Source organism: Dipodomys spectabilis, unplaced genomic scaffold (genome assembly GCF_019054845.1).
Source record: "Dipodomys spectabilis isolate Male_0828 unplaced genomic scaffold, ASM1905484v1 ptg000173l, whole genome shotgun sequence".
In the NCBI taxonomy this organism is placed as follows: domain Eukaryota; kingdom Metazoa; phylum Chordata; class Mammalia; order Rodentia; family Heteromyidae; genus Dipodomys; species Dipodomys spectabilis.
Window position 1 is genome coordinate 10,062,685 of NW_024870850.1, and position 62,061 is coordinate 10,124,745.

Here is a 62,061-nt window from a genome sequence, read left to right on the forward strand (position 1 = left end):
AGAAAGGAAGCAGACTGGGGGTAACCACAGTGCCATCCGTGAAGATAAGAGAGCTAAAGGAAGGTGCATCCAAGGCCTGTTGTAGTCACAAAGCAAACCCCCACTACAGTCATGAAGCACAGTTAAGAGAAGTCTTGATGCTTCCCACACCACCAAGAGACTCTAAAGTGGAAATTGCCTAGAAAACACAAAGGTGCTGCTGGTGACAATATAATGCAAAGGAGTATGGCTCACTATGAAAATCAACATGGATATTCCAAGAAAGTACAAGTGGAACTCCCATATGTTTCTGCCACACCACTCTTGGGCCTATATTTATGAGTGCCTATATTCGTTATGATTATTTATATTTGTTATGCTAGCTGAATCTGACAAGCATCATTCACTGAGCAATTTGAAGGACTTTTATTAAAGCCAGAGGCCTAGAATGGCTATCACCCAAGAAAAATGTCTCGGCCCTGAGAGGAAGTTAAGTGTTTTCAATTTATCATTAATTTACTTCTGCTGTTCAGAAGGATTACAATTACATGAGTCAGGTAATGAGTACACAATCCTTTCCTTCAGTGTCTTCAGTTCCCTCACACTCTCCCAGTCCCTCCCTCCTGTCTCTACCCACAAGTTGTATAGTTCACTTTCATCAGTGTCTAGTGAGCTCCGCTGCTGCACTTGTTCACCCTTTTTTCCTGAGTTCTCTACCCCCAACTCTCCTAAAGATATACACTTGACTATACCATACATAGGAAAAAAGATAGAATCCTCAAAAATAAAAAAAATACAAGTTAAAATTTTTCAAAAAAGAAGAGAGGTCTCTTGTTTCCATATCGTGGAGTCTGGATAGATAGATAGATTGATTGATTGATTGATTGATTCATGTAAATAGAAGAGGCACATAGGCTTGTGCCTTTGTGTTTCTCGCCTAACTTTCCTCTTTTGGTGTCATTGTAGAATCCTGTATAATTTATCATATCCCTGTGCATTTTAGATCTAATTTCCACATATCAGAGAGAACATGCATTACTTGTCTCTCTGAGCTTGGATTACCTCACTTAACATGATCTGTTCTACTTCATTTCCCTGCAAATGACATTATAGTATTCTGTCTAATGGCTGTGTAAATTCATTGTGTATATATATAAGACATTCTTTTTGGATCTACTCATCTAGTGTAGGGAATCTGGGCTCTTTCCATAGGGTTTTTAAAGGCAGAGATGACAAATTTTACATACATTTAGCTAGTACTGATCAAATATGGAGATGAGAACTACAAAGCTGCAAGGAGATGGCAGTGTATATCTCCTAATTTAAACAAAAGTGACTGTTAAGGAGTTCATGACCTAGGTAGGTTGTAAAACAGGATTTATAGTTTAACAATTTGTTCAGGAGGTATATTTACCTTTAACTCAGATTTACCCTTATCAGGAAAATCTGCATGGTCCTTTGCTATAAAAATGGGGTCAGGGGTAAGCTAGGTATTGCATATTCATTAATAAGTAATTCTCAATAATTTACATGATCAAAGAGTTTAACCAAAGGAATAGCAGGAAGCTGAAACATGTTTTGTCAGGGTGATAGAGGTCAAGGGGAGGCAGGGTGGGAGAAAGGGTGGGAGAACACAAGCATAATATTCAAGGTACATGTGTGAAAATGGAACCCGATAACTTGAGGGGAGGGGTGAGGTTTGGAGACATGGAGGAGGAAAATGGAAGGAGTGACTTGGATGGGGATGCTTTGTACTCATACACTGACTTCTTTTTTTTTTTTCTTTTTGTCGGTTGTGGGTCTTGAACTCTGGATCTGGGCACTGTCCCTCAGCCAGTCAGCTCAAGACGAGCACTCTACCACTTGAACCACAGCGCCACTTCTGGTTTTCTGGAGGTTCATTGGAGATAAGATTCTCACAGACTTTCTTGCTGGGGCTGTCTTTGAACTGCGATCCTCAGATCTCAGCCTCCTGAGTAGCTGGGATTACGGACCTGAGCCACCAGTGCCCAGCTACACTGACTTCTTGAATTGAAGTCCCTGTACATTTACTTAAAGATAATACATATACAATACATGATATGAAACTTTACATATTAACAGATGATTGTACATTTTTATTATAACATATGCAATATACTTGATTGCATTTATTTTAATGAATGCAGAGTATCTGTACTCTGAAAAATATTGTTCCTATTTCTCTATGCTTTTCTGCTGTCTGTCTACCACCTCTGTGATTCCCAATGCTCTTACTCTCTTTCCTTACATTATAGTCTTTCCTGTTTTTCTTTTCTTTTTTATTTTTGAGCTGGCTCTGGGGCTTGAACTGGGAGCTTGAGCTCTGTCCCTGAGCTTTTCTGCTCAAGGCTAGCATTCTAACACTTGAGCCATAGCTCTACTTTCTTTCCTGTGTATATTGATTCTTCAAATTCATGGGGAGAAAAGTGTTGGTGCTTCTAATCTGCCATCTTCTCCTGACTCCTCCTTTAAAAGACAATATCCTGAGTACCAATATCTCACATTTGTATTCACACCTGTGATATAATATATAATACATAGTACATTATATATAGAATATAATGTAAAATACTGTATATAATATATGAAATATAATATGCAGTGTGTGTGTATATGTATGATATATAAAAGGTATTATATAGTAATACATAGTCTATAGAATATGATATATGATGTTCTATATATTATATTTGAATTAGAAATTAATATAATTATTTTATAATATAAAAAGCAAGTAATAGAAATTACTTTTATCATATAAAATGACTATTATATTTATAATTTATCATATGATTTATATACCTTATAAACATAATAAAGTATATTATAAAATTATAATATATTATATACTCTATATCTTATATAGAGAGCTACATTATATACAATATAGTGTTTCAAATTTTTAAAATAAATATAAAAATAAATAAAAGTTAGTCAAGCTGAGTTGAATGGTAAGGCTGTCTTATAGTGTTAAAGAAAAATATAAGAAAAAAATCACCAGCCAAGGCAGGAAGGTCCATGAGATTCTTATTTCCACTTAACCACCAGAAAACCAGAAGTGGCACTGTGGCTCAAAGTTGTAGAGTGCTAGCCTTGAGAGAAAAAGCTCAAGGACAGCATCCAAGCCCTGAGTTCATGCCCAATGACCAACAAAAAAATCAATAATTTTTCTCCCAGGAATTTAAATGTGCATCACTCTTAGGACATAAACATGCATTCATTTCTCATGTAAATATACCTACCTCACTCAATTAGAAATCAAAATGCATGTGTATAATTTTTAATGCCACCTGCAATTGCCAATGTGAATGCAGAAATGGAAGATTTATGCACACTCTCAAATGAGAAACACCAAGATGCTTTTTTTTTGGGGGGGGGGGGTCCAGTCGTGGGGCCTGAACTCTGGGCCTAGGCGCTGTCCCTCAGCTCTTCAGCTCAAGGCTAGCGCTTTACCACTTGAGCCACAGCGCCACTTCCGGCTTTTTTCTTTTTGCTTATGTAGTGCTGAGGAATCGAACCCAGGGCCTCATGCATGCAAGGCAAGCACTCTACCACTGAGCCACCTTCCCAGCCCCCAAGATGCTTTTTTTAAGTGATAAGTAATTGGATTTTCACATTGGGGATAACCTTCTACTGGACATAGAAGCATTAAGAAATGGCAGCTGATAAATACGCAAAGCATTGTTCCCAAAAACCATTTACGTACATTCAGACTGTTTTTTAAAATGAATTCCAAAATGAACACATCATTATTTCTTTAGATGGGCCCATGAGCATTTGGAGGGAGGCAGAGAGCCCTGAAACCTGACAGAGGCAGCCCTTTGTGGGTCCCTCATCACTCATTATAACAAATCCCTTAGAGTCAGATGTTTCCAAACTTCAACCCTGTAGAAATGACTTTCCTGAAGAGCTCATTAAATATGAAAGGCTGAGTCTGACCCCAGGAGTTTCAGTCTCCATAGATCTGGGGAAAAAGCCAAGGAGTCTCCTGTTTAATAAGCCCCAAGATGAGGCTCGTCCTGCTAATCTGGGTACAATACTTAGTGAACCTGAGTCCCTGAGTGGGTCCCTACTGCTTCAAGTTAATTTTTATTTGTTTCTAAATAAATTCTTGCAGTTAAAAGACATCACTCTCAGAGAGCAGCATGGAACCCTATCTGATCCATCTCATTCTCCCAGAGTGACTTTTCCCAAAAAAGAAAAAAAAAAAAACTCAGGGAAATATTTCACATAGAAAATCCCTAACCTCTAAGAGGTCCAGTGTTTTTCCTCTAGGATAATGGGAACTTATCTAAACTTTTCAAGACATTCAGAATTTAATTCTCAGAGGTCCTCATTCAATTAATTATTCTTTTCTTAAAGTATAGAGCAGAAAGAAAAATGTCCTGCCAGCCACCTCTCCCTAAAGACACATATATTTGTTTTCTCTAATTATTTTCTTTATCTGCTATGTTTGACCATTTGTAGCTAAGATGATCAGTGCCCTGGAGATTTTTAAGTTCCTGACTCATTCTAAAAACACTTTCCTGTATCTGCTTATCAAACAATACAGTCTCCCATTTTAATTTCAGGCTGTGTGCCAGTAGCACACACCTGTAATCCTAGCTACTCAGGAGGCTGAGATCTGAGGATCACAGTTCAAAGCTAGCCCGGGTAGGAAAATCCATGAGACTCTTATCTCCCATTAGGCACCAGAAATTTAAAAAGCTGGAAGTGAAACTGTTACTCCAATGGTAGAGCAGTAGCGTTGAGCAGAAAAGCTCAGGGACAGTGCTCAATCCCTGAGTTCAAGCCTCAGGATTGGCACGACAAAAATTCAATTTCAAAGTAGATGCTTCTGCCTGCATGATATATTTTAATGCCACAAGACTCCCAACAACCATGACTTTCAGGATCCCATTTGTACCCAAAATGAAATGCATGAGAAATAATCCATCACCACATCAAGAAGAGCAGCTACAGTTCTTTGTGGCTCTACTAATGAGCCATCAAGCATATTGAAGAATAGAAGTGTCTTTGGTGACTTTGGCAATGCAGATATTACTGCAGCCCTTGGAGGATGCTAGTGTCTTGAAAGTAGGAAGATCAAATGTGAGTGAATTTGAGGAGAGGGACCAGTGTAGAAAATAGAATATCAAGTAAAAGCAAAATTCCCCAAAATGTGAGGGAATACCCCAAAGAAACCATGGGGCCATGCATGGGTTTTATTTTATGTGCAGTAGGGGAATGCAGTGGGGTGTGTGTGTGTGTGTGTGTGTGTGTGTGTGTGTGTGTGTGTGTGTGTGTGTGTGTGTGTGTGTGTGTGTGTGTGTGTTCTGGTCCTGCGGCTTGACCTCAGGGCCTGAGTTCTGTCCCTATGAGCTTTTTGTGCTCAAGGCTATGTTCTATCACAGCTCTACTTCTGGCTGTTATTGGTTCATTGGAGATGAGTCCCATGGAATGCTGGGTGCTGGTGGCTCACGCCTGTAATTTTAGCTACTTAGGAGGCTGAGATCTGAGGATTGTGGTTCAAAGCCACCCCAGGCAGAAAAGTTTGTGAGACTCTTATCTCCAATAAACCACAAGAAAACCAGAAGTGGCACTGTGGATCAAGAGGTAGAGTATTCGCCTTGAGCTGAAGAGCTGAGGGACAGTGCCCAGGCCCAGAGTTCAAGCCCCTTGACTAACAAAAAGGGGCGGGGGGAGAGGCTTATGGACTTTCCTGTCCCAGGCTGGCTTCCAACTGTGATCCTCAGATCTCAGCATCTCTGCATAAGTAGAATTACAGACATAGATCACTGGTGTCCAGATAAGGGAATACAATTTTATTGTTTGTTTATGGATATAATTTTACTAGTTATAATATCATATTGGATATAAGCTAATGACATATCTTAACATGTGAGAGAAACAGCCCTATCCTTAAATCAAGAAGTAGATGGAAGTAGATGGAAGAAATAAATTCAGAGTAGAAATTAATAAAAAGGAAGCAAAAAGAATAATACATAGAATGACATCAAGATTTGGCTCTTTGGAAAGACACAAAAGATTGATAAAACTATTGTCAAACTAATAAAAAACAGATGAAATTAATAAAATTAGATATGAAAAAAAGACATTATCAAAATGGCAATGACATCCAGCCAATGATGAGGGAACATATTGACAATATATTTTTCTAAATTAGAATGAAAGAATTCTTTTTATTTTTCTTAAAGTGTATACCCTTCAGTTTAGAAAACAGAAAAGCTAGCCGGGCGCTGGTGGCTCACGCCTGTAATCCTAGCTACTCAGGAGGTTGAGATTTCAGGATCGAGGTTCAAAGCCAGCCCGGGCAGGAGAGACCGTGAGACTCCTATCTCCAATAAAACCATCAGAAAACCGGAAGTGGCGCTGTAGCTCAAGTGGTAGAGCGCTCGCCTTGAGCTGAAGAGCTGAGGGGCAGCGCCCAGGCCCAGATTTCAAGCCCCACAACCGACCAAAAAAAAACAGAAAACAGAAAAGCTTCTGGAGATACAGGGTGTGTGTACTGGATATAGTTCACACAGTCAGTTTTTCTTGCATATAGTTGCTGAAATGGAAATGGGTTAAAAAGGAAGATGGATCATTAAACTAACTATAGAAATGAAAGATAGGCTTTACCTACAGAAGAGCTCAAATCCTCTTGTGGACATTCATTTTCCCCTTCTTCTCCTCCCCGTTTTTGTATTGGTCCTAGGGCTTGAACTCAGGGCCTGGGACCTATCCTTGAGCTTTTTCATTCAAGGATGGCACTCTACAATGTGAGCTACATCTCTACTTCTGCTTTTTGGTGGTTGATTGGAGATAAGAGTCTCACAGACTTTCCTGCCTGGCCTGGCTTCAAATGGTGATTCTCAAATCTCAGCATAGTAAATAGCTTGCATTAGGAGCTATCCATCCCTGGCCCATTTTTCCTTTTCTTATTGCTCTACTCATGTGAAGAAGTCCTTTAAAGATTGGGATAACTTGGACCAATTTTGCTAATTACCGATAATGTATGTTGAGCTTCCAATGGCATATAAAATTCAGTAATCAGCTGTCCTTCTCCTTGTTCATTTGGGTGTCTCCAGTCCACTTGGCTTCATGTTAATCTCCAAACTTCTTTTTTTAGTTCCTGGATATGCTAATGACATCAATCTGCTCATATCAATCCTGAGGATAGAACTGGAGCATTCACTGGACCTCAGACCTGGGAGAGTCTTTAGATCTCTTTGTTATGTAGCAGCAGAAGAGAAGCTCCTCACAGTAAGTACTGAGTGAGATCGAGACTATCAGAGGCTCTTAGAGACTTTTAGAAATATCATTTCTTCATAAGGAGCAACAATATAAAAGTCTGGATGGACAAATAGAGCTTATGGATATAAAACTATGAGGATGGTCAAGAATATGTTCTTGGTGCTGGTGAGGATTAGAGAATATATATATATATATATATATATATGTACACAGAGAGAGAGAGAGAAAGAGAGAGAGAGAGAGAGGGAGAGAGAGAGAGAGAGAGAGAGCGCTAGGATTACAGGTGTGAGCCACCAATGCCTGGATTTAATTCTTTTTAAGAAAAAAATTATTGCTATTGTAAAGGTGATGTACAGAGGGGTGAAAGTTACGTAAGTCAGATAAAGAGTGCATTTCTTTGTGAACCATGCCACTCCTTCCCTGGTTCTCACCCAGATTTTTCCTCCTGTTCCCACCTACCAGTTCTTTTTCAACCTAGTGTCTCATGAGTATCACTGCTGCATTTGTTCAACTTTCGTCCCATCATTTCTCTGCCTCTCCCCTATGCCCTCCCAAAGACACATAAATAAACAATATGACAAAGGAAAGAAAACAAAAACAGCAACAAAGAAGAAAAAACTTGTTTCTATTTCCTGGAGTTCATTTTGAAAAATATTATTTTATGGTCAGATGCACATATTGCATCTTTGTGATCCTCTCCTAAGAATATCTTCCTCTGATCTCACTGCATGAATGCCTATACAACTGTATAATTTATTATTCCCAGTGTGTTCACTTGTAGATTTATTCTAGTTACCACAAATGAGGGAAACCATGCAGCCTATGTTACTTTGGGTCTGGCTTCGTTTAATATAATTATTTTCCCATCTTTCTATTTCTATTTCTGATGTATGAGTAGAATTTAATTGTGTGTGTGAGTGTGTGTGTGTGTGTGTGTGTGTATCACATTTTCTTGATGGATTCATGCACTGAGGGGCCTCTGGATTCATTCCATATCTTGGCTATGGTAAACAATGTTGCAATAAACATGGTTGTGTTGGTGGCTTTAGTGTAGCTTTGTTTTTGTTCTTTTTCAACCCCTCTGGAATGCAGTATGAGGTTCCTCAAAAGAATATACATAGAGCTTCAGGAGTTAACTGTTTAGTGTAGTGTTCAGAAAATACAGTCTGGTTCTTACAGAGTGTTTATAAATACTCTCCATTTGGGGGAATTGTATGAATGTATTCTAATAAGATCAGGTATATTTGAAGGTTTATTAACATTATTTAAATAGAATGACTGCTTTTCCCTCAGAAAGGAAAGACTGTACTTTATTTTTTAAATATATATTTTATTGTAAAGATATTGTACAGAGGGGTTACAATTACATGAGTAAGGTGATGAGTACATTTCCTATCAAGCATTGTTACCCCCTCCTTTGTTTTTACCTTACCATCTCTTCCCTCCCCACTTCCCCAACTCCTCCCCCACCTGAAGTTGTAAAGTTCATTTTCAACATAGTGTTTTGTACATCTCATTGCTACAGTAGGTCAACCTGTATCCTTATTTCAGCATTTTGTTATTTCCCTTCCCCTCCCTGTTAGAAAAAAAATGCGTATACAAGATGCAGGTGTGCTTTATTTTATAAGAGTATGTGGTGTCTGGCACCAGTGGCTCATGCCTCTAATCTTAGCTATTCAGGGGGCTGAGATCCGAGGATATTGGTTTGAAGACATCCTGGACAAGACAGTCCATGAGACTCATCTCCAATGAAACACGAAACAACCAGAAGTAGAGCTGGGGGTCAAGTTGTAGAACACAGCCTTGAGCACAAAAAGCTCATAGAGATAGAACCCAGGCCCTGAGCTCAGGCTGGAGGAACAGAATATGCACACACGTGCCGGCACACACACACACACACACACACACACACACACACACCACTGCATTCCCCTACTGCGCATAAAATGAAACCCATGCATGGCCCCATGGTTTCTTTGGGGTATTCCCTCACATTTTGGGGAATTTTGCTTTTACTAGTTATTCTATTTTCTACACTGGTCCCTCTCCTCAAATTCACTCACATTTGGTCTTCCTACTTTCAAGACACTAGCATCCTCCAAGGGCTGCAGTAATATCTGCATTGCCAAAGTCACCAAAGACACTTCTATTCTTCAATATGCTTGATGGCTCATTAGTAGAGCCACAAAGAACTGTAGCTGCTCTTCTTGATGTGGTGATGGATTATTTCTCATGCATTTCATTTTGGGTACAAATGGGATCCTGAAAGTCAAGGTTGTTGGGAGTCCTGTGGCATTAAAATATGTCATGCAGGCAGAAGCATCTACTTTGAAATTGAATTTTTGTCGTGCCAGTCCTGAGGCTTTGCAACGGACCAGCTCGGCCGAAGCACTGGGACCGACGGGACAGGAATCTCCAGATAGGTGGGCAACGAGTCAGCAAAGTGACAAACAGACACAGACTCAAAAGAGTTGCATCTGAGTGTATCTTTATTGAGAAGAATTAACATTTTTTGGCCAGGCACCTGTGCCTCATGCCCATAATCCTAGCTATACAGGAAGCTGAAATCTGAGGATCACATTTGAAGCCAGCCTGGGCAGAAAAGTCTGTAAGACTCTTATCTTCAATTAACCACCTAAAAGTTGGAAGTGGAGCTATAGTTCAAGTGGTAGAGCACTAGCTTTGAGCACAATGCTCAGAGACAGTCCTGAAGCCCAGAATTTAACCCTCAGGCCTAGAGTGTGTGTGTGCATGTGCACCCCCCCCCCACACACACACACACATCTTCTCTGGTCTGGCTCCAGCTAAGATGAACATGAGCATACCTATTTTGTGTGTTGCACCAAGTGTAGCTCCCACACTTGCACTAGATTCATAGGACAGCTGCTTGTGTGCTTTGACAAACTCTAGATGAATACTGAAGATGATCAGAATTTAAAGTATCATCAAATGGGCAGGATTCATTGTTTTTACACTTGTCTCCTGCTTGGCTTCAATTAGGGGTGGAGTTGTGCAGGACTCAAGTTAGACAGAAAAGATGATAGAGCACAGAATTGATCCGATGTTTATTTAAAATTTTGTTCATTATAGGTTTTTGCACTAGATTTGCTTTTTTTAAATGTCCTATTAAATATTATTTACCTTAAGTATTGAAAAAAAGAATTAACATTTTTATACAGTGTGTGATTGTGGCATAGATTCTTTGTTTAAGCACATAATCAATTTTTAAGAAAAGCAAAGCATTGATGAATTACATGAAAATTGATGACTATCCCACCAACTGTTTAAGCTAAGTAGTGTGAAATAAGTCTAGCATATTGTTTAATAGAATGCGTCATCTATTCAGCCTTTTTATGTTTAATAATTAACAAACCTAAAGACAGAGCTGTACTTATATTGTACTCTTTTTATTTTTTCCATATATTTTCAAGTCCCTTTGAAACCATCCTAAAAACCACTTCCCGGTTGAGTCAGGCATTCTCCGTTTCCTATTATTTTAATCTCAATATGTGTTCACATAAATTTCTAATTGTTACTTTAAACTATCTTATTGTTGTTTTAATAATAAACACCATAATGGTCTAGATCTACCTAATCTTTGCATAAAATCTAATGAGTTCCACAATACCCTTTTTCCTTTTACATTAATCCATCTATTTTCATCTTTATAAACTCCTGTATAAGGCAATGGTTCATCAGTCAGCTCAGGAAATGTGATGTCACTAACTTTATATTTTTGTGGGAAACCACCATCTATTCCCTATAACATAATCTGGACTAATTTTAGTCATAACTGTTGGGGGAATCTTTCTTTTCCTTTTATTATCAGGGGTCCCTTTTTCTAGAACTCTCTGAGCTTTTGGAATAACTCCTTCTAGCTTAGTTTAATTCATTAATTCTGCCTGTTGTAACATATCTGGAAATTTTAAGTTTCTATATTTACTATGCATGAGCCACAAAACTGCTTGTGAAGTTGTAGGAGTTTTTGGAGGCAGCAACACATCAGATGATAGATTGATTGGGGCATTGCCCACATTTAATCTTTGGTCCTAGTCTTTATTATTCAGAGAAGCCATCTCTATTGGATGGAAAGAAACAACATGCTCTGTTCGTGGATCAATAGAAAAATAGCCAAAACGAGAATGAAGGCAACAAATGTACAGTCAAGAAGAATATAGTAAGAATAAAGGTAGAGGCTATAAAGGTGCAGCCAAGCGTATAGGAAGCCTTGAACCAACACCCCCCATCCTGCAGGCATGCTGCCTTGAAACTTATGCTTTGTCTGCGATATCTCTCACGCAGACTCCGCAGGAGGTGGTGTGGCAAAGCTTGAACTCAGGGATTGGGTACTGTCCCTAAGCTTTTCTGCTCAAGGCTACTGCTCTACCATTGGAGTCACAGCTTCACTTCCAGCTTTTTAAATTTCTGGTGCCTAATTGGAGATAAGAGTCTCATGGATTTTCCTAACTGGGCTAGCTCTGAACTGTGATCCTCAGATCTCAGCCTCCTGAATAGCTAGCATTACAGGTGTGTGCTGCTGGCACTCAGCCTGAAATTAAAATCTTTTAATGGGAGACTATATTTAGTGTAGTTTGATAAGCAGTCATGGGTAACCTTTTTTTGAGAATGAGAAAGGAACTTAAAAATCCCCAGGGCACTGATCATCTTAACTAAAACATAGAAGATTAAAAAATAATAATTAGAGAAAACAAATGTATCTGTCTTTAAAGAGAAGTGTCTTTAAATCATTCAAGCAAAAAATATCAACAATATTAATCCAGAATGAACTGTACCACTGATCAAATGGATTTAACAGTTCATAATAGAATTGTAAGGGGTGCCGAAGGGAGATGGCTATGTGGTGGCGGGGGGGGGGGGGGGGGGAGTTTATTTGGGAGATCCAAACTTCTTGGCCACACATGAGAATAGGGTGTCACGAGTAGCAGCTCAAACTAATGGCAGAAAGATGATTATTCAGGGAAGCAGGAGAAGAAGGCATGAGCCGAGCAGATAAGAAAGTGACTTCAGAGCCTGGGAGACCTTCTCACTATCCCACAGGTGCACAGTAACCAGTTATCTGGGTTCTAGGGGACAGCCACGTGCCATTTTGCACAGAGAGAGAATAAAGGGGAAAGAGGTCTACCTGCAGATTTTTCATAGGAAGAAAACAAAAAGAAGGGCCAATCTCCCCCCCTCACCCCTCTCACACCCGTCCCCCACAGACCTAACATTCCAGTCTTTTGATAATTATAAAGGGGGCGCTGATTCTCTCTGGCTACTTCCTGATGACAAGGGGAGTTGACCTTGGTAGAAGGCCAAGATGTCATTCAGTCTGGGAAAAGGCAGTAGTAACAGTTCCTTGGTGGTGAATGCTAGTAGGTGTCTTTGGATGACATATGAAAGAAGTCTTATGAGGCCAGGGCTAAAAACATTATTAGAGGTCCCACCAAGGGTAGAAGGAAGAGCAGTCATCCATCCAGGGCAAAAAAGAAAAAACATTGGATAACTTGGCTAGTTCCTCTCTCCTGTATTCCAGGTGGTCCTGGAGTTGGTGGAGCATGTCCCTAACTACTCTTGACTGATTAGCATCTGGTGTCAGGGGAAGGGAGAGCATGGTAGACTGGTTAAGTGCAAGTCAGATAGCTGGGCACCAGTGGCTCGTGCCTGTCATCCTAGCTATTCAGGAGGCCAAGACCTGAAGATTACGGTTCAAAGACAGCCCACGCAGGAAACTCTGTGAGACTCTTATCTCCCATGAACCACCAGAAAACCAGAAGTGGTGCTATGGCTCAAGTGGTAGAGCCCTCACCTTGAGCTGAAGAGCTTAGGGACAGTGCCCAGGCCCAGCATTCAAGCTCCACAACTGACACACACACACACAAAAAAAGATTAAGTCAGAATCAGGGGCTGGATTGGAGTGGTTAAGGGCTCTGTGGGAGGGCTTGATCCTTTTCTGGATTGTAAATGTCTGGATTATAGATGTCTAGACTATAGAATATGGATGGGAGACCCAGGAAGGTGCCAAGGCAAACTATCCTGAGTCCAAGACTCACTATAAATAGCAATAACAGGTAACAAAGACAAGAATGTAAGTTGCTGTCCAGTTAGAAGAAAGACAGGTATGAGCATTAGATAGACAAGCTAATGAATGATTTTCTTTTGACCTCCTGGCACTAGTTAATTTTGAAAGAGCAAGCACAAAGTGACTCCTTTAAGGATCTGAAACCATCCCCTCTAATCTGTGCAGTTTTTCCCAACTGCCTCTGCATGGATCCTGATCAGATAGGCAGACACAAGGTAGAACTTTGCAATGTGTCATATAAAATATGACTTCATCAATAGATTGCTTGAAGTATTGCTGAGTACCTCTCAGAAGTACAATACTTCCATAAAGCAAAATCAATACAAAAAGCAATTTCTGTGACAGGGAACAGACTATTGATATCTCTGCCACTCCCCAAAACAGTCACTCTGTATTAAGAAGCCACTTGAGAATACAGAACCAAGAGTTGGGGGAGAGGAGGTTGAAACAAAGAGCTGTATTACATGACAAATGTTTTTGTAAGGTGGTTTGAACTTAAGACTTCTTTAAAAAATGGAAAATGTTTCCTAACTAGGATTGCTTTTTAATCACTGACAGGGACCAGGATACACCAATAGCACATTTATGGTTAATGAGAGTATATCATTACATGTATTTAAATGTCTATTGATATTGAACCCTCCCACAGAAGATGTTATATGTTAAATAAATATACTGTATTCTGGATTTTTAACTGTTACATAAAACCTATCAAATATAAATGACAATGTGATAGCATGTGATCTTTGGTGTATATCACATAACATAATGTTTGAATTAGATTAAATACATATACATATATATAGATATAGATATCCTCAATCATTTGTGTGTTACTTTCATACCATATGGGCAGAACAAGCCGGAAAAAAACACAAGAAAAATGGCAAGTCTGGGTATCTCAACTCCCACTCATGATAATCAGGTGACAGAACAGTTAATGAAAAATCCAGAGGAGAGTTCCCAAAAAGCTCTACAAACACTGCTGGTAAACATGGTGAATGAAAAGATTGAAAACCTGCAAAGGACTCAGTGTGAGCTTGACAGGGAGAGAGAGGCGGCAAACCAAAGATTAATATAGGAATCTCTAGAGCGTAAGGAAACTACTCAAAGATTGTTACAGGAATTGCATGAGCAGGTTGAGACCAGTCAAAAAGAAATAAAGGAATTGCGTGAGCAGGCTGAGAACAGTCAAAGACAAAGACAGGAATTGCATGAGCAGGCTGAAAACAGTCAAAGAGAACTACAGGAATTGCGTGAATGCGAGGAAGCTAATCAAAGAGTAATACAGGAATTGAGACAGTGGGATGAGAATAGACAAAGGTCAATAGAGGCATTCATGGAACCCATAAACAGACAGCTGAAAGAATTCAGGGAGACCACAAAGGGAATGGTGAATGGAGCCCGACAGAAGGAATGGGAGTCCAAGGAAACCATAACCAGTCAACTAAGTGATTTGAGAATAAACACTGAACACCAAATGAAGGAAAAAAAGAAGTTCATACAAGACCTAAAACAAAGCTCCAACAAAGAATTTGAAGCCATCAAAGCTGAACAATTAGAAGGAAAAGAAATTAAAAAAAAAAAAAAACAGTAAAAACTCTTGACAGTAGGTTAGACCATGTAGAAGATCAAATCTTGGGGATTGAAGACAGCCTAGATATTTAGAAAAAGAACATACAACTATCCAAGACAAATCCAAGAAATATGATAGATCTATTCAACATTTGGAAGACACCACCAGAAGGCATAATCTGAGGATAATGGGTGTAGAGGAGCACCTAGAGACAAAACTTAATGATCTAGGAAATTAGTTTAACAGGATCCTAGCAGAGAACTTCCCAAACATGCAAAAAGATGAGCCTATTAAGATACAAGAAGCTTTTAGAACCCCAAATAGACCACACTAGAACAGGACATCTCACTCTACATTATAATCTGCACAGGATCAATTCAGACCAAAGAAAAGATCCTTAAAGCAGTCAAGGAGAAAAGATGAATCACCTATAAAGGGAAACCAAAATAGAATCACCTCAGATTTCTCAGCAGAGACAATTAAAGCAAGAAGAGCCTGGAATGATGTATGCCATGCCCTCAAGACAAACAATTATCAACCAAGAATATTGTACCCAGCTAAACTCTCCTTCATTACCGAAGGTCAAATAAAAACCTTCCATAGCAAAGAAAAACAGAAACAATGTAACTCCACCAAATCAGCCCTACAAAAGATACTTAAATATGTCCTACACATAGAAAACCAACAAGATGGGGCTGGGAAGGTGGCTCAGTGGTAGAGAGCTTGCCTTGCATGCCTGAGACCTAGGTTCAATTCCTCAGCACCATATAAGCAAAAAGAAAAAAGCCGGAAGTGGTGCTGTGGCTCAAGTGGTAGAGCACTAGCCTTAAGCTGAAGAGCTGAGGGACAGCACCCAGGCCCAGAGTTCAGGCCCCACAACTGGACCTAAAAAAAAAAGAGAGAGAAAGAAAAAGAAAGAAAGAAAGGAAGGAAGGAAGAAAGAAAGAAAGAAAAAAGGAAACCAACAAGACCACAATAATGGCCAAGAAACTGCATCCAAACTGAGAATCCAAGAACCATAGGAAGAACCCATTGCCACAGCCCCCAAGAAGGTGGATAACATGGCAGGAACTCCCAAACACTTCTCAGTCCTATCTCTCAACATTAACAGACCTAACTCTCCAATTAAGCGACATAGACTGTCTAGCTGGATTAAAAAGCAAGATCCTTCTATCTGCTGCCATCAGGAGTCACACCTTGCCCATAAAAACAGAAACATTTTGAATGTGAAAGGCTGGAACAAAATCTACCAAGCAAATGGCCCCCATAAACAGGCAGGAGTTGCAATCCTAATATCAGATAAAATAGACTTCAAATTAAAATTAGTGAGAAGAGATAAAGAAGGTCACTACATATTAATTAAGGGATCTCCCTTTCAGGAGGATATTACAATTCTAAATATCTATTCGCCAAATAACAGAGCACCCAAATTTATCCAAGAAACACTACTTTCCCTCAAATCCCATATAGATCCAAAGACATTAATTGTTAGAGACTTTAACTCACCACTATCCCCACTAGATAGATCAATTCTGCAAAAACTCAACAGAGAAACTGCAGATCTAAACAGCTGCATAGATCAATTAGATTTAATAGACATCTACCAAATATTTCACTCAGCAGCATCAGAATACACATTTTTCTCAGCAGCACACAACATTTTCCCAAATAGACCACATTTTAGGTCACAAGGCAAACATCCAAATTCAGAAACATTGAAGTTATACCTTGCATTCTCTCAGACCACAAGGGAATAAAATTAGAAGTCAACACCAAAAGAAAACAAAGAAACTCCTGTAACACATGGAGGCTGAACAACACACTGTTGAATCACCAGTGGGTCATGGAAGACATTAGAAATGAAATTCAAATGTTCATGCTATTCAACAAAAATGAACACACAAATTACCAGCTCCTCTGGGACACAGCAAAGGCAATACTCAGAGGCAAGTTTGTAGCTCTGAGTTTCTACATCAACAAATTGGAAAGATCTGAAACCAACAATTTAATGAGACATCTGAACCTCCTTGAAAAACAGCAGTAAGATAAACCCAATCCAGTAGTCGGAAAGAAATAATTAAAATTAAATCAGAATTAAATGAATTAGAATCCAAAAATCCATAGAAAGAATCAACAAAACAAAGAGTTGGTTCCTCCAAAAAATTGACAGACCCTTAGCAAATATCAGAAAAAGAAGAGAATAAATAAACTCATGGATGAGAATGGAAACATCACCACAGAAACAACCAAGATTCAGAACATTATAAGGGAATACTTTTCAAACCTTTATGCTAATAATTTGAGAACTTGGTAGAAATGGACTTTTTCCTAGCAAATATCGACATGCCGAAACTAAACCAAGATGACTTAAACCATCTTAACAGGCCTATATCAAGCATTGAAATAGAAACAGCAACAACAGACCTCCCATCTAAGAAAAGCCCAGGACCACATGGATTTACAGCAGTATTCTACAAGGCCTTCAAAGCAGAGCCCACACCAATACTCCTGCAAGTCTTCAATGAAATTGAAAGAGAAAGTTCACTACTGAACTCATTCTATGAAGCCATCATAACCCTCCCTCATCCTAAAACCAGACAGGGACTCATCAAAGGAAGAGAACTATAGACCCATTTCTTTGATGAACATTGATGCAAAACTTCTCAACAAAATTTTGGCCAATCGACTTCAACAATTCATCCAAAATATCATACCCCACGATCAAACAAGATTCATTTCAGGGATGCAAATCTGGTTCAATATATACAAATCAATTAATATAATTCATCACATCAACAAGAGCAAGGATAAGATCCATATGGTTATCTCAATAGACGCAGGAAAAGTATTTGACAAGATCCAACACTCCTTTATGATGAAGGTTCTGGAAAAATTAGGAATCAATGGAACATTCCTCAATACAATTAAGGCTGTATATGACAAACCTACAGCCAGCATTATACTTAATGGTGAAAAACTAAAGCCATTTCCTCTTAACTCAGGAATGAGACAAGGATGTCCACTCTCTCCACTTCTCTTCAATTTAGTATTAGAATGGCTACCTACAGCAATAAGACAAGATGCAAACATAAAAGGGATCCAAATAGGGAAAAATGAAGTAAAACTCCCTCTTTGCACATGACATGATTTTGTATTTAAAGAATCAAACGTACACCACTCCCAAATTACTCAAGCTGATTCATAACTTTGGCAAAGTAGCAGGGTATAAAATTAACCCTCAAAAAGCAATGGCTTTTCTGTAAGCCAACAATGAGAAAAGTGTAGCTGAAATCAGGAAAGCAAATCCATTCATATTAGCCCCACAAAAAATAAAATACCTAGGAATTAACTTAACCAAAGAAGTGAAGGACCTCTATGATGAAAACTTTTAAAACCTGAAAAAGGAAATCAAAACAGAACTTAGAAAGTAGAAAAACCTCCCATGCTCCTGGATTGGACCAACATCGTTAAAATGGAAATACTTCCCAAGGCTATCTACAAATTGAATGTGATACCTCTCAATATTCCAACCTCATTCTTCAAGGAAATAGAAGAAGCAATCCAAACATTCATATGGAACAATAAAAGACCCCGAATAACAAAAATGATCCTTAACAGAAAGAACAGTGCTAGAGGAATATCCATACCAAATTTCAAACTCTACTACAAAGCCATAGTAATTAAAACAGCCTGGTACTGGCACAAGGATAGATCTTAGTACCAGTGGAATAGAATTGAAAACCCAGACATGAACCTACAGACATATAGCCATCTAATCTTCAATGAGGGAGCTAAAAAAATAGAAATGAAGAAAGACTCTTCAGTAAATGGTGCTGGCAAAATTGGTTAATCACTTGTAGAAAACTAAAGCTAGATCTTTATATATCACCCTGCACCAGAATCAACTCCAAATGGATCAAAGACCTTGGAGTCAAAGTAAACACTCTGAAAACATTACAGGATAGAATAGGAGAAACCCTAGGTCTCCTTGGCACAGGCCGAAATTTTCTTAATAGAGACCCAGAAACACAACAAATCAAAGAAAAGTTGGACAAATGGGATTGCATGAAATTGCAGAGCTTCCGCATGGCAAAGGACATAGCTAGCAAGGTCAATAGAAAGCCCACGGATTGGGAGAAGATCTTCACTAGCCATACAATGGACAAAGTCTCATAGCTAAAATATACCTGGAACTCAAAAAATTAAATGCCCCAACAACAAATCCTCAAAGAAATAACTGCCCAATAAATAAATGGGCTAAACACTTAAAGAGAAACCTCTCTGAAGAGGAAAGAAGGATGGCCAATAGACACATGAAGAAATGCTCAACCTCTCTAGCCATAAAAGAAATGCAAATCAAAACAACATTGAGATACCACCTCACCCCAGTTAGAATGGCTATAATCACGGACTGTAATAACAACAGATGCTGGAGGGGATGTGGACAGAAGGGAACCCTACTGCATTGTTGGTGGGAGTGTAAACTTGTTCAACCACTTTGCAAAGAAGTATGGAGATTCCTCAAAAGACTCCACACAGAGCTCCCCTATGACCCAGCAATCCCACTTTTGGGCATTTACCCAAATGATCACAAACAAGACCATACTAAAGCTACCATCACAACTATGTTTATTGCAGCATTATTCACTATAGCTAAGATATGGAACCAACCCAGATACCCCTCAGTAGATGACTGGATCAAGAAAATGTGGTATATATACACAATGGAATTCTATGCCTCCATCAGAAAGAATGGTATTGCCCCATTTGTTATGAAATGGAAAGACTTGGAAAAATTATATTAAGTGAAGTAAGCCAGGCCCAAAGAAACATAGGTCCCATGGTTTCCCTTATTTGAAATAACTAATGTATGTCTGAGACAAGCAGAAATGGTCAGATAAGTTGATTTTAGGCGAAATGAACCCCAACGTAAGTATTCAAATGTTTTTTTCTTTCTTGCAATTGTTTCTAACATATTTATAAGATGATTTCTTTGTTGTTTTGTATGTCCCACCCCCATGGTATAACCCTGCTTTCACTGTATTAGATGATGGTATAATGTGTGGAGGGGAAAGTAAAAAACAAATTGTTTAAATAGGGATACAGGTGGACCCATTGCAACAATGAATGAGATGTACAAGACGTTATGTTGAAAATGAACTTTACAACTTTGGTGGGGGAGGAGGGGGGGAGAGTTAGGGGGCATGGAATGGATGGGAAGAGGAAACAAAGGAGGAGGCAACAATGCTTGATAAGAAATGTACTCATTACCTTGCCCATGTAATTGTAACCCCTCTATAGGGTATTTTCACAATAAAAAAATAAATTATTTTTTTAAAAAAAGAATAGCTCTATAACTCTAAGATGATGCTAAGCGAAATGAACTCCAAGAGTAGTTGTTGTTGTTGTTGTTTTTGCTGTTGTTGTTTTTAATGTACTATGTGATTTTTTTTCTTTCATGTATTTTTCCTATGGTTTATCCCCTATTGTCATGTGTTTGGTTTTGGTACGCTGAGTATTTTGTATATGTTAATCTGAATTGGAGAAGGGAAAGAGCACAACAAAATGGTGAAACAAAGAACAAAGGGTGAACTAATGCAACAGCTATACTCACAAGACAATATATTGGAAATGAACTTTAAAACTTGTGAAGGAGGGTTTGGGGGAGGAAAAATAGGGAAAAAGGAGGGGGGTAATATGTTCAACAAGAAATGTACTCATTACCTTACATACGTAACTGTACCCACTCTGTACATCACCTTGACAATAAAATAAAATTGAAAAAAAGAAAAATCCAGGAAAAAAGGAAAAGAAAATGTAGTTTATATACACAATGGAATTTCATGCTTTCATCACAAAGAATAACATTTCCACATTTGTAAGGAAATTAAAAGACTTGGAAAACGTTATATTATATGAAGTAAGCCAGACACAAAAATAACGTAGGTTACATAGTTCCCCTCGTTTTTTGTGCCTATAAATCTACAAGTAAACACACTGGATGGTAAAAGACAAAAAAATACATCTGGACATGACAAATTAGACAGGACTTTAGACATTCACACGGTGAAACCAAAGGAGGATATTCTTAGTGGAGCATCACAAGTGCTCTCTTTATTGCTGTTTTTGTTTTGTGTACCTTCAGTCTTGTTTGTAAGTTTATCTGTTTGGGGGAGTGTACAGAGTGTGCAGAAATGGAGGAGCAAAGGGTGAATAAATGCACTAGACACTATGTTGAAAATGAACTATACAACTTGGGGGAGAAAGGGTAATCGAAGCAAAAAACTGGGAGAAAGCAGGGATAGAGGTGACATTGTCCAAAAAGAAATATACCCATTACCTGACTTATGTATCTGTAACCCCAACATAAAATCACCTTTACAAAAACATGGTTTTTGTTTTTTTTTTAAGAATGGCATGTTAAGTGATGGGAGGTACTGTTTTCCTGGGTCTAGATGTAGTTCTGCTGCCTTCACCAGAAAGCAGACACCGATACCACTGAGATTAGACTTTCCTCAGCAGTCTTCCCATGGCGCACTTGATGTCCCTGTTTCTGAGGCTGTAGATGAATGGGTTGAGCATGGGAGTAACCACTGTATATGCAATCGAGGCCATTGCCCCTCTCCTAGGAGACACTGACGCCGCCGAACTGAGATACACTCCCAGTCCCGTGCCGTAAAACAAGCACACCACGCACAGGTGAGACCCACAGGTGGAGAAAGCTTTATACCTCCCACCTGGCGACGACACACTGAGTATGGAAGACACGATTCTAGAGTAGGAAAAAAGGATTCCCAAAATAGGAAGGAAACCAGACAAGGCACCCACAAAATACATGACAAGGTCATCGGTGAAGGGGTCAGAGCAGGTGAGGCTGAGGATCTGGGAAGGGTCACAGAAGAAATGAGAAATGGACACACTCGTGAAGTACATGAGCTGTAAGACCATGGAAGTATGCAACTGGGACACCAACAGGCTGATGAGAACAGACCCTGCAACCAGTGAGCCACAACGTCGAGAGTCTATGATGATCTTGTAATGCAGGGGGTGACAGATGGCCACAAAGCGGTCATAAGCCATCACGGTCAGAAGCAGACTGTCCAAACAACCAAAAAGCATAAAAAAGGACATCTGAGTCAGACACCTGCTATAAGAGACAGCCCTGCTGTGAGTCTGGATGTCTGACAGCATCTTGGGGATGGTGGTGGAAGTGAAGCCAATGTCAGCCAAGGAGAGGATGGAGAGGAAGAAGTACATGGGGGTGTGGAGGTGAGAGTCAGAGCTGACAGCCAGGATGATGAGCAGATTTCCCAGCACGGTGATCAAGTACATAGATAGGAACAGCCCAAAGAGGACAGACTGGAGTTCAGGGTCATCTGAGAGGCCCAGGAGATGGAACTCAGTGACTGGGGTTAGGTTGTGGGTGTCTACGTTGCTTGGACACCTTTTGAAAAAATGAAAAGAGGGGTGGAAAGAAAAGAATTTTAAGTATAAAACAGTGCGTGACACTAAAGCTACATTCAGATTAAATCAAGCCAGCAAGAAAGGTCTCACAGGAGAGGAACATCCACTCCACAATATTACTTCTTTCTGACAGACCTCATTGTCCATCATTTGTTCTTTCATTCACACCATTCAGGGTACATTTATTTTAGAGACACCTAAGCGATGTGGATTTGCACAATCAAGGTAAAGCTTTCGATCACTAAAATATTCTTCTAAGACCAAACATAGAATAAGATATATTTTTCCCCTTTAAGGAAAAAAAATCATAGCTCATACCTGTAACCCCAGCTACTCAGGAGCCTGAGATCTGAGGTCTGGCTTGTTCCAAGCCAGTTAGGCTGAAAGTCCTTGAGACTCCTATCTCCAATTAAGCAGAAAATGGCCAGAAGTGGAGCTGTGGCTCAAGAGTGCCAGCCTTGAGTACAAAAGCTAAAGGACAATGTCCAGGCTTAGAGTTCAAGTCCCAGGACCAGCAAAAAAAAACAAAATAGATAGGTCCAGATACAATAAAAGTGGACGTCTTTAACACTGTTCTCATCCATGGAGACATGATTAAATAAAATAAAATCACAAAGATAACTTAAGAGTTAAACAGCACCATAGATAAAATAGGTTTAACAGATACCTCCATCATAATCTATCAGCCTCCTGAGTGGCTCAGATTACTAGATATTCTTCTTGGTGGCCCGTTGAACTTTCTGTAAGTTAGGTCACATTTTAGGCCATAAAGCAAGCCTTAACAAATACCAAAATAAAAATCATTTTAGGATCGTAGGATCGTAGATGATCCAAAAAGGGGGAAAAATGAAGACTGCGCGTGACACAGTTTTGTATAATCTTTGGGCCACTGAAGAAATCAGAGAGGAAATTAAAAATTATTTCGTATCCATTGAAAATGAGCCAGGCACCAGTGTATTGGGGGCCTGTATTTGGGACCCTCCTAGCCGGCTACTCCATCTTTGCATCTTGATGGTAAGGATCTTAATGCTACCCAAGTCCAGCCTGCCAGACTCGCCCATGGCACTTACCAGACTGTGCCACCATTATCAGGGAGGAGGAAGGAGAGAGTACCCATCGCCTCCAGGCTGTGTAGTGAGTGATGGAGAAGAAGGCTCTGTCCTCAGGAACCACAGAGGGATAGAATCACACGTGGACTCCTGAGCCAAGCCGCAACTCTGGGCAAAGGAGACGCAGCAAGACAACTGGACTTGAACCAGCAAACTTCAGGACTGGGGAAACACAGGCTGGTTATTTACAATTGTCTGGGTTGGAGAGCTCAAGGCCTCTCACTGATAATTAGGTAAATTAGCTCATCTCAGTCTCTGAGGACTTGTTAATGTTGATGGAACAGGAACAAAAAAATAGTATTTTTTTTTTTTTGGTTAGGCTTGAGAAATTTCACTCCTCAAGAGGGATTTCACCTGGATTTTTTTTTTTTTTTTTGGACGTTTAAAATTCATGACTGGGTTTTTTTTTCCTTTTTCTTGTTTTTCTAGTTATCTAAGTAGTTGTGCAAAAGAGATGCCATTTAACAAAGCATTTTATGAATACAATGCCTCTTCAATATCACCCCCGTCAATATTCTCACCCATCCCTCCCCTATCCAATTTCCATAAATCCTAATAAGATTAAATTGTACAAGCAAAGGCAAAGTGTCTCATGCCTATAATCCCAGAACTTCAAAGACTGAGGTAGAAGAATGAAGAGTTCAAACCTTGGCTACCTGGTGAGACCTTACCTCAAATAAATAAATAAATATATATAGGGGGATGGAAAGAGGGAGAAAAGTAAGGGAAGGGGTAACGAGTTAGGCACAAAATGTAATCACTACCTTACTTATGTAACTGTAAAGCCTCTGTACATCACCTTGACAATAAAATTAAAATTTTAATAATAAAATAAAAATCCAGCATATTTTTTTCAAAAAAATTAATGTTAGTTTAATGACATTAAAAGCACTCAAATTGCCTATAAATTTGGGGAGAGTTAGATGTGTATCAAGAATCAGATACCATTTTCTATGTTCATAGAAGTTTTTTCTCTAAGTAAAAAATCTTTTTTAAAAGAAAAATTTCTTTTTCACAGTTGTATTCCTTTTTGTGTATGTGTGTGCTGGTCCTAGGGCTTGAACTCAGGGCCTGAGCACTGTCTCTGAGCTTTTTGCTCAAGGCTAGCAGTCTACCTCTTGAGCCACAGATCCACTTCTGGCTTTTTTGGTGGTTCATTGGGGACAAGGATCTCATGGTACTTTCCTGCCTTGGCTGGCTTTGAATTGCGATTCTCAAATCTTAGCCTCCTGAATAGCTGAGATTACAGGTGTGAGCCACCAGTGCCCGACTCAGTCTTATTCCCTCCTCCCTTATCCTTTCTTTTACAATTTTCATGGGTTTCATTTTCATAGCTGCAGATAATCTATTTTAATATTCAAATATACATATATATAGTATTTGCATATGCCATAGGAGACAAAACTTGATACTTGTCTTCTATCTCTTTATTTCTTTCTAGCATGCACCATTAACTTTTTGTTTATTAGCATCAACAAGTTGTATGTACAAGTCTGTTTCACTTTTACATATCCGTGAGTGGACACAATGCATCTTGATAGTTATTCTTATGAATCCAACTTATTTCATTCAATAAGATGGTCTAGTTCCATCCACAAAATAACAGTATCCTTTATGGCTCAGTAGTACTCCATTGTGTGTGTACATATACCACATTTTTTTTTGTTGGGGCTTGAACTCAGGGCCTGGGCACTGTCCCTGAGCTCTTTAGCTCAAGGGTAGCATTCTACCACTTAAGCCACAGCGCCACTTCTGGTTTTCTGGTGGTTTAATTGAGAATAAGAATCTCACAGACTTTCCAGCTTGGGCTGGCTTTGAACTGTACTCCTCAGATCTCAGCCTCCTGAGTAGCTAAGATTATAGGCGTGAGCCACTGGTGCCTGGCTTACCTCATTTTTTTTATTCATTCATCAGTTGATGGGCACCTAGGCAGATTCCACAGCTTAACTATTGTGAATAGTACCCTGATAAACCTGGGTGTGAGGGCTTCTGTATGCCAATTTACATTCCTTTGCACGTATTCTCAGGAGTGGTAAATAAGAATAAGATGGTGGTGTGAGGTTTGTGTTTGTTTTTCTTGCAGTACTAGAGCTTGATCTCAGAGCCTAATACTTATTTAACAAGTGATCTACCATGTAAAGCTATGCCTCTGTGCTGTGGTTTTATCAGCTAGGGTCTCGTGCTTTTGCCTGCACCATACAATTTTTTGCTTCTAGGTCTGGCCTATGGTGTTTGTTTTTTGTATTTTGGGAGGGGGGTTGGTTTTTGTGGTAAAGGTGATGTACAGAGGAGTTCGTTATAAGTCATGTATTGAGTACATTTCTTTTTGAAACATGTCACCTCCTGCTTTTCCCTCCCAACCCTTTTCCGCACAAGTTACATAGTTCATTTCCATCACTACTGACTCAATTTTCTCTTTGTCCCACCATTTATGTGCTTCCCCTTACCCTCGCCAAATCAGATGTACTTACATGCAAGACAAGAGGTACAGAAATCAAAAACAGTGTCAAAAGAGGAAAAATAGAAAAAAATAAGTAAAATAAAAAACCTCTTGTTTCCTTTTCTTGGAGTTCATGTGGATAAGCATCTATTTATATAATCATGTGAGCATAGCTATAAAGCCCTTGTGATCCTCTTCTAAGAATTTCCCCCTTTGATCTCAGTGTGCGAATGTTTAGAGTCCTGTTTGGTTAATCATGTGAAAGTGTAATTTTTTGTCTTTTACTGTTCATTAGGTTTACTTGTAGATTTACAGGGGCATTCTAATTATTACAAATAGGGATATCATGCAACCTATGTTTCTTTGGGTCTGGCTTACTTCACTTAATATAATTTTTTCCAAATCTTTCCATTTGCTTACAAATGAGGCAATGTCATTCTTTCTAAGGGAGGCATTAGAATTCCATTTTGTGTGTGTGTGTGTGTGTATACCACATTTTCTTTTTTTTCTTTTTTTGTCAGTCGTAGGGCTTGAACTCTGGGCTTGGGTGCTGTCCCTGCACTCTTCAGTTCAAGGCAAGCACTCTACCTCTTGAGCCACAGCACCACTTCCAGTTTTCTAGTGGTTTATTGGAGATAAGAGTCTCATGGACTTTCCTGCCTGGGCTGGCTTTGAACTATAATCCTCAGATCTCAGCCTCCTGAGTAGCTAGGATTACAGGCGTGAGCCATCAGCGCCCACCTATATACCACGTTTTCTTGATCCATTCATCCACTGATGGGTATCTGGGTTGATTACATATCTTGGCTATAGTAAACCATTCTGCAATGAACATGGTTGTGTTGGTGGTTTTAGTGCAGCCTGGTTTGTAGTCATTTGAGTAAATACCCAGTAGTGGGATTGATGGGTTACAGGGAAGCTCTGTGTTTAGGCTTTTTGAGGAACCTCCATACTGCTTTCTAGAGTGATTGAACAAGTTTACATTCCCACCAACAGTGTAGTAGTGTTCCCTTTTGTCCATATCCCCACCAGCATCTGCTATTGTTAGTTTTCTTGATATGAGCCATTCTAACTGGAGTGAGGTGGAATCTCAATGTTGTTTTGATTTGCATTTCTTTTATGACCAGAGATGTTGAACATTTCCTTGTGTGTCTGCTGGCCATTTTTACTTCTTCATTGGTGAAGTCTTTCTTTAAGTCTTTAACCCACTTATTAATGGGGCTCTTGTTTCTTTGAGGATTTTTTGAGGGGGAGGGTGTTGAGCTCTAAGTGTATTTTAGATATGAGACCCATGTCTGATGCATACCTACCAAAGGTCTTCTCCCATTGTGGGCTTTCTACTTATCTTTCTAGCTATATTCTTTGCTGGGCAGGAACTCTAGTTAGTTGCAATTTCATTTATATAATCTTTCTTTGATGTATTGTGATTCTGGATCTTAGGAAGTTTTGACCATTGCCAAGGAGCCCTAATATTTCCATTATCCCTTCCTGTAATATTTTCAAGGTATCTGGTCTTACATTGAGGTCTTTGATCCCTTTGGAATTGATCCTGGTGCAGGGTGATATACATAAGGATCTAACTTCAGTTTGGGGCAAGTGTATAGTCAATTCTACCAGCCCCATTTGTTAAAGAGGTTATCTTTCTTCCATCCTGTGGTGGTTTTTTTTTTTTTTTTTGCTCCCTTATCAAATATTAGATACTTATAAATCTGTGGGTTCATTTCTGGTTCTTCTGTTCTATTTGTCATCAGGCATATTCTTGTGCCCATACCAAATTGTTTTCCTTACTGTGGCTTTGTAACCAGGTTTTTGAAGTTTGGTATTGAAACTCCCCCAACACCATGCTTCCTGTTAAAAAATTGTTTTTGTTATTTATGATCTTTTATTATTCCATATGAATTTTGTGATTGCTTCCTCTATAGCATTAAAGAATTTTGTTGGGATTTTGATGGGTATTCCATTGAATTATCAGATAGCTTGGTGCAGTATTGCCATTTTCACAATGTTAATCTTTCCAATCAAGGAGCATGGGAGGTCTTCCATTTCCTTAAATCTACTTTTATTTACTTTTTGTTTCCTTTTTCAGGTTTTTTAAATTTTCATCCTAGAGGTCCCACACATCAGTCTTAAATTAGGTTTTCTGGTTGAGTCCTGAAGTTCCTGCAAGCTCCCTTCTTGTTTCTTGGATTTGTCCTGAAAAATGGTCTCTTCTTTCTCTAACATCTAGTATCTAGTCTGTCTTCAGGGCCTAAGATCCAGTCCTAAGACTATCAAAGCTTTCTACTTTTTTATTTCTCTGCCTTCTAATCGATCATTTTTGATGGCTTCAATGTCTTTATTAAAGTTTTATTTTAGGTCTTTTTTTTTTTTTTTTGGTCAGTCCTGGGGCTTGAACTCTGGGTCTGCACGCTGTCCCTCAGCTCTTCAGCTCAAAGCTAGCGCTCTACCACTTGAGCTACAGTGCCACTTCGGTTTTTCTGAGTGTTTATTGGAGATAAGAGTTTCACAGACTTTCCTGCCTGGGCTGGCTTTGAACCACGATCCTCAGATCTCAGCCTCCTAGTAGCTAGAATTACAGGCATGAACCACCGGCGCTCAGCTTAGTTTAGGTCTTAAATGAAATTCTTCCTTGATTTAAATTTTCTGTGTCTTCTCTCATATCCTTTAGCTGAGGGGCTATTTTTTCACTGGACTCCCTTTCTTTCTCTTGCAATTTTGTTACCTTTTGTTTGTGGATTCTATTAATTCCTTTAATAATCTTTGGTTAGTCTCATCATGCCCATGTGTAAGCCATGGGTGGGCTTTCTGTCTTTTCATTAAATGTATTTATCAGCAGTTTTTTTTAAGCATTTTGAGAATTATCTTCTAGGTCCTTCATTGGCTGCTCTGTTGCCTGATTACTTTGTGTGAGAGTTCAGGTTCCTTGATTTGTCAATTTTCTTGTGTTTCTGTGGTTTGTTTTGCCCACTTGGAAACAAAACCACAACAGAACACAAGTTGAAGTCAACAGCCAACCTAGAACCCTATAATTTCACAGACTTTAAATCAGAGATCTTAAGGGGGGAGGGAGGGTGGGAAGGTATGGGAAGGGTAAACAAAGAAGGAGGCTACAATGCTTGATAAGAAATGTACTCACTATCTTGCCCATGTAATTGTAACCCCTCTGTACAGTATTTTCACCATAAAATTTTTTTTTAAATCAGAGATCTTAAATCATAGATAGGTATTCTATCTATTCCTCCATTTTTGTTTGGGGAGAGACATTGTGGTGCAGGAAAGGAGATTATATATAGTTGTAACCAGTGAGCAAATCTGTTGCTAGGGGTATATCAATCTGAACTGAAAAGATAACAGGATGAACCAATTAAACAGAGTCAAATGGAAGAAACAAACTCACAATTAGGTCCCAATGGAAGAAAGAAAAAAAAAAAAACAAGAGGGGCTGGGAAGGTGGCTCAGTGGTAGAGTGCTTGCCTTGCATGCCTGAGGCCCTGGGTTCGATTCCTCAGCACCACATAAGCAAAAAGAAAAAAAGCCGGAAGTGGCGCTGTGGCTCAAGTGGTAGAGCGCTAGCCTTGAGCTGAAGAGCTGAGAGACAGCGCCCAGGCCCAGAGTTCAGGCCCCACAACCGGACCTGAAAAAAAAAACAAGAGAGGGACCAGATGTAAAGGCAATAAACTAAAGTGAAATTGAAAGAAAAAGAAAGAGATATAATGAAAAATAAAGGAAGGAGAAAATAAGAATAGAGGAATTAAGAAAAGGAAAGGAGCTGGGTGCCGGTGACTCACACTTGTAATCCTAGCTACTCAGGAGGCTGAGGATCTGAGGATCATGGTTCTAAACCATCTCAGGCAGGAACATCTGTGAGACTCATCTCCAATGACCACCAGAAAACTGGAAGTAGCGCTGTGGCTCAAGTCCCTTAGCTCTTCAGCTCAAAGCAAGCACTCTACCACTTGAACCACAGCACCACTTCTGGTTTTCTGGTGGTTTATTGGCAATAAGAGTCTCACAGATTTTCCTTTCCTGGCTTTGAACCACGATCTTCAGATCTCAGCCTCCTGAGTAGCTAGGATTACAGGCATGAGCTATCAGTGCCCAGCTCAAGAATTATATTTCTTGTGTTTTTTTTTTCAGGTAAGGGGTAGGTTTATTCACTAGACCTGCTGGGACCAGGCAAGGTTGGCACTCCATGTGGCTGGGAAAGGCCTGGGAAAGAGAGAGAGCTGGGAAAGAGAGAGGAAAGAGAGAGAAAAGAGCTAGAAAAAACAGAGAGAGGGCGTCTAGGCCTGGGCTAGGCCTTATCTAGGGTATGGGTGGAGAAATGTGTGGCCACATCAAATTCAGATGTGACCTCAGCGGATGTAGATGTGACCTCTTCCAAGTGTGCCAGTTGCCTAGGTAACTCAGGTACTGGTGGAGACTTTGCTGCGAGGAGGGTGGAGTCTGTTAGCCATCCAGGAGTGAACCTTACATTCCAGCCTTTTAATAATCATGAAATAGGGCGCAGATTCTCTCTGGCTACTTCCTGCTGACAAGGGGCATCGACAACAGGGGCAAAAGGCTGGAATTTGGTCCCCTCCCAGAGAAGGCATCGAGCAGCAGCTGTCCCTTGGTGGCATGAGTCCTTAGATGAAGTCTGGAGAAGTCTCATAGGCATTGAGGGGCTGGAAAAATACTAGAGAGCAAATAAATGGCAAGAGGAAGGACTTGGGGCTGAAAATGTTGGTAGAAATGTCCCTAGCTACTTCTGAAATCTGGCAACTAAGTAGAGAAGTCAAGTGACAAAGGCAAGAATATAAATTCCTGTTGTTAATAGGTAGACAGGTATAGACATTGGATGGGCAGGCTTCTACTGACCTCCTGGCTCTGGTTAATTTTGAAAAGGCAGGCACAAAGTAGCTGATATGACATCATCTTCTCTTACTCCTCTCCATGTTCCCTTGTTCCCCAGACTGGCTGAGTCTAGGTGCTCGTTGCTGGGATGGCTTGTCCCACTTGGTATTCAAGGAGGTTTGAACTCAAGGCCTGGGAACTGTCCCTGAGCACTTCTGATCAAGGCCAGCACTGAACCACTTTGAGTTTTTATAGTACCACTTGCAGAGTTTGGCTGGTTAGAGATGAGAGTCTTGAGCCATGCTTCCAGCCTGGCTCTTTGCAGGTTAGTTGGGAGATGGAGTCTTAGGAATTTTTTGGCCTGGGCTGGCTTTGAACTTCAATCTTTGCCACAAAAGCCCTTTATTATTTCCGATTAAAGCAGCAAGGAGATCAAGTAGAATAAGTAGAGTTTACCTGGTTCTTATTAAGAATTGTCAACAAATATTCTGAAATGACAAAACCCATTGGATGTGAGAATCTTAGCACAGATATGCCCAATATTTTAGAGTCATGTAGTCAGTAGTAAAATACACAACACAAAACAAAAAAGGCAAAAGTCAAATCCTAAAATTTTGACAATGCTTAGACATCTTTGCTAACAAAGCACGTCAGATAGTTGGGCCTCGGTTACTAGGGCCTGTGAAAAGAGCAACTTGTTAGCAAGACACTTTAGAGTAGATGGATGGAGTAGTAAGCTTGGTGGAAGGTTAAAGGTAAGATGGGGCCAAACCCTTAACCCACCATGTGGCCAAGATGGCAAATTTCTGAAAAAATGCAAAGAAACCCTGAACAAATAGATCAAGCCTACATTGGCTAGCCTTTGAGAGGGAACCTAGAGGGGGGTCCCCGGGACCCAGCCTGTGTCGCACTCTTCAGGGCACAAGCCAAAATGTAGAAAAGAGAAAGGGAGAGATAGGGAAAGTTGGACATGAATGGCAGAGAGAGAGCAAAGAGAGCCCGAAAGTAAACAGACTTCTGACCATTTACCATTGCAGTGGCAAAAGCTGTCTACATCTGAGAATGGCATAAAATTAGGCTCTCTGGCTTTCCAGGTAGCACAGGAGGCATTTCAAAGGGGTTTCACCGCTCAGGCATGACTCACAGCACCCCATTAAATGAGTAGGAGAGTCAGTCTGGTGAGTGAAGGAGAGCTGACCAGGCAGAAGCAGCGTCCTGACTTCCCCCAGAGCCCTCTAGAGAGAAATGGCCAAGCCCCCAAAGCCAAGCATCCTCGGCTTCAGAGGTGACCGGCCTTTGAGCTAAAGGCCATAGGAGCTCTCTGGTGTGGCGCCATGTCTGGACAGAGACTGAGCAACAGAGAGCCATAGTAGAGAAGTGGTGTGGACATGGATGTGAAGGCCAGCAATGGTGTCGATGCGCTGTGTCTGCAGCAGACAGACCGGTTCGCAAAAGGCCATTAGAACTGTGGGTATTCCTCAGAGCAAAAAGGGAAAACCAAACAAAAAAAGGAAAAAAAGAAAAAATAAAATGAGAGAAATCCCACCTATCCTGACTTTAAGCCCTTCCCAGGTTCACATGGCACCATTTATGTTAGGTTTTTAAAAAGAGGTAGCCAAGTAAGAACTGCATCATGCACGTGGTATTCAGGTAAGGGGTAGGTTTATTCAGTAGACCTGCTGGGACCAGGCAAGGTTGGCACTCCACGTGGCTGGGAAAGGCCTGGGAATGAGAGAGAGCTGGGAAAGAGAGAGAAAAGAGCTAGAAAAGAGCAGAGAGAGCTAGAAAAAGAGCGTCTGGGAAAGGTGGGAAAGAGAGAGCTAGGAAAGAGAACAGATCTGGGAAAGAGAAGAGAAGGAAAGAGCTGAGAAAGAGCTCGAAAAGAGCAGAGAGGGCAAGAATTAAATTTCTAAATCAGTGTCCTTTATGTGACTTAGGAGATAGAAAGATCGATAGAGGGGCTGGGAAGGTGGCTCAGTGATAGAGCGCTTGCCTTGCATGCCTGAGGCCCTGGGTTCGATTCCTCAGCACCACATAAGAAAAAAGAAAAAAGCTGGAAGTGGCGCTGTGGCTCAAGTGGTAGAGCGCTAGCCTTGAGCTGAAGAGCTGAGGGACAGCGCCCAGACCTAGAGTTCAGGCCCCACAACAGAACCCAAAAAAAAAAAAAGAAAGATCGATAGAGATGATTTATTTATCATAAAGGTGAATAGTAATAATGATGGTGATAGTAATAGTAATAATAAATAGCTATCATTTATTGATACTTCTACTCCACTGAAACACATTTGAAATCTAAAAATGGTTTCTGTAATAACTATATTTATAGAGAAAAAATACGTCCCTGGCAAGTGTTACATCAGGGAATAGAGATTGTTTCCATTGTAAATCAATACTACATTACTATTGCACAGCTGATAGGATTAAAAAATATGGAAGTTATCAAACAGGACACAGAAAATCACCTCTGATATTCTACAAGGGCCATAACAAAATTAACTTATATCAATAAATTTCAAGATGGAAATCAAAGCCAAGCTCTGTGGATCGCACCTGTAATCCTAGCTACTCAAGAGGCTGAGATCTGAAGACCATAGTTCGAAGCCAGTTTGGGCTGGAAAAGTTTGTGAGAACTCAGTATCTCCCAAGAGCCACCAAATAGCCAAAAGTGGAGATGCAGCTAAGAGGTAGAGAACTAGCTTTAAGCCAAAAAGCTTAGAGGTAGCACCCAGGTCCTGAGTTCAAGCCTCAGGACAAGCACCAGAAATACAAAGACATTAAAAAGTTACTGAATACAAAACAGGAGAAACTTACCCAAATATTATCACCTTAAAGTGACTTGAGTCACTCTTGGCTGTGCAGGTCAACCCCACGGGAAGCAGTGGCATTGGTAGGGGTGACCACCTGAGCTCCCAGTGGATGTTGATTGAATTTTGGCTTGTTTTCCCCTAAGGATAACAGCCAGGGCTCTGACAGCACAATACCACACAGGGGAATCACAATTCCTCCTCCTGGGCCTCTTAGATATCCCTGAACTCCAACCCATCCTCTTTGGGCTGTTCCTGTCCATGTACCTGATCACTGTGCTTGGAAATCTGCTCATCATCCTGGCCATCACCTATGACCCTCATCTCCATAACCCCATGTACTTCTTCCTCTCCAACACGACCTTTGTGGACATCTGCTTCACCTCCACCACCGTCCCAAGATGCTGGTGAACTTCCAGACACAGAGGAAGGACATCTCCTACCCAGAGTGCCTCACTCAGATGTATTTCTTATTGGATGATTTCCTATTGACCATGATGGCCTTGGACCGCTTTGTGGCCATCTGTCACCCATTGAGCTACACAGTCATCATGAACCTTCACTTCTGTGGCCTCCTGGTCCTGGTGTCTTGGATCATCATGTTCTGTGTCACTATGCTCCATGTCCTTGATGATTCAACTGACCTTCTCCATGGGTACCGAGATCCCCCATTTCTTCTATGAATTGGTTCAGCTTCTCAGGGTAGCCAGCTCTGATACTCTGATCAACACTATCTGTCTGTATGTGGTGACTGCCCTGATTTGTGTATTTCCTGCCGCTGGGATCTTGTTCCCTTACTGTCAGATTCTCTCTTCTTTAATGAAGATGTCCTCCATAGCTAGCAAGCACAAAGCCTTCTCCACCTGTGGCTCTCACGTCTGTGTGGTCTTCTTGTTCTACGGGACAGGATTTGGGGTGTACCTTCCCTCAGCCATGACTCATTCATCCCAAGAAAGATCTGTGTGGCCTCAGTTGTGTACACAGTGTTCACCCTTATGCTGAACCCCTTCATCTACAGCCGAAGGAACAAGGATGTGAAGAGGGCCCTAGGGAGACTCAACAGAACCATCTCTTGTCCAAAATGGATTCCTGACCACAAAGTTAAGTGGGCACTACAACCCCTAAGGAAAATTCTGTGAGTTCTCCTATCCTGGCTCTGTGTGTGTGTGTGTGTGTGTGTGTGTGTGTGTGTGTGTGTGTGTGTGTAAACTAAGGGCACTTTTCTGTCATGGATCTTTTTCACTCAAGACAGGCACTCTACCACTTGAGAAACACCTGTACTTCTGGATTTTTGCTGGTTAACTGGAGATAAGCAGCTCTCAGAATTGTTTTGCCCTGATGACTTTGAACTGTGATCCTCAGGTCTCAGCCTCTTGAGTAGCTAGGATTGCAGATGTGAGCCACTGGTTTTCTGGCTATCTTGGCTTTTTTACTTCTGTAAAGGTCATGTTTCTTTGTTTTTATTTTTTTATTTCCCAAAGCACATACTCTCCTTGGATATGTGTATTTGTTTCTCTCCAATCACTTCCTCCATCACTCCTTTGAAACTCTTCTTCCCTGTAGACTGACTTTAAGGTTCTACTCTGGATCAGCTTTGTTCAGGTTTTCTGTAGACTTCTAATTGACATTTAGAACACTTTTTTCCACCCACAATGCTGATATGGTTTTCTCCTAAATCATCTTCTTGAATGATAGAGTCCTGTGACTTAAAATGGTTAATATCTTGGATCCACACATGTGTCAAAAGGAAACACCTTACCCAGTCAAGACTGTTGCTTGTTGTACATCTACAACACTTGTTCATCTGAAAAGCTGGTAAAATGCCAGCCTTGAGTGAAAAAGCTTAAGGACAATGCCCAGGCCCTGAATTCAAGGACCCACAAAGAAGAGAGAAACGGAGAGATAGAGACAGAGACAGAAAGGAAAAATATTGAAATCCATTGCTCTGTTTATTAAGATGGCATAAAGAAGGGAGCAAGGGGAAGGATAAAGAGAGTAGCAGAGGGTATAAATCTGATAAACATAGTGTGTGTGAAATGACATGGTAAAACCTCTATGCACTTTAAAAAATGAGAAACAGGGGCTGGGTGTTTGTGGCTCATGCTTGTAACCTTAGCTACTCAGGAGGCTGAGATCTGAGGATCATGATTTGAAGCCAGCCTGGACAGAAAAGTCCCAGTGAGACTCTTATCTCCAATTAACCACCAAAAATTGGAAGTGGTGCTGTAGCTCAAGGTGGTAGAGCACTAGCCTTGAGCAAAAGAGCTCAGGGACAGTGCCCATGCCCTGAGTTCAAGCCCCATGACAGATACAAAAAAAAAAGAGAGAAAGAGAGACAGGGATGTATCTCAAGTCCTGTGGGAGAGGGGCATGAGTGAAAGGGGGGAGGGAAAATGGACAAGGAGAAAGGGATGGGTACTACCAAAATGCTTTGCATCAACGGAACAACAAAACCTCCAGAATTGTTTTAAGAAGAAGGGAGGGGAGAGAGAGCAATAGAGAGGGTGAGTCTAATCAAGGTATATTATAAGCAAATCATAGGTGAAAGAAACCTACTACATACTAACTTTCAAAAAGACTTACAAAAAGACAAACCTTGCTGGGCACTGGTGGCTCACACCTATAATCCCAGGTACTCAGGAGGCTGAGATCTGAGAATCCAAACCAGTCGGGGCAGGAAAGTCCATGAGACTCATCTCCAATTAACCACCAAAAAAGGTGGGAGTTGAGCTGTGGCTTAAGTGGTAGTATGTTAGCCTTGAGCAAAAAAAACCCACCTGGACAATGCCCAAGTACTAAGTTCAAGCCCCAGGACTGGAACCAAAAAAAAAAAAAAAAAGTGACAGTGAGACCAAAGGAGGGAACACAAAGGCACAATGCCTCTGTGCATCTGAGCATATGAAATAATATTTATCAAAATGAGGCCCAGGAATGGATAAAAGGTATTTTTTTTCTTCATTGCTGTTTTTGTTTTCTTGTATTTTTGTCCCGTTTATCTGTCTTTGCAAGGGTAAGGGGGAACAGAAATGGAGGGACAAAAGGTAAACAAATGCAGCAGTGGTACTTTATGAAAAATGAACTATATAACTTGTAGGTGGGGACAGGAAGGAAAACCTGGGAGACAGCCAGGGAAGGGGTGACATTGTCCAAAAAGAAATGAACTCTTTACCTGGCTTATGTAACTGTAACCCCTCTGTACATCACCTTTATGATAGCAATTTAAAAAATAAAAAAAGAAGAAAAGGAAAGACATATTTAAATGTAGCTTCTGTGTTAAACCAGAGAAAAACTAAAGTAAATCATGGCTCATAATTGTATGTTCATAAATGGTTGCTTCCTCTTAAACCCATTTTTAATTACTTAATAAAGATATCAGGGGGGCTGGGAAGGTGGTTCAGTGGTAGAGCGCTTGCCTTGCATGCATGAGGCCCTGGGTTCGATTCCTCAGCACCACATAAGAAAAAAGAAAAAAGCTGGAAGTGGCACTGTGGCTCAAGTGGTAGAGCGCTAGCCTTGAGCTGAAGAGCTGAGGGACAGTGCCCAGGCCCAGAGTTCAGGCCCCACGACTGGACCCAAATAAATAAATAAATAAATAAATATATCAGGTTAATTTTGAATAGTTTGTGATTCCTAAGCTATCAACTTTTAATTATGTGTTAAAAATCTCTAACCCTCTTTTGTTTTACTTCTTATTTTATTTTTTGAGAAGTTCAGTTCTTTTTTGGTCAGAATGAGATCCTTTATTTTGGAGAGAATTTCCTGAAAGTTTAAGCAAAAAAAAAAAGCCGACCCTGGAATGGTGAAGCGTCAACATCAATAAATAAATGGATCTTTCCATTTTTTAAAGACTAATTTGGGGTGGTTTCACTTTTTTATTTACATTTTGACATCTATTCATTGTACAAATCAATGGGGTTGCTGAGATACTTCTGCACACATATACATCATATATCTTGATCATGTCCATCTTCCCTTTTCTTACCCATGGTCCTGCTCCCACATCTCCATCTCTGTCCAGCACCCTTCCTGGTCCCTAAAATTCCATCATAATCTCTCTCCCTTCACCCTCCTCAGTTTCTAGTTTCCAGTATTCTGTTCTGTACATCTACAAGATTAACTTACTGGCTTCCATACATAGAACAATACGGGGTATGTGTCTGGTGCCTGGCTTACCACACAACATAGTGTTCTCCAGTTCCAACCACACTGCTGCCTCTAACAGAATTTCCTTTTGAATAACTCAATGGTCTTCTGTTTTTCCCATCTTCTTCTGTTTCCAGATATTTGAGAGAATTGAATCTTCTGCTTACAGTTTCAGATGTGTGATGCTCAGAAGAACTTCACACTCTTTTCTATCTATCCCCTGTACAATTCCAATGGTTGAGGTGGGGTTGTGTGATGTGTTCTTATCACATGACAATGACAACTTCTGGCTCTCAACTTTTGTGGAGGCAGCATGGTGGACAGCAGTTGTCTTGGAAACTGTTCTTACATCAGAAATGGTTAGCAATGACTTCCTTTCTACAACAATAACTGTGATGTCACAAGGATGAAAAGGGGAAGTTGGACTGACAATAACAGAAAAGGTTGACAGAAAGTACTCACAGGGTAATTTTGATCAAGGACAGAAAACCAAAGAGAGGCAAAGAGTACAAGATTTAGAGGCAGAATTTACTCTCCCATTGTCCAACCTCTCCTCACAGCTTGAGAAATCCAGGCCAAAGAATCAATACATCTGTAGACACACAGCATTCTGCCAAGAAGCTTCCACAAGGCTGTCTTAATGTCCTTGTTCCTCAGGCTGTAGATGAAGGGGTTCAGCATGGGGGTCACCACTGTGTACATCACCGAGGCCACCATGCCCTTCTGGGAAGAGGGTGAAGTACCGGGGCTGAGATAGACACCAAGGCCTGTCCCATAGAATAAAGAAACCACAGAGAGATGGGAACCACAGGTAGAAAAGGCTTTGTATTTTCCATCTGCTGAAGGGATTCTCATGATGGTGGAGACAATTTGGACATAGGAGTAAAGGATTCCTGACAAAGGAACAAAGCCAAGGAGGCCGGTCACCATATAGAGCAGGATGTGATTGATCAGGGTGTTGGAGCAAGCCAGCATCAGCACCTGAGCAAGTTCACAATAAAAATGTCGAATGACCCAATTGGTGCAGAAAGACAGACTCAGCATCAACAGACTCTGGATCAGAGAATAGGACAAGCTGATGAACCAGGACACAAGAACCAACAGACCACACAGTTGGGGGTTCATGATGGTTGGGTAGTAGAGAGGGTGACAGATGGCCACAAACCTGTCATAAGCCATCACAGTCAGGAGAAAGGTGTCCAGGCCTCCAAAAACCATGAAAAAATACATCTGGGTAATACAGCCTGCATAACTGATGGATTTAGTCTGCGTCTGGAGGTTCACCAGCATCTTGGGGACAGTGGTGGAGGTGAAGCCGATGTCAGCCAAGGAGAGGATGGAGAGGAAGAAGTACATGGGGATATGGAGGTGGGGGTCAGAGCTGACGGCCAGGATGATGAGCAGATTTCCAAGCACAGTGATCAGGTACATGGACAGGAACAGCCCAAAGAGCATTGGCTGATCCTGTGCATCTTGGGAAAATCCCAGGAGTAAGAATTCTACCACCTTGGTCTGATTTCCTGGTTTCATGTTGTTGACCTATCAGCTGGACAATTAGACGAAGAGAAAGAACATGAAATAGACACCACCTCTGGGTTCTTTTATTATTATTATTTCTTGAGGTGAAAGATCAGACACACAAGACAATATGATAAAACTTAGGAAACCTGCGTTCTGCTGTTAATTATAGGGAAGAAGTCCTGATGCTAAGCAATCCATATCCATTGGTCTGGGGGCATGGTGTGGGGTGTCCTCCATTCCTTCATGCCTATTTTAGAATCATCAACACAAGTTAAGCAAGTCTTGAGACCTTAAGGATATTTTGGGTTTTTTGCCCGTCCTAGGGCTTGAACTCAGGGCCTGGGCATTGTCCCTGAGCTTCTTTTTGGCTCAAGGCTAGCACTCTACCACTTGAGCCACAGCACCACTTCTGGCTTTTTCTGTCTGTGTGGTACTGAGGAATCAAACCCAGGGCTTCATGCATGTTAGGCACTCTACCACTAAACCTCATTCCCAGCCCTAAACCTTAAGGATAAAATCGCCCACATTTGCTCTATCACACATGAATGTAAGGAAAGGTCTGAGTCTTCCTGGTCTAGGGCAGAACTCAGTCTCAGAAGAGAGTCAGATGACCATGTCTGAACAATAAGAAAATTTGAGAGCAGGGAAAATATATGAATAAACTATGGCAGGATGGACAGGATGTAGGTTTACGTCCCAAAGGAAAGAAAGAATGGAGTGGGAGAAACAGAGAAAGGAAGGAAAGAAGTGGGGAAGGATGGAAAGAGGAAGAGAAAAGGAAGGGAGGAAGAAAGTGAGGGAGGTAAAAGGAAGAAAGGAAGGGAGATATGAAGGAGGGAAGGAAAAGAGGGAGGAAAGACGGAGGGAAGGAAAAGAGGGAGGAAAGACGGAAGGAAGGAAGGGAGGGAGGGAGGGAGGGAGGGAGGAAGGAAGGGAGGGAGGAAGGAAGGGAGGGAGGAAGGAAAAGAGGAAAGAGAAGGAAGGATGGAAGGAAGGAGGGAGGGAAGGAAGGAAGGAAGGAAAAGAGGAAAGAGAGAAGGAAGGATGGAAGGAAGGAAGGAGGGAGGGAAGGAAGGAAGAGAGGAAGTAAAGAGGGAGGGAGGGAGGAAGGGAAGGAGGGAGGGGAGGAAGGGAGGAGAGAAAGGAAGGGTATTCACTCAAAATATACACCCCAAGTAAAAGCACACTATACAAAGAGAAGGTTAAATAACTAGTCCAGCATTCTACTTTTCCAGCCATTATTCTCACAAGCAATTCATAAACTATAAACATCCCAGGTCTTCCCCAGCCCTGTGCTTTACAACAGTCATCTTTCCACTCAAGCTAACCATCTCTGTTCCCTGTGTCCCTGCACACTTACTGGGCTATGCAGGCTTGGCAATGTGGCCAACTCTTGGCTCTTGTTCTCTCATAGAGGATGAGTGATGAAGACAGAAGATCTGTGCCCCAAAGGAGCAGAGAGAGTCAGTCCTGGTATCCAAGACCCAGCTGCTTTCACCTGGGCGAAGGCATGAGAGTCTTAAGCCTGGCACTTGAGGGCCTTGGTGACTTAGAGTTAACAAGCTGCTGATTGTGCCCTAAGGGGTGAGGGTTCTATGCTCTCAGAAGCTAATTAAACAAATTGGTCAAGAATGTGTTCATTCCCTGAGCAGTGGGGCTTCTCAAGGGCAGGAATCACAGAGAAAGATACTCTATTCTTGGATTGCCTCTTGGAGAACGTGTCCACATTTTCTTTTACTGTTTCTTTTTGGGTGTTTTTTTTTTTTTTTGGTCAGTCGTGGAGCCTGAACTCTGGGCCTAGGCACTGTCCCTCAGCTCTTCAGCTCAAGGTGAGCACTCTACCACTTGAGCCACAGCTCCACTTCCAGCTTTTTCTGCTTATGTGGTGCTGAGGAATCAACCCCAGGGCCACATGTATGCAAGGCAAGCACTCTACCACTGAGCCACCTTCCCAGCCCAAGTGTCCACATTTTCTGACCACCACTAATCATAGAGAAGAGAATGGCTTTTAAAAGTGTAAAATGAACTATAAGGTTAAAAGTAGTCAAGCCAGAGCCGGGTGTGGGTGGCTCATGCCTGTAATCCTAGCTACTCAGGAAGCTGAGATCTGAGGATCACAGTTCAAAGCCAGCCCAGGCAGGACCTCTGTGAGACTCTTATCTTCAATAAATGATTCAGAAGGGCTGGGAAGGTAGCTCAGTGGTAGAGCGCTTGCCTTGCATGCTCGAGGCCCTGGGTTCGATTCCTCAGCACCACATAAGCAAAAAGAAAAAAAGCCGGAAGTGGCGCTGTGGCTCAAGTGGTAGAGCGCTAGCCTTGAGCTGAAGAGCTGAGGGACAGTGCCCAGGCCCAGAGTTCAGGCCCCACGACCGGACCCAAAAAATAAATAAATAAATAAAATAAATGACTCAGAAAACCGGGAGTGGCGCTGTAGCTCAAGCAATAGAGCATTCGCCTTGAGCTGAAGAGCTGAGGGACAGCGCCCAGGCCCAAGGTTCAAGCCCCATGACCGACCAAAAAAAAAAAAAAAAAGTCAAGCCAAATGTTAGTGGCTCACATCTGTAATCGTAGCTACTCAGGAGGCTGAGATCTGAAGATCATCGTTCAAAGCTAGCGTGGGCAGGCAAGTCTGTGAGTTTCTTATCTTACATTAAGTAGCAAAAAGCCAGAACTGTAACTGTGGCTCAAGTGGTAGAGCACCAGACCTGAGCCAAAAAACCTAAAGCTAAATAAGAGCTCCAGAACTACCAAAAGAAAAAATTTTTTAAACTTAAAAAGAGAAACTATATAAACTAGCTACTCCACAGACTATATAATCACCAAAAAGCAGAACTGGAAGTGTGGCCCAGGTGAAAAGCAAGATGCTATCTCAAAAATTAGTGTCAAAAAATTAATAATAAAGGAGCTAGGTGTTGGTGGTTCACATTTATAATCCCAGCTACTCAGAAGGCTGTGATCTGAGGACTGCAGTTCAAAGCCAGCCCCAGGAAGGGGACACTTATCTGCAACCAAACACTAGAAAACCAGAAGTGGCACTGTGGCTCAAGTGGTAGAGCGCTAACTTTGAGCAGAAGCTCAGGGACAGCTCCCAGGCCCTGAGTTCAAGCCCCATATCTAATATGGAGGGGCTCAGCTCTAGAGCACATATCTACTAAACACAATGCCCTGAGTTCAAACCCCAGTGCCAAAGACGTTTTAAAACAATTTTAAAGCTGAGCAAGGTGGTACTTTCTTACTCGGGAAGCATTGGGAAAGAATAATTATTTCACTTCCAGTATGCTTTAGACCTTGCAAGTGAAGTGAGTTTCTTGTAGGCAACAAATGTTGGGGTTTTGTTACTTAATCCAACCTTCCAATCTGCCTTCTGGTTGAAAATTTTAGGCCACTAACATTCACTTAATAAAAAGTATGTAATAATTCCTGCCATTTTTTTGTTTTGTGTGAGGCTTCTTTCCTACTCCTTGTCTAATAAAATCTCCTTTCCCATTTTTCTATAGCTGCATTTATCCTGGGCACAGGATTCTACTAAGTGACTTCTGCAGAGCTGGCTCATGGGTGTACACTATTTCACTTTTATTGTGGTAGTTCTTAAAATTTCTTCCTCAATTATAAAAGATAGCTTTGCTTAATAGAATAATCTAAATTGGCAATTTTTTTCCTTTCAGGTTTAACATACATTATCCCCTGCCCTCTTTGTGTTTAGAATTTCTGTGGAGAAATCTATTACTCTGGCAGATTGGAGCTTTTCTCTTACAGCTTTCAATAGCCTGCTCTTACTCTGTAATGTTTTAACTATGTCACAAGATTCTGTGTACTTAATATATAACTACAATATGACATAGGGAGGTAATTCTGTGGACTTCTCTGAATAGAGTATTTAAAGCCTTCTGAGTTAATATGGCCATCTCTTAAGACTTAAAGAATTTTCTAGTATTTTACCAAATATTTTCTATACTTTTATAGCTAGCACATCTTCTATGTCCGTGGTCCATAGTTTTGGTCTGCTAAATGTTATCCAAAGACATCTTCAATGTTTCATGTCAATCTGAGTGTTCTACCTTGTCTTCCCTCTAAAAAAACCTATCTTCAACTATTCCTTTATATTGGTGAGGCTTTCAGCTGAGCTTTTCATTTTCAGAACTTCTAGATGTCTATTTTTTTAATTCTTTTTTCATATTTTGCAGTTTTATTTCACTCATTTATTCATTTTGTCTTTTCCTAGATTTCATTCAGGAATTTATTCCTGGCCTCTTTGCTGACCATTCTTATAACCCATTTGAATTTTGGGGGAATTCAAACTTTTTGATGATTCTATCATGTTATTTTGGAATGGTTCTTTTGGAAGTATTGTGTTGCCTTGGGTGTTTTTTCATATTTCTTGTGTTGTGTTGGAATTTGCACAGCTGAGGCCACGTTCTTGGTTGGAAGCTTTAATTACCTGTACTCTTTCACGTGAAGTATTACCAATGTTTAGACATGTTTCTCAGTGGCTTAAACTTTTCAGCTGCCCATGGGTGTCTACAGACTTTTTGACTTGTAATTACTCATTATAGAGCAACTCATCAAAAAAAAAAAAATGCTCACTATAGCTCTCTTGAGTAGCTACCATCTTTCTCCATAGTTAGCCTGCCATGCAGGAATAGTCACTGTCACACAAAACCTCCACACTGGGACTAAGGCTTATGGGAAACTCTAGTCACCAGACCCATTTGGTTTACCTTATGTTTATAACTTGTTTCTTCTACCCACTGGGAAGCCAGGGTTAGAGATGTGGGCTTTTCCTACTCTTTACTCTTGCCTTTCTTTTTCTGGGTATTTATCAGCCATTTCATGATTCCTCTCTTCAGATATCCTTTTTCATTCATAAAGTCATAGTGTCTAACCCACTTGACTCCTTTCTTCAGAAGTTTCTAATTCCTTGTGTGATGTTAAAACAATACATATACATCATGATAGAGGAAATCACAAGATAAATAGCTCATTAGTATGATACAGAGGTGAATTTCTGAACTCACCGAGAGCTGGGGTATGGGAGATGTGGCTCACAGTCAGAGCATCTGCAAGGCCCCTAGTTTAGAACCCCAGCACTTCAAAACATAAATAAATTTCTTGGGCTGGGAAGGTGGCTCTGTGGTAGAGTGCTTGCCTTCCATGCATGAGGCCCTGGATTCAAATCCTCAGTACCACATAAGCAGAAAAAGCTGGAAGTGGCTCTGTGGCTCGTGGTAGAGCGCTAGCCTTCAGCAAAAGAAATTCAGGGACAGTGCCCTGAGTTCAAGCCCCAGGACTGGCAAAAATTAATTTCTAAATCCAGGAAAATGGAAAGGCCAATATACTATGTCCCAGTGTGGTTTACTTCAAGAAAGAAGTTATCATCTGAAAATTAAATAATGTGAAGTTTACCAACACATGAAACCAGGACGTTTTTAAAGACTTTGATACATACAAAAAAAGCATTGGAGAAAACTCAATATCCCATATTAAAAAGCAAAAATAAAGCCGGGTGCAGGTGGTTCATGCCTGTAATCCTAGCTATTCAGAAGGCTGATATCTGAGGATTGAGGTTCAAAGCCAGCCCGGGTAGGAATGTCCAGACTCTTATCTTCAATAAACCACCAGAATACCGGAAGTGGCGCTTGCCTTAAGCTGAAGAGCTGAGGGACAGTGCCGAGGCCCAGAGTTCAAGCCCACAACAGACAAAACAAAAAACAAAAATCCAGGAGTAAAACAGAATTCCCTTCATAAAGGTCATCTATCAAAAACAGGTGGGGAATTATAATGGTGATACTGAACATATTTCCTAAGGAACAAAGTAAAGATGTACCTTAGTGACTTCTACGTTTAAAAAAAAAAAAACGGGGCTGGGAAGGTGGCTCAGTGGTAGAGCACTTGCCTTGCATGCTCGAGGCCCTGGGTTCGATTCTTCAGCACCACATAAGCAAAAAGAAAAAAGCCGGAAGTGGCGCTGTGGCTCAAGTGATAGAGCACTAGCCTTGAGCTGAAGAGCTGAGGGACAGCGCCCAGGGACAGCGCCCAGGCCCAGAGTTCAGGCCCCACAACCGGACCCAAAAAAAAAAAAAAAACAGGTGAGAAAAGTAAAGGATAAAATTTGGAAATTAGGTAAGATATTCCTCTCTTGGTATGTCATGAATATAAATAAAGAAAACACCAAATCATAAACTAAATGAATTAATGTCACTACCTATAAAGTTAATGTACAAAGACAATATTGTAATGAATAGAAAAAAATTACAAAGCAAAATATTCTGTGGTCAGAAATAAGCAATATTTAAGACCTCAAAAATTAAGATGACCTAGGAAGATGGACACTGTATCATGTTGTTGAAAGACACAATATTATAAACAGCCAGGTGCTAGTGGCTCATGTCTGTGATGCTTGCTACTCTCAGGAAGCTGAGATCTCAGGATTGAGGTGCAAAACCAGCCTGGGCAGGGCAATACATGAGACTTTTAATCTCCAATTAACCACTAAGAAGCTGGAAGTGGAGTTGTGGCCCAAGCGGTAGAGCAGTAGCCTTAATTCCCTAAGCTCAGGGACAGTGCACACACACACACACACACACACACACACACACACACACACACACACAGCTTCAGGAAAATGAGCTCAACACTGGTGCCCACCAGACCCCATGTATCTGTCTGTCTACACACACACACACACACACACACACACACAGCTTCAGGAAAATGAGCTCAACACTGGTGCCCACCAGACCCCATGTATCTGTCTGTCTACCAGGACCATGAGTCTACCTACCACACAGAGAATGGGGTTCTTCCTTCAAGCCTTCCAAACACTGCACAAACGTAGCCAATTTTAACTGAGAACTGGAGAAAGACATTAACCTAGGAAATGTAGTCTTAGGCATTGTTAGCATGGTGTTTAAATTTAAACTCAAAAAAATATTGAGAGCTCTGGCATGAAGAACAAAAGAGTAAAACATGACATCATCAAATGAGACCATCCTCCCACAAGATCTCTATAGGACTTACTACTTCTTGGCAAAACTACTTATTACACATGAAAAGCTTTTGATAGTAAAAACTGCTCTTTTCAAAAACAGTAGGTTCTCTTTAGTAAACAAGAGGGAAGGAAAGGAAAATATTGGGTAGCCTATTTCCAATACCTGTCCAAAAGTCTTTCAAAAATTTAGCAATTAAAACTAAGTGTCCATAACATATTGGGCACATATCTAAGAGAAAAATTAGAATTAGAAGCCAAATTACCTTCAGTACTGAAGACTGAACCAAGGGCCCTTACCACACCAGGCAAGCACTCTCCTACTGAGCTTATATATCCCCAGCCCTAGAAACCAGCTAGGAAAAAAAAAAGCTTGCCAGGCACTGGTGGCTCGCACCTGTAATCCTAGCTACTCAGGAGACTAAGATCTGAGGATCATGGTTCAAAGCCAGCCCAGGCAGGGAAGTCCATGAGACAAGTCCATGAGACTCATCACCAATTAACCACCAGAAACAAAACAGAAGTGGTGCTGTGGCTCAAAGTGGTAGAGTGCTAGCCTTGAGCAAAAGAGCTCAGGGACAGGACCTAGGCCCTGAGTTCAAGCCCCATGACCCACCAAAAAGAAAAAAGGCTCTCCAGTTCAGTTTACATATGAAAATGCATCTCAGCCAAGCATAGTGGCCATGTATATAATCCTACTTACTTCAGAGTCTATAGGCAGGAGGTTCACTTGAGTCCAGCAGTTGGAGGTCAACCTGGGCATATCTTGTCCTCAAAACAGGGGGGGGGGGGGAAGAGTTAATATGTATATGTGTGTGTGTGTCTATATGTGTATATCCATGCTTATGTGTATGAGCACGTACAACACCTGGGTCCAGAAGACTTCTGTAATGAAAAGAATTTATATTTGAGCCAAAATAAATGCACCTATTAAATGCGCCTATAGTTGAAAAGATTTGTCACTCTCATTAGAAAGAAAAACAGTGAGCCAGCAGTTCCTCTTTAATGGTGAGGTACAAATCTAGTATAAACAAATGGTGACAGTCTGGAGCTATTTACCACGTGGTTTACACAGTTTCTCTCACATATCCTCAGGTCTTCAAAAGGAGGCACAGGAATCTCCTACTTTGTCCTATTTATGAGGTGTCTTCACAGTATGAGACTTCTGAAGTTACCCCAAGATTAGAAAAAGCCTTGCTCACATGCCATATTCTTTACATTTATGTGTTTTCTCGAGTATGAATTTTCAAATGTCTTCGAAAATAGGCTGGGCAAATAAAGGCTTTCCCACATTCCTTACATTCATATGGCTTCTCTCCAGTGTGACTTCTCACGTGCCGTCGGAAGGATGAGGGACAGCTGAAGGCCCTCCCACACTCCAGACATTCAAAGGGTTTTTCCCCAGTGTGCATCCTTGCATGGACGGTGAGATAAGAAGAGTGTCGAAATGTCTTCCCACACTCCTTGCATTCATATGGCTTTTCTCCAGTGTGTGTTCTCATGTGGATGCTAAGGGCTGAGAAGTAAATGAAGGCTTTTCCACATTTCTGACATTCATACGGTTTTTCTCCCGTGTGAGTTCGTCTGTGGACTGTTAGATGGGACGAACTAATAAAGGTTTTCCCACACTCTGTACATTCATAAGGCTTCTCTCCGCTGTGAGTTCTTAAGTGTTCAGTGAGGGATGAGGAGCGACTAAAGGCCTTCCCACATTCCTTACATTCATACTGTACCTTCCCCATGTGGTCCCGCACATGCGCCTTATAGGATGAGGGACAACTGAAGGCCTTCCCACAATCCTTACACTCAGATGGCTTCTCTCTACTCTGATTTTTCACATGTGTGTTCAGGGACGTGGGAAGGTAAAAGGCTTTTCCACATTCAAAACATTCATACGGCTTTTCCCCAGTGTGTTTTCTCATATGGATACTTAAGGAGGAGGGACAATTGTAGGCTTTCCCACATTCCTTACATTTATACGGCTTCTCTCCAGTGTGGACTCGCGCATGGACAGTGAGCTTTGAGGACTCGCTGAAGGCCTTCCCACACTCCTTGCATTCATAAGGCTTCTCCCCAGTGTGGATTCTGATGTGAATGATGAGGTGGGAAGAGGAACTGAAGGCTTTCCCACACTCCTTACATTCATAGGGCTTATCCCCACTATGGATTCTTTTGTGTTTGGAGAGCGATGAGGAGCAACTGAAGGCTTTCCCACACTCCTTACATTCATAAGGCTTCTCTCCATTGTGGATCCTTTTATGTTCTGTGAGGTAGGAAAAGCTACTGAAAGCATGCCCACATTCCTCACATTTATAGTTGCCTTTGTCACTGTGAATCTTCAAATGGGCCCTAAAGAGTGAGGAACAGCTGAAGGTTCTGGAACATTCTTGACACTCATAAGGCTTCTCCTCAGTGGGAGTTTTCAGATGCTTCTTAAAACAAGCAAGGAAGTGGAAGCCTTTGCCACACTCCTTGCACTGATAAGGCTTGCTCCCAGCATGGGACCTGAGGTGATTCTTGAGGGACGAATGGAACGTGAAGGCCTTGCCACACTGGTGACACCTGTATGATGACACTTCAGCCATCCTGTCCAGCACACTGACATTTGCACTTGGTGTGTGCTGATTTTCTTCATTACATTCATAGGCACTCTCCAACACATGACTTCTAAAAATTAAAGACAGATTATTATTAATAATAATGCATTTTTAGTGCATGTGTTTTCAACCCTGTCACTTTAGAAGGTGCCAGATATCACAAAAGGCTCCATCCCAGCCAATTACTATCACCATGTTTCTGAATCAGGAGGTATTTCTTGGTAATTGTTTCCAACAGAAGTATGTGTCAAACATTCAATATCTGTCTTCTTTGCAGAAAAATAAAGATCTACACAAAATACTAAATTAATACATTTTTGTCTGAAACTTTTATACACAGCTATTTCTAATACTGAAGATTTTTTTGTGTGTATATGTGCCAGTCTTGGGGCTTGAACTCAGAGCCTGAGTGCTGTACCTTTATTGTTCAAGGGTTGGCGTTCTACCACTTGAGGCACAGCTCCACTTCCAGCTTTTTTTTTTTTTTTTTTTGGGTCCGGTCATGGGGCCTGAACTCTGGCCTGGGCACTGTCCCTCAGCTCTTCAGCTCAAGGCTAGCGCTCTACCACTTGAGCCACAGCGCCATTTCCGGCTTTTTTCTTTTTGCATATGTGGTGCTGAGGAATCGAACCCAGGGCCTTGAGCATGCAAGGCAAGCGCTCTACCACTGAGCCACCTTCCCAGCCCCCACTTCCAGCTTTTTGGTGAGGCTCTGTGAGATCTACCAACTACGATCCTCAGATCTCAAACTCCTAAGTGGCTAGGAGTACAGCCACTAGTACCCAACTTAATCTGAAGCTATTGGATCCTTTTTTCCTGAGGCACTACTTTCTTTTATATAAAGGCACTAACCTCAGAGGTGTCTCCTGGCTTTTGTTCTGACAATCACTATCTTGGGATCCCCACTTTTCCTGTGAAGCAGAGGACCAGGAATCATTCCTTTTCAGTCCTACTATTTCCTGTTCTTTGGATAGCGTCTCTACCTCAGTAGCTTGAAGAACTAATTCATCAGTTTTAAGTTGAGTCTCAAAACCTGAAAAAAGGGAAGATGCCAATGAGCAAAGGACCAGGCTGTTAGGAACAGGCACAACAGTGAGAAGGAATTTCTTTAGGAGAGACCTGACACACCAACAAAAGCAGACGTCTCATAGAGCAGAACAGGAAGGTACTGAACTAAGTGCACATTCCAAACACTGACTTAGAAAGAGAAGTGTGGAGGTCTTTGCAAAGAACAGGGGAAGTACAAGAAAACTGACAAAAAGTGAAACTGCAATCTGACATGTCTATGGAATACCAGCCCTTCTCAGATAAAGCAAAATTTTATAGTTTTGTTTCCATTTGATTTGTTTTCCCCCAACCAGGACAGTTTCTCCCTAGAATTCTTGCCTTCATGGTCCTCCAGAGGACGGGTGTCCTGGATAAGTCCCCTTTTCATGGACTGCAGGTCCTCTTCCTGCCCGCATTGAGAGATCAGACAGGGAGTCCATAGAGAGTACCCTGTACAACAGCAAATGAGTATCACAAGAGAAACAATGAGGAACCACAAACATTTCCACTAAGTCACCAGGTTGAAATACTGCTCTTCTCTGGGAGAGAATGAAGGAAGGGGTGACAATGTCCAAAAAGAAATGTACTCATTACCTGACTTAGGAAATGGTAGCCTCTCTGTACAATATCTTTATAATAACAATTTTAAAATGAAAAAAAACACTGATCCTCTGAATCTCTAAAATGAACAAGTATAAGTTTAACTGAAACAAAATGAGGGAGAGAAGGAGAAAAGAGAAGAGAAAGAAGGGAAGGAAGGAACAACTAAAGGTAGGAAGGAAAAGAGAAGGAGGGATGAAGGGATGGAGAGAGGGAAGGAAGAATGGAGGAATGGAACAATGAACTGAATCTTGGTGCCATTCCAGGAAATCCCAGAACCAGGACATCAATAGGAAGGAAAGGAGGAGTGAGATCATGGTGAGGGAGTGTAGACGTTCTAAGAGCACTGTGCACTATATATATCACAATGACACCTCCTTATATTAAAAATTTATGGTAATTCAAAAAAGAAGAAGCCAGGCACTGGTGGCTCTCACCTGTAATCCCAGCTACTCAGGAGGCTGAGATCTGAAGATTTTGGTTCAAAGCCAGCCTAGGCAATAAAGTCTGACAGACTCTTATCTCCAATTGACCAGCAAAAATCCAGAAGTGGACCCAAAAACAAAAACAAAAATTCCAGAAAGGAGAGCTGTGACTCTAAGCAAAAAAAATTCAGAGCCAGTATCCAGGCCCTGAATTCAAACCCCAAAACAGACAAAATAAACAAATAAATAAATACTAGGAAAACTAGATATCCATTGAAAACTGACCTCTTTTCTCATCCTGTGTAAAAATCAATTCAAAATGATGAAAGATCTTACTGTTAGACCTCACACTGAAACTTCTACTAATGGAAATCACAAAAGAAATGGTTCACTATACTGGCACAGGCAATGATTTCCTAAAGAGGACTTTAGGAGAAATAGAGCAAGAATTGAGAAACAGACCAGGTGTGGTGGTTCCATTCATGCCTGTAATCTCAGCTACTTGAAAGGCTGAGATTGTTAGCAATATAGATCAAGGCCAGCCACACCACAATAAGTAAATTGGGTGTGATGACACATGCCTGTAATCCCAGCTACACAGTAGGCACAGGTAGGAGAATGACCCAAGGCTAACCCAGGCAAAAGCATAGGACCCCATCCGAAAAATGACTAAGGTAAAAAGGACATTAAGAATGAATCAAGGGCTGGGAAGGTGGCTCAGTGGTAGAGCGCTTGCCTTGCATGCATGAGGCCCTGGGTTCGATTCCTCAGCACCACATAAGAAAAAAAGCCGGAAGTGGCGCTGTGGCTCAAGTGGTAGAGCGCTAGCCTTGAGCTGAAGAGCTGAGGGACAGCGCCCAGGCCCAGAGTTCAGGCCCCATGACCGGACCCAAAAAAATAAAAAGAAAAAAAAAAAAAAAGAAAGAAATGTCACTCTGTAGAGCTTGCATCCGTATTCCCAGAATAAACTTGCTTAAAATAAACTATTATTTCCTTTAAAAAAAAAAAAAAAAGAATGAATCAAGTGGTAGAGTGCCTGCCTAGCAAACATGAGGCCCTGAGTTCAAACTCTAGCTCTGGAAGAAAATTAAAAAAGAACTGACAAGTACAGTTACATCAAATTTAAAAGGAAGTAACAGAGTAAAGAGACAACTTACAGAATGGGAGAAAATCTCTGAGGCATTATCCACAAACGAAAGATTTTCTTTTTTTTTTTTTTTTTTGCCAGTCTTGGGGCTTGAACTCAGGGCCTGGGCACCGTTCCTGAGCTGCTTTTGCTCAGGCTAATACCATGTTTTTATGCTCCAAGTCCCTATAGGGGATGGGATGCCCTTCCATGCTGCACTGTGAGATACACCCAACTTATTTAACTGGAGGTATGTTCCTGGTGGTCTAGAGGAGAGGGCACTTACAGCAGCAAAACCCTCAAACTACCTTTCTGTGCCCCACAGTATTCCCTGAATACCCACACTTAATATATCCCTGGAGGTTCTCAACACTAAAAAGAACAAAGTTCGGGCTGGGAAGGTGGCTCAGTGGTAAAGCGCTTGCCTTGCATAAGGCCCTGGGTTCGATTCCTCAGCACCACATAAGCAGAAAAAAAAAGCCGGAAGTGGAGCTGTGGCTCAAGTGGTAGAGCGCTAGCCTTGAGCTGAAGAGCTGAGGGACAGTGCCCAGGCCCAAAGTTCAGGCCCCATGACTGGACCAAAAAAAAAAAGAACAAGTTCAAGGCATAAATGTTCATTATCACGAAGCCTCTACAGATAGAACCAATCTGTGTGGGCTCAATGACCAGAACATTCCCATTATGATTTAGATATACTGTTGTCTGCCAGGAAGACCAATGTGTGGAAGGCTTTGTTCTCACCCAGTGCATTGATGTTCAGGATTGGGGCTTTAGGGAAGTGACTAATCAAGACACTCTGACCTCACTAATCTACTGATGGAGTCCTAATACAGTTTAGGAGGAACAGCCTATAAGGGAGGAGGGCAGTCAGTGGGCATGGCCTCCAAGGCAACATCAACATCCTATCCCTGGTCCCTTTCTCTCTCTGGTCCTAGCTTTCCATGAGATCTGCACTATGCTCTCCACCAGGATCTTCTGCCTTACCACTGGTCCAAAACCAAGTGAACCAAGCCACCACCGGCTGAAAGCATTGGAACTGGGAGCCAAAACAAATCTTTCCTCCTTTAAGTTGGTTGTCTCGGGTATTTTTGGGGGGAGGGGATCCGGTCATGGGCCTGGGTGCTGTCCCTCAGCTCTACCACTTGAGCCACAGCGCCACTTCCGGCTTTTTTCTTTTTGCTTATGTGGTGCTGAGGAATCGAACCCAGGGCCTCATGCATGCAAGGCAAGTGCTCTACCACTGAGCCACCTTCCCAGCCCTTTGTCTTGGGTATTTTGGAACACTCTCACACCTTAGCCCAAATTCAAGATCTGGATTGGTGGTAAGGTAAAATTGTAAACCACTACATAGAAGAAAGCTGCCATTCTTACCTAGGACAGCCAGGTTCCAGAAGGTTTCCAGCATCACAGCTTGATAGAGTTTCCTCTGAGCAAGATCTAGCAGAACCCACTCCTCCTGGGTAAACTCCACAGCCACATCCTCAAAGGTCACTGAGTCCTAAAAGACCCCACACATTCTGCTCAGAAAGTCACAATCTTCCAGGTGGGCAAGAGGATGGAGAAGGCCAGCAGCAAGGGTGACTGAGAAGCAATTCAAAAATGCCATGGCCTGCCATATCTCCACTCTGACTCAGCCAGATGATCTCGTTCCCTTTCTACCCTCCTCATAACCCCACACACACAATAAAATATTTGTTTATATACTCGTTATGGGTGCTTTACTAGAATGACAGTTTCCTTGCAACAAAACTCTTAAGACCTACAAAGCCTAAAATATTTGCTGTGTGATCCAATGCAGATTGCTAAAACGTGCAATTCACCAACTGGAAAGAGGGAGAAATCTTTAGGAAAATTATTGCCTTCTACTCACCTTTATCATAATTCTCTTTAATTCAGCAGTCATTCTTTATTCCTCTCTGTACCTTCAGGGAAAGAAGCAAGATATTGATATGTCACAGGTAATGTAGATGCTGACCTGAGAATCCAGAGCTGCTCTCAATTTCCACATTCGGAACTCCAGATGTGTGTTATGACTGACAACTCCCCTCACTGGTCTTATAGAAGCAGCAAACTTGTCTCCTCCTAGCGCTAGAAAAATAAGGGTCCGCTCCTTACTTGGCCACACAGAAGCAGCTGAGCAACACTGTGTAAGTCAATTAACACATGGCCCATCATAATTTGTCATGGTAACAAAAAGGTTTCAAATGTACCAAGCAGTGGCTACAAGCACAAATATGCTGTTTCTGATCCAGAAAAGTGCTGATTTATTCATATCCTAAGCTTCTCAGGCTTCACTTCAAACAGCTGCTACTTCTGCACCGCCCCTCCCCCCCCCCCCCCCCCGCCCCCAGCCGCGGGAAGCTCTCCAGGAGGGAGAAGAGGGGAAGGGGAAGGAAGAGGAGGGAGGGGAGGGCAGGGGAGGAGGACCCAGCTCACCTGAAACGTGGTGGGGACAGGAGAGCTGGCCCCGTCCCCCGAAGGCCCGGGAGGGCCGCGGTGGCTGTAGGCACAGAGCAGAGGACCCGTGTGAGGACTGGGGAAATTCTTCCCGCCGGCGTGCGAGTCACCGCGGCGGCTGGACGCAGTCAGGCGACACCGCGGCTGCGCCCGGGCCCTCGGTTTCCGGCAGCCCCAGCCCTGGATGCCGGGGCGCGCCGGGTCGATTGTTGACTGAGGGCACAAGTTTACCCCACAACCCGGCGGGAGGCGTGAGGGGACGTGGCGACCTCGGACGCAGGGGGACGGGGCGGCAGCGGTTGCGTCGCGCAGGCGCGTTCACGCGCCGCGGCTTCCCGGTTTTGTACCGCCCTCGCGTGGGCGTGGTTTCTAGGGGGCGTGGCCTTGGCTGGGCGGGGCAACGGCGGGGCAGATGGAAGTCTGGCTCGGACCAACAGTCCGAAATGGTACTTTGGGCCGAAGTTGAGATGGCGCATAGAAGAACCACACGAACGGGTCACGCCGTGGCAGGACCAGGTGAATGGTGGAGCTTCTTGTTCGGCCTCTGGAGTGAGGTTGAGCGAGGTATGGCTCTAGAGACGTGGATTTTCAATGTTCCCCTTGAGGAAGGGGCGGAGATTGGTTGACCGTCATTGGGGGTGGGGCTGGAATCGAGGGGCGGGGCTTATGTGAGATAATAGATGGGGTTAAGATTCTCAATTGGCATTCTCACTGCACAGAGCGCTGTCCTTAGAACACTCTTACAACTCTAAACCCAACCCATCTGAAGATACACCATCCATTCAGTCCTTCAGACTTTGATGGCTGCGATAGGAATGTTATTCATAACTAAGTCCTTTACCTGGAAACGGAAACTAATAGCTGTCAGTTCATTACTTTGAACTTCAAGGTTTTCTGTGACTTTTTTCCTTGTTCTAATATTCATAGCTGATTTTTCTCACTTTGTCCAGCACTTCCTCAATGATAAGTCAGAAACAAACTATGAGAACAGAAGAAGAGCCTGCCTAGGCAATCAGGGCAAAGGCCCCCTTCCCATAAAGGTTCTGCACCCCTCACCTGCCTTGCGCAATCATGGGCTCTTAGTCATCGTCTCTAGAAGACCTAACCCATGAACAATGGACGGACTGGACTCCAGAGGTGCATGCTGGAAAGGGTACACAGTTAGAGGCCAAAAAAAAAAATCCTATTTGAAAAATGAAGCAAAAAAAGTGGAACTGGAGGCGTGGCTCAACTAGTAGAGCGCCTGCCTGGCAAGTTCAAGGCCATAAGGGACAGTGTCCAAGGGATTCTATAATGAGCAAAACGTGAGGCTTTCGCTTTTCCCTCCTTGCTTCTATAGATTCCTCTAGACATCTGGGGAACTTTACTCTGGGGGGGGGGGGGGGGAGGGGGAAGGAGTATGGACTCAGACATGGGTTCAGCTCTCACAGATGCCAGCAGTGAGACTTTGACCAAGTTACACACTTACTGTCCCACTATTTCCCCTTTCAAGCTTAAAAGAAAAAGCACTCCAAACCTCTTAAGCCCCCTCACCTCATGAAGGTATCCACCCAGCCCTGCCCTGGGCTCAAGGGACAGGCCCTCTGTGCCACACCCTCAAAGACGTCACAAAGAGGCCCCGCCCCACGCAACTCAGAATCTGAAATGTGCACCAACCACCCCATGAGCACCCACCACCCCTCTGCCCTCCTGGGCTGCAGCTGCTGCTAGCTGCCTTTCTGGCTCCCTCGAAGTTTTGCGGGGTTTGGCCCAGGAGAGCCCAACTAGGTCCGGCCAACAGAAGACACAGATGGCAGGATGAGGCCTGAATCCCATGCCCCACTTCAATCCGGGTGGCAGGTTTGGGGTGTCCGTGTCCCAGAGGTGAGTGTGGAAGGACAGTCGGAGTGCACAGGCAGGGTCTTTTCTGCATCCTCAATCACTTTCAAATGACGCCCCAAAATCTAGCTCTGTGTGTGTGTGTTTTGGTACTGGGACTTGAATTGAGAACCTAAGCACTGTCCCTTAGCTTTTCTGCTCAAAGCTGGTACTCTACCACTTGAGCCACAGCTCTGCTTCTGGCTTTTGGGCAGTCAATTGGAGAGAACAGTCTCACAGAATTTCTCACCTGGGCTGACTCTGAACTGGGATCCTCACATCTCAGCCTCCTGAGTAGCTAACATCTGGCTCAATTACACTTAAACACATTCTTCTGATTAAGCTGAACCATTTTATGAAATTGTTTGAAAAGTGACCTTGTGCCCTTCCAGCACCACCCTGCTCTGGTTAACACTGTATAAACCATGTTAGTAGAATCATAGTACAAACACATTTTGAGTATTGTACAATTTGGTGGATTTGTATAAAAAATCAAATTGAGTCAAATCTAGTCAATAGCTACCTCTTGCCTTACAGACTGGATGTTATTACCTATACTAACATTTATAGTATAATGCAAGCATTTAGTGTCCAACTACACTGAAGTTTAAGCATTAGTCTTCATAAATGAGTCTAATCCCAAAGATTTTGAATCTTTCATAATTTCAACATCTCAAATGACCTAAAAAGTCTTGGGGCCTAATGTCATTTGTGGCAAATACTTCTAGTATTTTCCTAAGGAATTTGACAAGTGTTATTGGGGTGAGCTAAAGCTCCTGAATGCATAGGAACAGCCCAGTACCCTACACACACTTTTCATTTGGTGAACTCTGGGCCTTGGGCTTATCAGGCAGGAGCTCTATCACTTCAGCCATCTTCCCAGCCCCTTTTGCATTTCTTTTTTAATATGGTCTTGCATTTATAAAAGAAGATCACAGTCAGGCCTGCCTAGGATAACAGTCATGCAACACTGTACCCCACTTTTTACTGATTGTGAAGAGGGTAGGCCTCAAACTATGAACCTCAATCTCAGCCACCTGAGTATTGTTTTGTTGTTTTGCCAGTCCCAGGTCTTGAACACAGAGCCTTGGGCACTGTCTCTGAGTTTTTGTGCTCAAGGTTAGTACTCTACCAACTGAGCCACAGCTCCACTTCTGGCTTTTTGTGGTTAAATGAGGATAACAGTGTCACAGACGTTCCTGCCCAGGCTGGCTTCAAACCTAAATCCTCAGATCTCAGCCTCCTGGGTAGCTAGGATTACAGGGGTGAGCCACTGGCACCTGGCTCGTGGGAGAGGGCGCAGTGGAAAGGCTTCTCTCCGGTGTGCGTCCTCAGGTGCTCGCTGAGGCGGGAGGACCTGGTCCTGGAGACAGGAGGCGTTCTGGAAGCACTTCCCACACACCGGACATGGGGGGGGGGGGGGGCGGGGGGCGGCCGCCTCCCAGCGGCGGCCGCTGCAGCAGCTCCGCGCATGCGCGGCCGCCCTCCCGGCATCCCTCCGGTCTCTCTCCAGCGTGGGTCCCGGCGTGCTGACGCAGGCACGCGGACACGGTCCGCACTCCCGGACACGTGAAGGGTTTCTCGCCCGCGTGCGTTTTCCGATGCTGGGTCAGCTGACAGGACCTGGGGAAGGCTTGCCCGCAGTTGGCGCATGCGTGGCGGCTGCCGTGGGGATGGGCAGGTAGGCCGGGGACCTAAAGCCCTTGCCACATTCCTTGCAGGTGGCTCTGCGCGGCCAGGCGGGGAGGGGGGGGGGGGGGACACGGGGGGCGCGTTGGGGGGGGGGGTGGAGCAGAGGAAATGGAAATGTCCCTTGGACTCTGTGCTCCCGGGGGCGACCTGGGGCCTCTGTGCACACAGAAAGATCAAACCGTCTCAAGGAAGTCCCCTCCACTGCTGATAGTCAGGGAGAAGAGTTCCCTCAAAAACACATATAGATCATAACATACTATAATTATATATTATTATATACATGTATGTTACATAATTCTTCATATATTTGTATTATTTCAAGCCAGGCGCTGGTGGCTCACACTTGTACTCGGGAAACTGAGATCTGAGGATCACGGTTCAAAGCCAGTCCTGGCAACAAAGTCCCTGAGACTCTGTCTGAACTCCAATCAACTACGCAGAAAAAGTCAGAAGTGGCGCTGTGGCTCAAATGATAGACCGCTAGCCTTGAGCACAAAGAGGCTCAAGAACAGCACCCAGGCCCCAGGGCCAGCAAAATTCATTTTTTAAAAGATTTTTTTTCAAAACCCATTAATAGATTCCTTGCATCTGAAGACAAATGTAATAATTCTCTCCAATTTTTTTGCTATTTTATACATACAGTTCCTGTTGTTTCTTTATTGTATTTTAGAGATGGGTCTCACTGTGTTGCCCAAGCTGGCCTCAGATTCTTCAGCTCAAGCAGTCTGCCAGCCTTTGCTACCTTCCCAAGCAGCTGGGACTACAGGCATGAGTCACAACATGAGGTTTGTAGACTTCCTTAAAGTGAAATGAAGTGATCTTTCCACCAGAATATTCTGCTGTGCACCCTAATCATCAACAGATTATACAGATCTTTTCCTGGCATAAACTGGTTGTACAAGGGGTTTCATTGTAACACTTCCACCAGCGTATATTATGCATCCCAATCTACCTCAACCCACCACTCTCTTACCAATTCCTTCTTCTTAAAACAATGGCAACAGGTTTCACTGTTCTTTTTTCATACATGTAGACAAACAATGTTAACCCTCCTCACCCTCATCCATCTTTGCCCCACCTTCCACTGGAACCTTCCCACCAACATAGGCTGTTTGTGTCCTATAATTTGCTCGGAATGACTGTATCTGTTATTTTCTCTTTCCCTGTACCATTTCTCTAATTTGATGAAGACCTTTTTCACACTCTCTAGATCTGGGAATGTGTAGTTGTGAAAACTTGGGAAGAACAGGTTTCAAGCTACATTTGAGGCATCTCCAACATCACCATACCCCTAGTTTCCCTCTGGGGCCATTGCTCCCTCTCAAGTTCATGCAACTTCCCTCAGATCTGTCTGGCTCTCCTTATTTACTATCACAGAATTAATCTTCTCAGAATGTGAAAAATAAGAAAATATCCCTTTTCTTAATCTTACTGTGTGGATCTCACTGGAGGTTCCCCTCAAAGAATCCTGCAGAAGTGCTGAGCCTTTGGTTTCAGTCCCACTTCCCATTCTGCAATCAAAAAGATAAAGAAATGTAAGGATTTAGAGACAGAAATGGCAAAGGAAATGAGGTGAAAAAGACAAGGATAATGTATAATTATTTTCAAATTAAAGTTTTTTTTTAAAGATTTGATCACTTACTGTGTCAAAAAAGGCAATGATTGTCGGGCTCTAGTGATTTATGCCTGTAATCCTATCTACTAGGAGGCTGAGATCTGAGGATCAAAGTTCAAAGCCAGCCCACACCGGAAAGTCTGTAAGACTCTTATTTCCAAGTAACCACCAAAAACCTGGATGTGGAGCTGTGGCTCAAGTGGTAGAGTGATAGCCTTGAGCACAAAAGCTCAGGGACAGCACCCAGGCCCTGAATTCAAGTCCTAGGACCAGCACACACATACATACATACATACATACACACACACACACACACACAAAGTTAGTTTCCTCATTCCACTCATGGAACACTGAGCTTCTTACCAGGGTCATGCATGAACACTCACCTGGGAGAAGTCCTCCCTCCACTGGCTTTGACTCATCTTGTTCCAACAAGCTGACATCCGGTGTATGAGCAAAGACACATCCATTAAAGAGGTTCATGGCAGAGGTAATGAACCTTTCCAAGACAGGAACTAGCATTTCCAGTGAAATTATTCCCAAAAAGCCCCAAAATGCAAATATATCCCCTCTGCCTATACCTGCTAAAGGTCAATTGTCTCTGACCCCTAATGTCCATATTTAAGTTTAAGTTCACATTTACAACGTAAAAGCAGGGAGCAGGGGTAAGACAAAACATGTTTTTTTTTTAACTTTTCCTTTCCTTTTGGGAGCTAGGAATGGTACCCAGCACCCTGCACATGCTAGCAAGCCCTATCCCCAGCCCATCATCTACCTGTGGTTCTTAAACATTCCAATGCAGGAGATTCACCTGGCAAGCTGGTTTAGCACCAATGACAGGGCCCCAAGAATAGGATTTCTGACTGAGTCTGTCAGAATGCACATTTCAAACACGGTCCTGAGCAACATTTGGAGAGCCACCACTGGAGATGAAGCCTCCAAAGGCAGAGTTCTGCCTCTGCTGTTTCTCACTGCATTTGTAGGGGAAGCTGCTGAGATTATAGCACAGTAAGAATGGAGCCTAATCTGTTTCCTACAAGGCCACAAGGAATGCTGGCTGCCTTACCCATTGTGGGTAGATGCCTGTAGTTCTCCAGCATTACCTCCCTGTACAGGCTTCTCTGAGCTGAGTCCAGCAGCATCTATCATCCTGGGTGAAGTCCACAGCCACATCCTAAAGGTCAACCAGGTCTTAAACCATCACACACACACTGATTTGAGCCAAGTAACATCACCAGTGTTTGCTGGAGGAGGAGGACATGATGCACATGTCTGCACAGGTCTCTAAGGCCTCCTGGTCTACCCCAGAGTTCAGCAATGCTCAGTGCTCCTGTCTATCCATACCCACTTAGTGTCTATCTCCTCTAGTCCTGCAGTCTCAGCCTTTCGTACATGTGATCTTGTCTCAACACAGCCAGACTCAGTGCTTGACTCATTTTCCTCCATCACACTACAGATGCCTGATTAACACTGAGAAATGAGTAAATATTACAACCACAGGACTCTCATCTTCCTTACCATCTTTCAGAGCACTCAACAAAGGAAGAACCCAACCATATGGCACATAAGGGAAGATTTAACAAGTGAATACAAATCACTGGGAGATTATTTTTTGCAGTCCTGGGGCTTGAACTCAGAGCCTGGGCACTGTCCCCAAGCTGCTGTTGCTCAAGGCTAGCATTCTATCACTTGACCCACAGCACCACTTCCAGCTTTTTCTGTTTATATGGTACTGAGGAATCAAACCCAGGGCTTCATGCATGCTAGGTAAGCACTCTACCACCAGGACACATACCCAGCCCTCACTGGGAGATTTTAAGGTAATCTATGTCCTGGGAAAACCCAATGAGGAATACAGTCTATTTGCTTTAAGAAACTCTGGAAGCTAGGAGCCAGATTCCACACTTGGAACCCCAGATACTCAGGAGGCTGAGACATGAAGATCTCTTGAACCCTTGAGACTAACCTGGAAAAAGTTACTGAGACTCCATCTCAGGAGAAAAGGAAAAAAAAGTTCCAGAGTCAATTCCAAGCAGAAGGAAATCCAAGATTTCACCCCAGGATACATGTTCCACATACCTGGTCACCATTGGTCAGACAGCCAGCCATCTTCCTTTCTGCTTGAAGGTATACCGGATCCCTCCAAAGAAAGACCTCATGGAAAACAAAGAAGGTATGAAAAGTCATTCATATGCCTGGAAGCCACTCCATGCTAGTTCAAAATTCCCTTGCATCACTCAAGAAAGCCCCTATCTCCACCAAGGTGCCAGAGTCATGACATGACCAAGTGAAAGAGAGACGGTGAGCCCTGTTGTCCATGAGAAAAGGGTAATCATTTTGTCAGACATAGGAAAGTTATGTACTGAGAAATGTGATCATTTGCATGGTGATGAAACTCATGACAGAGGGTCTACAGCCCCTCTTCCAGACACATACAAAAGAGCTAAGA

General features: G+C 42.2%; 3 protein-coding genes and 1 pseudogene across 3 annotated transcripts; 1 reads left to right on the forward strand and 3 right to left on the reverse strand.

Annotated features, from left to right (window-relative positions):
- Positions 1 to 21,398: 21,398 nt before the first annotated feature.
- Positions 21,399 to 23,444, reverse strand: LOC122119633 (putative gustatory receptor clone PTE01). The gene is made up of 2 exons (XM_042693636.1): positions 23,429 to 23,444; positions 21,399 to 22,408 (listed from the first exon to the last, which is right to left on the reverse strand). Exons 1-2 carry the CDS (start codon positions 23,442 to 23,444, stop codon positions 21,399 to 21,401), a joined length of 1,026 nt encoding a protein of 341 aa, XP_042549570.1.
- An 8,687-nt stretch (positions 23,445 to 32,131) lies between these two features.
- Positions 32,132 to 37,873, forward strand: LOC122119634 (annotated as a pseudogene).
- A 345-nt stretch (positions 37,874 to 38,218) lies between these two features.
- On the reverse strand, positions 38,219 to 39,220 carry LOC122119635 (olfactory receptor 7D4-like). The gene has a single exon (XM_042693637.1). It carries the CDS (start codon positions 39,218 to 39,220, stop codon positions 38,219 to 38,221), a length of 1,002 nt encoding a protein of 333 aa, XP_042549571.1.
- A 7,959-nt stretch (positions 39,221 to 47,179) lies between these two features.
- LOC122119698 (zinc finger protein 699-like) lies at positions 47,180 to 54,586 on the reverse strand. Its single transcript, XM_042693730.1, has 5 exons — positions 54,428 to 54,586; positions 53,862 to 53,913; positions 53,363 to 53,489; positions 49,646 to 49,826; positions 47,180 to 48,863 (listed from the first exon to the last, which is right to left on the reverse strand). The coding sequence occupies exons 2-5, from the start codon at positions 53,892 to 53,894 to the stop codon at positions 47,417 to 47,419; spliced, it is 1,788 nt and encodes a 595-aa protein (XP_042549664.1). The 5' UTR covers positions 53,895 to 53,913; positions 54,428 to 54,586; the 3' UTR covers positions 47,180 to 47,416.
- Positions 54,587 to 62,061: the final 7,475 nt, after the last annotated feature.

Bases quoted from the DNA above. Each gene is read 5' to 3' on its own strand.
- LOC122119635 (XM_042693637.1), bottom strand. From the start codon at position 39,220: ATGAAACCAGGAAATCAGACCAAGGTGGTAGAATTCTTACTCCTGGGA.
- LOC122119698 (XM_042693730.1), bottom strand. From the start codon at position 53,894: ATGACTGCTGAATTAAAGAGAATTATGATAAAG. The intron at 53,490-53,861 runs GTGAGTAGAAGG...GGGGTCTTTTAG, and splicing joins TAAAGAGAATTATGATAAAG to GACTCAGTGACCTTTGAGGA. The intron at 48,864-49,645 runs GTTAGTGCCTTT...TTTAATTTTTAG, and splicing joins AGCCAGGAGACACCTCTGAG to AAGTCATGTGTTGGAGAGTG.